General features: G+C 37.5%; 3 protein-coding genes across 8 annotated transcripts; all 3 read right to left on the reverse strand.

Moving 5' to 3' along the window:
• Positions 1-8,770: 8,770 nt before the first annotated feature.
• Positions 8,771-13,206, reverse strand: LOC112278914 (crinkler effector protein 8). 3 transcript variants are annotated; one of them, XM_090256241.1, is made up of 4 exons: positions 12,468-13,206; positions 11,779-12,037; positions 9,512-10,564; positions 8,771-9,146 (listed from the first exon to the last, which is right to left on the reverse strand). In XM_090256241.1, exons 2-4 carry the CDS (start codon positions 11,972-11,974, stop codon positions 9,067-9,069), a joined length of 1,329 nt encoding a protein of 442 aa, XP_090112367.1. In that variant the 5' UTR covers positions 11,975-12,037; positions 12,468-13,206; the 3' UTR covers positions 8,771-9,066. The 3 variants fall into 3 exon arrangements, with proteins under 3 accessions (XP_090112367.1, XP_090112366.1, XP_024368594.1); XM_090256240.1 differs by having other exon boundaries at positions 8,771-10,564; positions 12,468-12,608; positions 12,855-13,202; XM_024512826.3 differs by having other exon boundaries at positions 8,771-10,564; positions 12,468-13,202.
• A 27,371-nt stretch (positions 13,207-40,577) lies between these two features.
• Positions 40,578-44,490, reverse strand: LOC112278589 (uncharacterized). 3 transcript variants are annotated; one of them, XM_090256258.1, is made up of 4 exons: positions 43,962-44,225; positions 42,231-43,799; positions 41,130-42,024; positions 40,578-40,994 (listed from the first exon to the last, which is right to left on the reverse strand). In XM_090256258.1, exons 2-4 carry the CDS (start codon positions 43,500-43,502, stop codon positions 40,654-40,656), a joined length of 2,508 nt encoding a protein of 835 aa, XP_090112384.1. In that variant the 5' UTR covers positions 43,503-43,799; positions 43,962-44,225; the 3' UTR covers positions 40,578-40,653. The 3 variants fall into 3 exon arrangements, with proteins under 3 accessions (XP_090112384.1, XP_024367964.2, XP_090112379.1); XM_024512196.3 differs by having other exon boundaries at positions 42,231-44,288; XM_090256253.1 differs by having other exon boundaries at positions 40,578-42,024; positions 42,231-44,490.
• Positions 44,491-45,004: 514 nt separating this feature from the next.
• On the reverse strand, positions 45,005-48,803 carry LOC112275753 (uncharacterized). 2 transcript variants are annotated; one of them, XM_024506385.3, is made up of 5 exons: positions 48,422-48,702; positions 46,329-48,298; positions 45,979-46,040; positions 45,518-45,715; positions 45,005-45,310 (listed from the first exon to the last, which is right to left on the reverse strand). In XM_024506385.3, the coding sequence occupies exons 1-5, from the start codon at positions 48,565-48,567 to the stop codon at positions 45,044-45,046; spliced, it is 2,643 nt and encodes an 880-aa protein (XP_024362153.1). In that variant the 5' UTR covers positions 48,568-48,702; the 3' UTR covers positions 45,005-45,043. The 2 variants fall into 2 exon arrangements, with proteins under 2 accessions (XP_024362153.1, XP_024362147.1); XM_024506379.3 differs by having other exon boundaries at positions 46,329-48,803.
• Between the last annotated feature and the right edge of the window lie 23,286 nt (positions 48,804-72,089).

Here is a 72,089-nt window from a genome sequence, read left to right on the forward strand (position 1 = left end):
GTGAAGAGCAGCTTGAATATCACAACAGAGGGAAATTCAGATGGGTGGTTTTCAGGGTTCAGGGTGACAATTGCATGTGCCGGTGGCAGTGCTGCCTCAGCGAGTACTCAATCATTGTTTTCCTCGCTCAATTTATCTTTGTGAAGCTCATCTCAGTCACTGGCTCTTTGTTTCTCTTGCAATGTCTTACGGGAGCGCCTTGACATCCAACCAAAGGGGAGTGTTGGGAGATATCATCGTCTTCACAACACAATGAATTAGATGGAGCGTGTGATGAAAACCTGGTTACCAGCATGCTAGGCGGAGATCTACGGGCTCTATTGATTGTTGCAACGATCTCAACTCACTTGGGGGAGGAGCATGAATTGGTTTTGTTGTGCAAAGGTTATGCTTGTAGAGTGGGTAGAAAACCTGATTTCTGTCGGACATTGGTTAGAGAACCTGGTGAAATAGATGAATCATCCATCGGACACTGAATTCAGGAGGTAGGATGGATGATTTAGTCGAGAAAAGTGGTTACGTAAGAAATGTTGCTCCGAATCTAAAATGACATCAATTTCTACAACCATCCATACATTCCTCTTGACAGTCGAATATGAACCATTTGTAATCTCGTCTCCCACAAATCTCCTATTCCACTCACTTGTCTTTCTTCCATCTCATGACACCATATCATGTAATACTGCATTGCCTTGACGGACCGCACATATCCACTGACTATGTTCCCATCACTGGATATATATCTTCACACTGATAACACATTCCGAAACTAATCATTTCTTCCACATTCTAAACCTGGACGCATCCAATTCTACCCATCTCTTATATGGATGTCCTTCACTGTTCAACCATTACAGCCAATACGGCACAACATCGTCCCTGACAATTGAACCACACCCATATCTTCGGTCACCAGCTTTCAATCCGCCAAACAGAACTCAATATTCACGAATTCGATTTCTCACTCAACAACATAGAGATTCAATTTCTATTTCCCCTCACAATACTCTTGATCTACGTTTGTTCAACAATCGGAACGGATCCCAATCTCTCGACTCTGGAGTTACCTCAAAAGAAAACAAAACCAAGGAAAGAAAAGAAAAGAAAAAAGAAAAAAAGACAAACAAGAGATAGCACCAAGCTTGCCCCGGGCTCTACGCTTTCACAGTTTTTGGGCCCCTTCTACTTCTTTCTTCAACAGGTTCGTACTTACCCCCGGATACCAAACATTACACATCCGATGTTGACTACTTTTTCCTTCCTAATCATCCATCAAACCCTCTAAACTATCCACTCATCAATTTACTGGCTTTTCTTAACCCTACATACAATGTATTGTAAGACACAGAAAAAAAAGAAAAAAAGAAAAAAAAAACAACAACAAAAAGGAAATCCTACCCATTATACCTGGCCCCGCTCCCAACTGTGCGGCGTCCTCGCCAACAATGAACTGGTAGAATTGAAGAGCAAGAACGGATCATCCAGGCGAATGCGGAATCCAAGCTGCTATTGGAGCGAAAAATTGGGGAACAACAGGAAGCTTGGGACAAAGAAAGAGAACGCATGGTGGAGATCCACAGGCAAGAACTATTCCGGGCTCGCAGTCATTCAATTCTGGAACTGGAAAAAGCGAAGGGTCAGTTGGTAATGGAACGAGAAAAGGCCGAGTTATTGGCGCAAGAGAAATTGGTATTGAGTGACCAATACAGATGCGACCAAGGTACCCTAAACCCTAAACTCACTTCTTATATTCTAGTGAAGACCTTCTTGCCTTATATCCAATTATTGTTCTAATGTTAAGCTAACTCTATTTCTTAGTCTTGAATCTTTATATGGTATATGGTCCCTAACACGTATATTTTTGCTAGCAATTCTTGCCCGTTCTCTATTATCGGCTCTCCATCATCTTTCTCCTCCATATCCTATTGCTCTTTCTAATTCCACTGTCCTGATACCTTTGTTGGTGTCTCAGGTATGCTTTGCGTGCACCAATGTAATGGCAACAACCTCATCGAGTACTACTATTGCAGCCACTGTGCAACTAATGCCAATGGTGTACCTCAAATCTCCAATTCCTATAGCATTGCCATCAGCTCCATCGTCGACTTTTGTGGCACTTTTGCTAGTGACGTTGGTATTGACCTTAGATGCATCTTGAAATGTAGCCTTAAATACTCTCTTGCACTTGATATTGATAGCATTGGCATTAAATTTAGGATTTAGGATTTAGGAGTTTAGAGTTTAGGATTACAAAAGTATCTCATAGATTTTTGAAATTAAATATCTCATAATTTATTATTTTTTTGATAGTTTTGAAATTTTTCCTAAGCATTATATCATCACAAAGACCTATATAAAGGCTTTTGTTTTTCAAATTTATGTGTTTTATTTTTTATAATTTAAGATTTATAAACCCTAATTAGGGTCTCACATTTGTCTTTCATTCTTCAATCGACCTGGGCAATAGCAAAGACGACCTTGACAGAGACAATGGAAGGCTTAGCAGTGGTAGGCACTATACTTGTTCGACTAGCATTGATTCAAGTGACAAATTCAAACATCCAAAATTGATCACATGCGTATATGTCCACTACCAACCATGTCTCCTTGTCTTCATTCAATGGTAGAAACTTGTTGAACAACATATCAAAAAATATCAATGATTCCATCAACAATCTCCTAGGTCCTAGTGGCAATGCCAGTCCCAAGCTCAACCCTCACAGGTCTGCTCAACCCGCTTCTTTTTTGCCTCTTCAAAAAAATCTCCCTTTCCACTCCTTGTCTCAATCAACAACTCCTCGTCTACCATCAAAAATCCCAAAAACTCACCCTTGGATACCTAAGAGCTCGATAGGCTTGAAATTATTGAAGGTGTGTAACTATATGCTCTTCAATCTCCAAATTTGTAGTTCTTCTACTACATCCTACTCGTCGCATTATATACTAGTGTCTTTGCATTGTATATCATCTCGGACGAGAATAAGTTCAACCGTCACATTGCATGTTGCACCTACATATGCTGAAACTTAGGCACATAGTCTACCATTGATTCATATAACAACAGCGACAATGCACCTCTCTCATCTAGCGATGTCAGTCTCTCCGCTGTGCTGTTCATAAACGGTGACTCTCTTCTTCCTCCCACAAATTGCCACTCGTGCTGCCTCTGCAACACTGTCAACATTATATTGTTTCCCTCGTAAGCCCTCGCTCGTCTTCACTCAATGTCTTTCTCTACCTCCACTCTTCAATTGCATCTTATTAGTCATACTTTTGTCTCTCCCAACCTCGAACTGCCCTCCAACCATTCACTCCCTTCTTTCTTTGCAAGCAAACCTAAACGATGTTTACTGAGACATGTATCATATTGTCTTACTCTTCTGTGAAACCTAAGGTAGTCTTCAATCGAAAGACTAGGCAACAAGGTTTTAGATGAGTCCATAGAAGGTGAAGAAAAATAAGAGTGGTATCTAAAGGATAGTGGTAGTATGTGATGGACGGCACTCTTGATGTACTTTTCTTCGATGTGAGCGCATGTACCCAATTCTAGATATAGATCAAGAGTGTGACCTTGCAGGTGGTATCAAGTTCTATAAATCCGCATCTATGAATTGATAATTTTTATATCATGATTATCTTCATATGTTCAGCTGATAATTTTGTGCTTCAGCTTACCTTTGAGTTTAGATAATTGTCAGGTTTAGGATTTAGGATTTAGGTTTAGAATTATAAGGGTGTCTTCGATTTTTGAGCATCAATATTTTTAGATTTTAACTAGGGTTTAGGGTTTAGGATTACAAGGGCATCCTATAGATTTTTGATCTTAAATATCTCTCAATTTATCATATATTTGTCAGTTTTGAATTTTTTCTAAGATATATGTTGCCACAAAGACGTATACAAATATTTTTTTTCTTCAAAATTATGTATTTGATTTTTTAGAATTTAGGGTTTATAGACTCTAATGAAGAATCTAAATTTTAGATTTGTTAGGATGTAAGATGTGTGCATAGAGATAGACATGAACCTTGATTATTTTCAAAAGTGAGGGTGAAGTCGAATGTAAGAGCCAAGTAGCATTATCTTGAAATACGCATAATTCTTTCTGCACGCTTATGCTGCCTATATGACCACCTCTTATAACATTCAACCTTACGAGAAATTCATTAAAATGCTGTCACACTCACATGCAAAAGCAAGCAGTGCTTGAAATGGATACAAAACTCTACTCAGCAAAAAAAATAAACATATATTCATAATGAACATATAAACTATACAATCTATGTATTAGCAGAGGAGGTAATCACCTCCTAGCATTTGATGGAATCTATGAAGGCAAGATGATAGAACCCTCCACGTTGGTATCAATCTTGTGAGCTTTGTCAAAGTTGTGACAATAGCCACTCGTCCCTCAACAGGGTCTCGCCACTCCGCGGGGATCATCCTTCGACAAGACCTTGTCACTCCAAATGCTAGCATCTTCTTGAGGGCAGGCAAGCAATTACGCTATCACCATAAGGGCTACATTGTTAACCTGTGACTTATATTTTGAATAGACATAATAGATTATAATCTTTGAGAGAGTCGAGATTGTGAATATAGTTATCAGTAAGAAGGAATGAGGCTTTTTGTTCCTTGTATTTATGGAATTAGAATTGAAGTTTACACAATGATAAGGCAGTTTAGAAATTGAGATGCATTAAAATAGAAAGTAAGGTTACCTTCAACAAACTTGTGACCTCCTACATCAATTTTTGTTGATGTGCTAAAATAACACCAACCTAAAAACTAAATAATGTAAATATCATAAATACAATCCTCAATGCAATGCAAACAGAATCATCTGTGTCATACCAATTCCAGTATGGGTAGAAAATAGCACCTTCTTATTAAAGTTGAACAAATATTAGCAAGCATGAAGTCACCTGTTAAAAGGACAAAATATTACCTCTTGATCAGATTTTAGATTAAGTCCCTTATCATTTTGACAATCTTAACTATGTTAGAACAAATGACTATCAAACCGACATCTACTTCAACACATGGCTTGTAATTTCAAGTTTTGGAATTCCAGAGTATCAATTGTTTAAGACTCCACCAAGATCCACCCCTAAAATTCTACATCTACTTATGTGCTGAGCTCAAAGTTGGTGCACTTCTTTGAGCTCTTGCATAGCTTGGTCTTTGTTGTAGAATTTTGAAAGTAGATTCTCATATTCTCCTTTTTTGACCTCTTAAGATGACAAGAGCTTGTCTTGAATCCCACAAACCTGGAAACAATTCTAGCAGGCAATGCACTCATGAAGTTGTATACATTAGCCACCATTGTCACAGCGTGAATCTCCTGCTTGGTGATCGTCTTGCATCCGTAGAAGATGTTCTCCTATATTATTGTTGTAAACAACATTGGTTTTTGGGAGGCTAAGAGCAATTTACCTACATAAGCTTTTGAAGTTAATCATCCGTAGGAGCCACAAAGGCAGAGTTGGAAGATACCATAGCTAATACATGAGACCTACCTATGAATAAGGAACCCCTCTTTATTGGCAGATTCTTTTAAAAAAATTTGGATGACTATTATACATGATGATTTTACTCAATTTCTCTCTTCTTATGAATCAATCCTTGCCCAGATGTCAATGCTATAAGATTCCTTAAAGTTCCATTAAGTATATTTGATCCATGTGGCAGTGAATGCTTAGAGTGGGAAGGTGGTAAGCACCACAAGTAGCCATCTGCCATTGCAAGTTGAAGGCAAAGAAGCAAGTTTTCATATCGATAAGAAAAGAGTTTTGAATTAGCATGGCCAAGTTCTCGTCCTTAATTGGCTCTAGAAGACAAACTTGTAATTGACACGATTCTTGATATGCAAGTGTTAGGCTCCTTTTTGAGTTTTAGCTGACGTTCAGATGTTGGAGATTTAGGTCACCTTGGTCTTGCTTGATTATGGAACCTGACTTCAAATCCACAATGTAGGATTTTCTCGAGCGATGTCCAACCTTGGACAAATTCTTATAGCTTTCAGAGCTTTTTTCCTTCCTTTTTCTACTTTGATTGCACCACGTAATGTCTACAACAGCAATAGTTGCAGAAGATTCGATATGAAAAATAAGCAGCATGAAAATTGTCGATAGTTAGGGACTTCGAGTTCATACCTCAAAGCCACAATATAAACTAGTGCACACACAACAACCTCACTTTTGAAACGCACATAGAGTGTGTTTCGTAAGCTGCAATAAAAAAATAAAAAATTATTTGCATCAACTCTTTTTTGACCAATGTAAGATATGAAGCGGGTCGAATAGTATGAAGTAGGTCGACAATCAATTATAAGAAAGACAAACTACCAAAATGTGAAAAAGAGGTATGCGATTATGAAAAACAGCCGCTGCTCATGTAGCCTCTCAAACCATCGCCACTAAAGCTAAGAGATCTCTCGAATTTTATTCTGAAGTATATTTTATGCAGGAAAATATCACGTTGATTATCCATGACACAAACTGCAAAATGAATCAGTTGCATTGTTGAGGGGTATAACATCGGAAGTAAACTTGGTCATAAGCAAGAGGCTTCGTCGTGAAGAACTGTACACTAATAGCAAGTGCTTAGTTTGTGAGTAAGCTTACGTAAACCATTATTAGCAATAATACTTCATGTCCTCTAATACATGCCTCCACTACTTCTTGGCATCAACCACACCAACTTCCTCTATAATGTATGTACCACAATTTCAAAATTGTAGCACTTTCTCACCTTACTAACTAAAGTTCGAGTAGCGCTTCCACAATCCACAAGTTCAATGGCCAAAAGAAAGTCCAACAAAGTAAGAGAAGATACTGAAAATTCTTTAAACACCTCATTAGCACATCGCTTGTATAGTTATTGAGGCTTAAATATTGTCGCATGCAATAATTTTGACTTGAAACTCCTCAAATGGAGAATCCTATAATTTAAAAATCTTATACAATTGTTCCACCTACATCACATGTAACCCTGAACCCAAAATAGGGCTTAGGATTTTAAGGTTTAGGGTTTAGGATTTAAGATTACAAGGGTGTATCCAGCCAAGTTTAGGGTTTAGGATTTAGGTTACAAGGGTATCTCCAATTTTTTACCATCAATATTTTTAGATTTTGACTTGACCTATCGCCTCCCTCCATTTATGGTATCTAGGATTTTAATGGTGTAATTCTTTTCCTATACATATTCATATTTTGAAAGATATAACTACTTTGACTTGGACTTTAGAATTTTGACTTTTGTCATACAAAGGTTTTTGAAATTTTTGAAAAGCCCATTGGGTCCATTTGAGAGTCGCCCATTCTAAACATGTACTTGAAGTTTTCAAAAAGTGCATACATTTGGAGATATTATTTTGACTATTTTGACTTTTGAGTTGACTTTGCATATGAATAGGAAATTTTGAGTTTTGATTTGATCTACCTCCCTATATAAAGGTTCTAGAAATGTATAGTGGTGGACTTGAAATCCTATACATGTTTTTCAATTTTGAGATATAAGGCATTTGACTTGAAATAATATTTTGTTGACTTTTTTTGTACTTTGTCTTTTTGAAGATTTGATTCGACCTATCTTTTTATTTATGATGCTTCTGATTTTAATGGTATATTTGAAATCTTGAGCAAGTTTATAGCTTAGGAGATATGAGATTTAGGGTTTAGGAGATTAGGATTTTACGATTTAGGATTTAGGGATTTTTAGGGATTAGGGGGTTTAGGATTTATGATTTAGGATTATAAGGGTGTCCCCGATTTTTTAGCATCAATATTTTTAGATTTTGACTTAACCTACCCCCCCCCCCCTTCATTTATGGTACCTAGGATTTCAATGGTGTAATTCTTTTCCTATACATATTCATAGTTTGAGAGATATAACTACTTTGACTTAGACTTTAGGGTTTTGATTTTTGTCATACAAAGATTTTTGAAATTTTTAAAAAGCTCGTTGGATCCAATTGAGAGTCATCTATTCTAAATATGTACTTAAAGTTTTCGAAAAGTGCATACATCCTTATTTACAAGTCACCACAAGCACCTATCTACCTCATAATAGGAAGGAGGTTAATGCTTCTATAAAAACTCTTATATCCAATGTCTTATTGAATCAATGAATTATTAATAGCTATCTCTTCATAAGAAAGGGGCATATGCTTAAGAAAACTTTTAAATCAAATGCATTATTGGATCAATGAATTGTTAATAGCTTGTTGCTTCCTAATAGAAAGAAGGCATATGCTTTGGAGAACTTTTATATTTGATGCATTATTGGATCAATAAACTATTAGTAGCTACCTCCTTGTAGGAAGGGGGCATATGCTTCGGAGAACTCCATAAGTCCAATGCATTATTGGATTAGTAAACTGTTACTATCTGCCTCCTAATAGGAAGGGGGTGTATGCTTTGGAGAATCCTTATGTCCAATGCATTATTGGATGAGTAAACTGTTAGTAGCTGCACTGACATAAAGGTGGACGTATATATTTACGTCATATTCAGCATAGTTTACATGATGTTCACTACTAAATTGGGGTTTTTTTTTGTCAGTTTCTGATTTGTTTTTTGAACTTATTTTGCAGGAGGTTTTGGACCCTTGTTTTGACAGAATTAAGTCGACACCTTTTGGAACACCCACTTTATTTACTTTGTTTTGACAGATTTTCGAACATTGACAAATTGTCGATGAAGTTTTCGACGTTAAAGTGTGGGAAAATTAGTTCGACATTGGTTTAGTCACTCATGTGTCGAAAAAATTATCAAAAACCGAAGAATGCGGAATCCTTCCAAATTTCGATAGTCATATGTCAGAGAATTTCCCAAAAACAAAATAAAATGTCGAAAACCTGTCAAAAAAGGTGTCAAAAACAAACCCTCTTCGGTAGTGCATGGGCACATCCTACTTTTCCAATCTGCAGCACGAGAGGTTTGTTTTAACGAACCGATTCCCTTGGTAATGATCAGAATTGCAAAGTTTGCAGACTTCAATCCTCTGGAGCTATTTTCTCAAAAGTTACATGAAACTTGAGAAGATGGAGCACTATAGGCGCCTTCAGCCAACAATGCCGGATGCGGCTCTACGTAGGATTCTTGCAAATAAGATCTCATTCCCACATGATAGGTCATCCTTATCTGCTTCAACAACTAGATGCCGGAATCACAGTATCCCTCCCATCAGGTTCAACAGCTTTCGAAGTCCATGTGTAAGTTCATGTTAGTCATTCCACGGAGACATTTTAATCTCTCCAAGCAAGTTTCTGCATTTGGTCTTCTGGAAGCGTCAGTCTGCAAGCAATCCCTTTGCAACTCTCGCAAACCCGCTGACAAACCGTTTATCCCGCTACTCCTGATCAAATGCCCAATGCCCCATATGTCTACACTCGAGTCATGACGACCTCTGCTCATCTCAGGGGCGTGAGCTTCGACACTCAGTCCGTGAGCGTGGCCACAGGGAGTAGCAGCAGTCTCATCAAAATCAATTAAAACCCAGTTGGTACCTGAAGTGTTTCTGAGAACATTCCGCCAAGTTATATCTCGATGCATTAGATTTTTTCCATGCAACCAGACCAGTGCTTCTGCAACATTGATCAATGCTTTCAAAAGTTCATCTTCAGGTCTCGCCCGGCTTTTCACAAGACACCGGGGTCTCATTCGGAATCTACGATCGGCTGCATTTATTTTCTGCACCTGCTCTGCATTAGGGCAATCCTTGATGCTCTCATATATTTGGTACACCTTCTCAAAGGTACGCTTATCTCTGTAGATCTTGTCAACAGCAGTCCCCACGAAAACAGTTTTTCCGTCAGTGCGATAATCGTAAAAGTCAGACTCAACTCCCAGCACGATTCCAGCTTCAGACAGGCGCATTAGCAGCTTGCTGATGTTGAAGCCTATCAACGATGCCAGCAACCTGTCCTCTACAACAGATAGATTGACAGTGATCAAATCCACCACCTCAGTCTTACATCGCTTAGCATCATGCACTAGTGCACAGTAAGTAACGATCGCTGCGTTGGCATAATAACACAGGAGATAGGGCAGGTTTCCATACGTCCAGATCAGCTCCCTGACCAATTCTTGTTTGGGATCACCTTCAGTATCTGGCCCCTTCTCCTCCCCACGCCAAAGTGCGAGTCTGGAAACCATCCCAAGTTTGTCTGGGCGCTTGTTCTCGGATGAACTAAACCTTGAGGTGTCTCTATCAAAGTCAAGTGTTTCCAAAGAGAACAGGGATATTGGCTCAGTTACAAGACAATCCCAATAAGCATGATAAGAACTTTCTGTAGAGCCTGTAGCTGGAGGCCTTAACACGATCCCAAGGTGGTCATCCAAATTCCAGCAAACGCCTCGTGCAGGGTCATGACAAATAAAGTTGTCTGCTTTACTCAGATAGCTCTTCCACAGAAAGTAGCGTCGGTGAGAAACCGGAAATGCCATACGTGGCGTATGCAGCAAGTAACCTTTCAGTTCAGTGACCTCCGGAATCCTGGCGTCCACTCTTGCTTCTACTAATAACCTCCGGAAAGGGTCCAGTGCATCCTGTTGAGCAGCTGCTCAAACCACAAAATAAGTAAACATACATAGAGATGCGAGCCTAAATAAGCACATAAATTAGCAGGCCAGACTACCTATAGTATCGGAAACCTATGTAGCCATGGTGAAAGAGTAGTGTCCCCTCCAGAAACGAAAACCCCCAAGATATAGAGTTCCACACCGACCACCTCAACGCGTCCAGTAACCACAGGGAAGAAAAAAGAGTGGTGGCTTGGTATATATAGCTGGAACAGCATTCAGGCACAGCTACCGAGACGTAACGTGGCAGCAAGAGAAGGCCGAAGTCAGGTGAGTTGGGGGAGTGTGTTTGCTGGTTATTAAGTAACAGCCAGCAGTAACCCTTTATTGGGCAATAATCGGCTGAGGTGAAGTACCATGAGTTCAAACAAAGGGAGGGAGGGTGGCTTCATGGAGAAAACCTTCACCAGTTACCCATAAGTTCGAGAACTAATTAATAAGTGCCATGCAGACACATCTACAACCCTTAATAGGTTTACTGGAGGAAAAAATTGAAACATACTTGTTTACAAAAAGCATAAATCAACGGCTTTCTCACCTGTGAATAGACAAACAGACCTTAAGGCGCAAAGTATGAACAGTGCAACGCAGCCAATTCAACAATGGTGCCAGACCATCCAATACATGCACGTGTCTCTGAATGATAAACAGCGAATAAAATTGGAATATGTACTTCCCTGTGTACTTGCATAACCTACATGACCAAGAAGTACCAGAAGAAGAGGACAAGAGGGTGGGGAACAATAACTGCTGGCATTGAGCAAAAACTAGAGAGCACTAGAGAGCGAATCAGTAAGACCAAGAACAACATTTCTTACTCAATGAGATTCAAAAGATTCACAAGATTCAGAAACCTTGAAAACGACAGACCTTATCAGTCGTGGAATAAAGCATCCAACAAGCCATCACAAGAAAACCTAATTGTTCTGCTGAAAAAAAAAATACCAGGAGCAGGAGCTTGTAAGAATGCATACTTCAGGGCTTAAGGTATTGATTAAGCTACCAAGATAAGAAGGAGAATCATACCGGTAGATGGTGCTACCCCGATGCCAACCCTAATTCCATAACCATGAACTAAACCCTTGCCCAAGAATATGAACCGGACGAGATACTAATAGGAACCCTAGCCAAAGGGAAGAAGTGGATATAATCAACAGGATAATGCATTAAGTGTTAGGACAAGTGATTTCACCTGAAGTATCAGCGCTGAGTAGCAGCAGTTCCTTTTCCCGTAGTTGCTCCTTCTCTTTCCGCAACTGCTCCTTCTCTTTCCGCCAGTAGGCGACATCGGACTCTGTGGCAGCCTTCGTCAGTTGTCCTTCCACATCATCGATCTGTTGCTGTACTTTCCTGATCTCTTGCTTCACCTCTTTAATTTCGGTATCCATTGTCTTGAAATGCGCATAACCCTTTCAGCAAGCCTGTGCTGCCTACGTGACCAGGTAAACCTCCTGTAACGTGCAACCTCATCAGCAATTCATTAGAACGCTGTCACACACAAACGCGAGCAGTGCTCGAAATGCATACAAAACTCCGCTCAGCCAAAACAAACCCCGACAGAGACAACAAGCAGAAAGAGTAAAATCAGCTGCCAAACCACAATCAAAGCTCATGGCGCGCATGACAGCCACTTCTAAACCCTCCCGAATCATGCCTCACAACTAATACTCCAACAACATAAGTAATCACCCTGACATTCACCATAGACACTCGAAATTCACCGCAGAAACACGAAACATGGAGGGGCGGCTGACCCCGGCCAAGAAATCAACGACACCCGGAAAAGCAAACCGGCGCTGGAATTGCAAGAGAAAAAGAAACTGGACAACAATAAGATACTTGTGGATCACTGGAGAGCTCAACGGAGACAGAGTAACTTACCGGTAGGCGGAAGGCAAAGGTGGTAAGAGAACAGAAGAGAGCGCTCAAGCTGAGGTCAAGCGATGGAACTGTCCGTCGTGAGAAAGGCTCCCTACCTCCGCCAGGATCATTCTTGTCAATCACGCCCGTCAACGAAGCTACCTAACGAAACGAAGCAGTAGAGTTGGAAGGAGCAAAATAATCACTAAACACTAGCGCATGGAAAAACGGAAACCCGAGCACAAGGAAGAAGAGAAAACACTGGCCAACCGAGAGTAGCAGACCCAAAGCCAAGAATGGAATGCACAGAGTTCTAAAAGCGGGGTGACAAACCGTACAAAGCCTAATTAATGATCTGGCACAAAAACCTCAAATCAGAAATTAAGACAGTCGAGCCAAGAATTCAACCAGAAACAGCCGCGAAGGGTTGGCCGTAAGGTTCTGATGCATCGAGACACAACTAAAATCTGGCAGACAGTGTGGAATTTTGACATTCCCTTTATTTTTACATCCATGCATGCAAATCAGCAAGTCTTCTCTTCCCTTCAAGTTGTTGGGCCCTGGTACAACACGACATGCAGCTCCTGCTCGAGCATGGCGGAGGAATGTAGGCTGTGGTGCACTACAACTACACACGACATGCAGCTCCTGCTCGGGTATGGCGGAGGAATGTAGGCTGTGGTGCACTACAACTACACACGACATGCAGCTCCTGCTCGGGTATGGCGGAGGAATGTAGGCTGTGGTGCACCAACTACACAGGTGCTGCCTTGACCCCACCAGGCCATCTTCATGGTTGCCTTTGCATCCTCCAACAACACGCAAGACCTACAGAACACATCAATTCATAGGGGGGGGGGGAGAAGCATCCTCACCCTCCTTACAATTCAGACCCTTCTTCTTCCCCTTTACTATGTGATATCCAAAAAAAAACAACATATTCATCTATTGATTATTGATTACCCATTGATTGCCTCTTTCACTGAGGGTCTATGGTGACCACCAAGAGTGGCAGTGATTTGCGACTGCCCATGTAACATGCATGAAAAGAAAAGAAAAGAAAAGAAAAAAAAAAATGGATATTACCTTGGAGATATATACCACCATACTGATTTGAATTTTTAGAGAACAGAAGGGGCAACAAAGTTCAAAAGATGGCCTCACAATGGCTCTGAAATGGCCAACTAAAAGAAAAAAAGAAAGAAAGGTAAAAAAAAAGGGCTATAATATGGCTTGTTTTGAAACAACTCAGCTTTACCTCATGGATTCCGCTATGCATGGAATATGATAACAAACTTAGTGGGGGGTTTGAGTTCATGAGTTGTTGTGTGTATTTTTTCCACAATGTCAAAAGATATTTTCAAGTTTTTGTAACAACTACATTTTTTATTTTTTGTAATCTTTGTCTTTTTAATGAATAATTTATATATTGAAGGAAGAAGAAAAGTGAAAGATTTTTTTATTTTTGTTCTAGTAGATGTGCTTTCAGGGATGGAAGTCAAGTTAAATGTGCCTTTGATTGACTTTAAATATCATCTATTCTGTTTGATCGAATTGAATCTTCATTTTTAATCCTCACAAGTGCTTTGAATTAGTGGGTAGGAATGACACTTGTATGAATGAATTTGTCAAAATATTTTTTGAAAGCGGTCATTTAGACAAGCTTTTTTTTTCATTTAATTATAAAATCCAACATTACCTTTGAAACAAAAACTTTTGATTGTGCAAGAATCAAGTTTATTGATGAGTTGTTGATATAATTTCAATGAAGCTCTTGAAATATCAGGTTTAGGGTTTAGGATTTAGGATTACAAGAGTGTCCTAGAGGTTTTTGATTCTAAATATCTCTCAATTTATCATTGGTTTTTCCATTCTTAAATTTTTCCAAGATTAAGGATTTAGGGTTTAGGGTTACAAGAGTGTCCTAGAGGTTTTTGATCCTATATATCTCTCAATGAATCACAATTTTATCCATTCTAAAATTTTGCCAAGCTTTAAATTGTCCCAAAGACCTTTATAAATATTTTTGTTTCTCAAAAATATGTGTTTCATTTTTCATGATGTAGGGTTTAGGAACCCTAATTAGGATTTGAAGACCCTAATTCGGAATCTAAGTTTTATATTTGTTATCATGTGAAAACTATGTATAGAGTTGGAATGCATACCAAATTTTGCTACGCCAAAATAAATCCCGGGTATGTGGCATCACAAAATTTGTTGTCCAGACTGACTAGATGGGTTGTGGATTGTGGGTCTTAGGATCTTAGGATTCTAGGATCTTAAGGTTCTAGGGTTCCGGGGTCTTAGGGTTCTAGAGTCTTAGGGTTTCGGATTCTTAGGGTTCTAGGGTCTTAGGGTCTTAGGGTATTAGGATTCTAGGATCTTAGGGTGTTAGGATTCTAGGATCTTAGGGTGTTAGGGTTCTAGGTTTAGGATTTAGGATTTACGGTTGAGGGTTATAAGAGTGTCCTAGAGGTTTTTGATCCTATATATCTCTCAATGTATCACAATTTTTTTCCATTCTGAAATTTTGCCAAGCCTTAAACTATCCAAAAGACCTCTATAAACGTTTTTGTTTCTCAAAAATATGTGTTTCATTTTTCATGATGTAGGGTTTAAGAACCTTAATTAGGATTTGAAGATCTTAATTTGAAATCTGAGTTTTTTATTTGTTATGATGTGAGAACTATGTATAGAGTTGGAATGCGTACCAAATTTTGCTGCACCATAATAAATCTTTATACACAGGTCATTCACCTAATGAAGGTCAGGCATTGCCCCTAGATTTGTCTGTTGTCCACCTACTGCATCATCGGCTCCCCGTCCTCATTCTCCTCCATCTGCCATCACACCTTTTGATTCCACCATCTGAACACCATCCTGATATCGACATCCCTGGCATGCTCTATGAATATCGACGCAGCAATGACGGTGCCGTTGTATATTGTTACTGCAGCCACTGCACAGCCGATGCCAGATGTGCACCTCAAATCTCAATCATTGACTTCTAAGTGCACTTCCTATTGCGACGTCTTGGTAGACCCCGGATGAATCCCTGAGTATAGCCACCAATGGTCTATCGCACTTAGGATTGATAACATTGGCATCGAGTTCAAATGATTCAAATACCACCGATGTACCGACACCGACGACAATTGCCCATGTCCGCCTAGTCCTCGAGCCTACATCGCTTGCTGTGGTGTTGCTTGCAGTGGCATCCTAGATTCTAACCATTACATCTCTTTATATCCTATCTCTTCAATGCCTTGCATACCATCATACCCTGCCTCTTACAATACCCTCCAGCGTATCCTACATCCCTTGATACCCCATTTCACAAGATATCTTGCATCTCTTGATACCTTGCCTCCCTCAATATTCCACCTCCATATATGCCTCGCCTTCCTTAATACCCTACCTCTTTCAATATTCTCGTTTCTTTGTCTAATCCAAACACCCCTCACAGACTTCAATTCATACTCAAAACAAATGTAAACTCTCACCCTCGAAAAAGGAAGAAGAAAGTGATTCGTAAACACTCATGTAGAATGATCACAAACAAACATGTAGAATGATCAGTCAATGTATAGCTCCACTCAAGTCATACAATAGAATGATCACAAACAAGATCTCAAGAATCACCATTATTGAAAATATAATGTAAGACAAAAGAAATTACTATTATTAAAAATATAGTATAATATAAGATAAAAAAAATTGTAAATATTTCAAGGAAGAATACATACTTAGTGTCTAAGGTATGAGCCATTCATCCTCCTCCAACTCCCTGGTGATGTGCTATTCAACTCAATCCTCCTCCTCTTCTTCTTCCTCCAACTCCCTAGTGCTGTGCTATTCATCTCAATCTTCTTCCTCCTCCAACTCTCTAGTGTTGTGCTATTCATCTCAATCCTTTATTGCTCACAACCGCCAATGCAACTGGCTATACTCAATATGCAATCACTCCTTCAATAGCTGCCAACACAACTGGCTATGCTCAATATGCAATCACTCCTTCCTTGTGAAGTTACTCCTCTCACAGGGCATTCCTATGATCCATGCTTTCTATCTATGGTGCATGGAATTAGCGTAGAACAATGCCATGTCGTGCCTCTCTCCTCCTCAGGCTGTTGCAGTCACTCCATCTGCAAGATACATGCATGCACCAAGATCTAATAAAAATGCCTCATGGCTCTCGTCTCCTTTCGCCTCCCCATCCGTGATACGTCGAGCTTCTTTCTCCCCTCTCCTCTCCTCCCTTCTCTTCCCCACGTCTCACTCCTCCTCAAATCATTGTAGATATTCCTCGCGAGGGACACATGCATGCACTGTGATCCAAGATAGATACCTCGCGGTACTTATTTAATTCGCACTGCTTCCTCTCTCATGACTTGAACCTCGATCTTGCGTCACTCCTTGCGTGGGACACATGTGTGCACCACAATGTAGGATGAACGATCCACAGTGCTTGCCCTTTCCTGCCTCTCCATCTGTGGTGCGTGGAATTGGTGTAGAAGAATGCCATGGTTTAGGGTTTAGAGTTTAGGGTTTAAGGGTTACATGGGTGTCCTAGAGGTTTTTGATCCTTAATATCTCTCAATGTATCACAGTTTTTTCTGTTGTAAAATTTTGCCAAGGCTTAGAGTGTCCCAAAGACCTCTATAAACGTTTTTGTTTTTCAAAAATATGTGCTTCGTTTTCTGTAATTTAGGATTTAAAAACCTTAGTTAGGGTCTTCAGACCCTAATTAGAGATTTGACTTTCATATTTGTTCTCATGTGAGAATTGTGTATGGAATCTAAATGCGTACAGAACTTTGCTTATCCAAAGCAATCCCTGATAGATAGATCATTCACCTAGTCCAGATCCAGAGAGTCCTTCACGCTGCTCGCCCATATATCTTTGCCTGCTCTCCACCTGCTGTATCGCCGGCTCCCCTTCCTTCAGGATCATCATAGACGGAGTCAATATCAACTCCATCTTTGATTTCTGTGGCACACCTGCAGGCAACGTTCGTGCCTACCCCCGATGCATCCGTAAATATAGTCTTCGAGATTACGCTGCTTACTGTAGCGTCGCATGTAGTAACATTACAGATTCTATGAAATTGGACATTGACACGCTCGTCAATCACCCCACATTCATGTCCATTCCTCAACAGACCCCGACCAATACAACAAAGGGCTCAACGACAGCAAGTACTATATGAGCCCGACTAGCATCGACCTAGGCAATGAATTCTATAATGCCACACATCTTGCACTCTAGTGGGTCGAGCTCGAGTGCCCCAACAACTGGCTCAGACCGTCACGTCTCAATGGTCCATCATAAGACAAGTCCTCGTACCTGAACACCCAATTGTAGCTCCCCAATGCACCGACTCACGGCAACCCTTTGTGACACCTTATGCTCCGATCTCCCGTCGTCGCTTCTTGTGCCGTTGTAGGCATCCACCACAACTACTCCAACGTATGCACAAAAAACCACACTTGATGATGGTAATTCTGTCCATCCTTGCACGGCTGCATCCAAGTACCCAGCCGAATGCAGCCAATACTCAAATACTTAAATGCAACCAAACTCGAACGCATTGCCTCTCCGAGAGCTCTTTTTTTTGAAAGTTCCTACACGCTGTCCTTGAGTATTCGTATCGTCGCAGATTGCAACGCCTAGCTTTCTCACCTAGGTGGACAAATGGGCCCTTCGTCTAATCATGGCTCCTTCCTCTCATACATCGCCTCACCTAGAATTCCAACATCCAAAACTGATTGCACCCACACATGTTTATCAATAGCCATGCCTCCTCGTCTTCATTGTTCGATGATAGAAAATTGTTGAACGATGCATCGAAAAATATCTGTAATCCTAGTGATTAGGTTCTTCGACCCCCAGCAGTGACGTCAATCCCAAGTTCAATCCTCGCATATCCGTTGTCGTATTACATGCTTTCTTGCTCAAGAACGTGCCGGGCGTCTGGCTATAGAAGGTAGTATGCAGATTCGCTAATATTCAAACAGTCTATCAATTTTTTGACTGTTGGAATATAAACAACTGCAAGAATACACCATAAATCTATACGGATGCCCTTCGACTGCTCGCCGAAGTCCTTTTCGTCCTAGCCGGTAGGTCTTTAGACGTTACAAAGAACCCCAAACAACCCAAACTGCTAATCTTTGATATCGCTTTATACTTACGATCTTGTATCCACTGACTGTCTCGTTAGATTAATCCAATAAATTTCATTCACTCCGCATACTCAATCCTACAGACACCCTTTTAATTCTTCATCACAGACGTAACTCGATTCCATAAAACAGTCAAGAGTAATCAAACCCACTTCATTAAAAATCCCGATTCACCATTACAACACTGACTTCAGCAACGATTGCCTCAGTCTTCCCAAAACTCTATGAAGAAAAAAAACCCAATTCTCTGTCTTTTTTTCCCTTCCCGAAGCATGAAGCTAGCTCTCTGATCCTTCAAAATCCCCCCCCCAAAATTTATTCTCCTCCCCTCCATTTCTTAACCTATCCTCCCTTTTAACCCTAATTCTCCCCTCTTTCAAATCCTAGCCTCTGAATTTCTTCAATCTTCCGTCTTGGATCCGGAATTGGCTCCTTCCGTCTTGGATCCGAAATTGGCTCCTTTCGTCTTGGATCTGGAATTGGCTCCTTCCGTCTTGGATCCGAAATTAACTCTTTCCGTCTTAGATCTGGAATTGGCTTTGTCGTCAGAGCTCTCTCCTCCGTTTTTACCTTTAAGAGATCTTTTTATCGAAAGGACGTTCTCGGAATAGCACAAAGGACGGAACAGTCTGAAACGGAATCGGAGCCCGTAATTGGGACAACATTGAGTCGCCCGACCAATTCAGGTCTCATATTGAATAAGAGGCCCGTAGTAAGACTTGGATGTTCCCACAATTGGACTGCATTGGATTCTCGACCAATTGAGGTCTCATATTGGATAAGACCTGGATTAGATGTCTTGAAATTGGATCCAATTGGCTCTTCGAATCAGGCTCACCCGTCGTTGAATTGGTCCTTTTTCTTCCTGTAGACTCCTGTTATTGGAATCGAACGGAGCATTTTAGTATGCCTCGGCTGACTATAACGGGGTGACTGAACCTGGCCACTCAGTATTTGTACTGGAATTGGTCGTTACTCCCAATATTTGAGGTAACTAAATATTAATAAAAGTCCCCTTTCTTTATATTTTCACGGTATACTCGTGTTACAACACAACATCCACCCCCTCTGAACCTGTGCATCCTCCGGTATGCACCAATTTACCCAATTGCTGTTTGGTTTAGAATATATTCTCTATGTCTTTGTCCAGTTCGTCTTCGTCACCTTCATTATTCAAATCACTTTCAATCTCTTGCTGCTTACCTAACTTGCGTAATTCTCCTTCAATATCATATAATCTTTTTCTTTCTTTTCTTTTAAAATCATCAACTTTTTTGTACATAATATTCCCATTCTCCAATATACCAATAAAACTCGCATCAAAAGCACCTTCATCTCGCGAGAGTACCTCCTCTTTTGTACCTCCATAATCTCGCTTTACAGTGGTACCTCCCCAAAATCCTTAAATCTTTCAACAATCTTTGGCAATGGTTTCTCCCTCAACCTATCTCGATTTCGTTCATGGTTAGGAGGTACTGTTAGAAATTGTACAACTTTCCTCCCATCTTTGCTACGTATCCTTGCATAAGCAGAACCATTGTCAAGTACTTTTGTTTCTATCCGTGTTGCCGTAATATAAGGTTGTCCTAAAATCAACGGATAAGACGTTGTATCTTGAACAAAGAAATGTTGCTCCGTCGCAACATCCCCAATCCGAATTTTGACATCTGGATAAGCTCCATATAATTCGCCCCGTGTGTTATTAGTTGCTCGTATTACCCATCCATGTTCCATATCAATTGGCCATTTTTGCTTCTTTTAAAGGTCTTTAGACATGAGATTTATTTCAGAACCATGGTCGACTAAAGCAACAATTGGTTCTTATATATCTCCTACTTTCACCTATAGCTCAGTAGTTACCCTTGCCGAATGCTTTCGAGTATAATGGCTCAAGGTTTCCATTTCTTTATCACTATAATCTTCGAAACGTACTCGTTGATTATACCCATTCTTTTCATTTGTTGGTTGCTTGTAACTAATATCAACCTCTTCTTCATCTTTATATATTCTTGCATCAATAGCATGACTCATTCCAATTTCGCCCATTAATTGCCTCTTTCGCTTAATGCTGTCAATGATAACATCATGAAATTCCTTCTTTGCAATTCCCAAGACTTCTTTCAATGTGAATTCCACCTTAGCGTTTAATATACGTTCTTCCAACACCCCTTTTAAATTTGTTGCCGCTTCAATGTCAGAAAGTAGCTTATAAACAATTGATTTGCCCATATCTTTTGTCTCCTTTGTTTTTTCTCCCAATGATGCTGAGGTATCCTTTACAGGCAATTCTTGTGAAGCTGCCTCTCGAGCCTTGTCTCCTCGAGTTTACCTCTAAGAAGAATTTCCTTCTCTCGTATCATCAAAATTTCCTCGTCTCTTTTCTTCCATCAAATCTTCATGTTGGCTCTTAGCAATATATGCATGAACTAAAAGAGACTCAACTGGATCCTCTCAACCTGTTCTACCTCGTATTGTAGCTGCAGTCCTCAATAACACTTCTCGAGGTAATTTTCCTTCTTGTATTGTAAAAACGCCAGAAGCCCAAAACTCACTAGTTTCCGTACTTCCACCAATTTCATCATCTACTCTAGCACCATAACTTGCACTTTCTCGTGCTGTTGTTTCATGCTGTTTTAGGTAATCTTGAACCAATGCTCTCATTCCTCCCTTGCCAAAATTGGTTTGAAGAAGATCCTTCCTATCTTTTAATGCTATCTTTCCATCTTTCCAGCAAATAATTCCTTGCCGTATCATATTATTAAATTCATTGCAATCTTTTCTAGTGTGTGAAGCATCATCACACCAAATACATCTTTGTACATATCCTTGTTTTGAAACATTCTTCATATTGTTTGTAGAAGTATTTTCTTCAACTCTTGCTAATTTGATTTGAAGATCTCGCATTCCTCGTATAATTTCTTCCATTCCCATATCTGCTTTTTTTGATAAGGATGTTGAAGGTTGAACCGTAGGCATTGTTGGTGGTGTTGTACGTACTGGAGCTTTGGGTGCTTGTACTGTTTTTGGAAAATTGCTCCTATCCTTCTTCCTTTCTCTTTTTGTAAGCAACCCCACCTCATCTTCAACGTTCTTCCACTTTGTTGTCAATCCTTCATCTTCTTCTTTATCTTCAAGAAGGAATTCTAATTTCTCTTGCAATTCTCCATGAGCAGCTTGAAGAAATAGATCAACTTTCTTCGGCTCCAATGTCAATTTTTCTACCTTCGATAATTGAGAGTACTACCTCTCAAATTCCCTTAGTAGCTCTATTGCTTGCAAATTCTTATTGGACCGTTCAATCCATTCCAAAAACAACTTCTTAGTAACGCGATCAGCATCTTCCAAGAAATATTCGTCTTTCAATGCATGTAAAAAAACCTCCCATGAATTCCCATAACGATCCATAATCTATGTAATATGGTCTCTTATCTCCGGTATCGTGGCAAGTCCAAATAGTTCAACCATTTTCTTCTCAGAAACCTGATTTAATTCCATTTCACGAACATAACATCTTAAATACCTTGAAATATTCCTCCCATCAAATTGATCAATTTTATTGACCACTGCTTGCAATGCTTTGGTTGCCAAAGCTTCTTTTTGATCATTGCTTTGTTGTTGCTGCATTGATAATGAGAAGGCTTGAAACATACTAGCAATAGACGGATCCATGTGCATACCTTGTCCTTTAGAAGAATCCCCACCAGAAACTCTTCCCAAAGATCCTTCAAAATTTTTATTTTTGTTTTCCATAAAATAAAAATAAAAATAAAATCAAACGAAATCAAACACCTTCCACCTCAAGCTTTCACGTCAGGTTCACTACTTTTCTCGTATTACGTGCTTTCCTGCTCGAGAACGTACCGGGCATCTGGCTATAGAAGGTAGTATGTAGATTCGCTAATATTCAAACAGTCTATCAATTTTTTGACTGTTGGAATATAAACAACTGCAAGAATACACCATAAATCTATACGGATGCCCTTCGACTGCTCGCCGAAGTCCTTTTCGTCCTAGCCGGTAGGTCTTTAGACGTTACAAAGAACCCCAAACAACCCAAACTGCTAATCTTTGATATCGCTTTATACTTACGATCTTGTATCCACTGACTGTCTCGTTAGATTAATCCAATAAATTTCATTCACTCCGCATACTCAATCCTACAGACACCCTTTTAATTCTTCATCACAGACGTAACTCGATTCCATAAAACAGTCAAGAGTAATCAAACCCACTTCATTAAAAATCCCGATTCACCATTACAACACTGACTTCAGCAACGATTGCCTCAGTCTTCCCAAAACTCTATGAAGAAAAAAAACCCAATTCTCTGTCTTTTTTTCCCTTCCCGAAGCATGAAGCTAGCTCTCTGATCCTTCAAAAACCCCCCCCCCCCCATTTCTTAACCTATCCTCTCTTTTAACCTTAATTCTCCCCTCTTTCAAATCCTAGCCTCTGAATTTCTTCAATCTTCTGTCTTGGATCCGGAATTGGCTCCTTCCGTCTTGGATCCGAAATTGGCTCCTTTCGTCTTGGATCTGGAATTGGCTCCTTCCGTCTTGGATCCGAAATTGACTCTTTCCGTTTTAGATCTGGAATTGGCTCCGTCGTCAGAGCTCTCTCCTCCGTTTTTACCTTTAAGAGATCCTTTTACCGAAAGGACGTTCTCGAAAAAGCACAAAATACGGAACAGCCTGAAACGGAATCGGAGCCCGTAATTGGGACAACATTGAGTCGCCCGACCAATTCAAGTCTCATATTGGATAAGAGGCCCGTAGTAAGACTTGGATGTTCCCGCAATTGGACCACATTGGGTTGTCCTACTAATTCAAGTCTCATATTAGATAAGACCTGGATTGGATGTCTTGAAATTGGATCCAATTGGCTCTTCGAATCAGGCTCATCCGTTGTTGAATTGGTCCTTTTCCTTCCTGCAGACTCCCGTTATTGGAATCGAACGGAGCATTTTAGTATGCCTCGGCTGACTATAACGGGGTGACTGAACCTGACCACTCAGTATTTGTACTGGAATTGGTCGTTGCTCCCAATATTCGAGGTAACTAAATATTAATAAAAGTCCCCTTTCTTTATATTTTCATGGTATACTCGTGTTACAACATGACACCATTTGACTTGCTCTCTTCCTACCTCCTCATAAAAGCCTCCTTCATCGCTCCCCGCCTCGATCCGCGACTCCTCGTTTGCTCTCAAAAATCCTGAAAACTCATCCTTGGACATTGACGACCTCGGCGGGCTGTAAAAGAAACTATTAAATGCGTGCAACCCTAAACCCTACCCCCAAAAGCTGTGGCTCCTCTGGTACACCCCACCCAATGCGTCATTTCGAGGCGCCTCTACATCGTGCATCGCCACGTGCAAGAACAAGGTCCACCATCGAATTGCATGTTACGCTTGCACATCTTGCGACATAGGCACGTAGTCACCCATCGATTCATACAACGATAGCGATGACAAACTCTCCCATCCAGCGATGCCAGTCTCTCCGCTCCGTCGCTCATAAACGACGACTTTTTTCCTCCCTCTCCGAAATCCTAAACCTACTGCTTATATAAAATTGCCATTGTCTCCCTCGAAAGCCCTTGCTTCTCTTCACTCGACGTCTTTCTCCACCCCCTTCCCTCGGTTGCATCTCATTGGTCACACTTTCGTCTCTCTCAACCTCGAACTATCCTTCAATCGCTCATTCTCTCCTTACTTTGCAAGCTAACCTAAACGATGTGTTCGTTGAGACATGGGCCGCATTGTCCTGCTCTTTTGTGAAGCCTGAGGCAGCCTTCGATCGGAAGACTAGGCGACCAGGTTTTGGACGAGTCCGTAGAAGGGGAAGGGTAATGAGAGTGGCATCCAGGGGACGGTGGCAGTATGGGATGGACGACGCCCTTGATGTGCCTTTCTCTGATGCAGTCGCATGTGCTTGGTTTTGGGTATAAACTTGGTCGCGACTGGAACCTCGCAAGTAATATTGAGTTCTATGGATCCACATCTATGAATTCATAATTTTCACAGCATGGTTACCTGGTCGTGTGTTCGGCTGATAGTTTTGTGTTTTGGCTGATGTTTGAGTTAAGATAATTGTCAACTATCTACTTATAATAGTTCGGGTCCTTACAAAAACAGTATTAGATGAAGGTGTTGGTTTGGGTGAAGGAAGACGAAGAGGTCGCCTCTTGATTATGACTCATGGCACCCAAAGTGGAAACTCTCTCTGAATGAACATACATGTATTCTTTGCGCAGAAATTGTACTTTTTTAAATGGAGGTGTAGTGGTGGCATTGTTGAATTAGTATTGTTCTTCTGCAATTGGAACTCAAGTGCATCTCTAAGTGTTTTCAGTCTTGATATTGGAAGTGTAAATGACATCCAGTGAATGGATTATTGCTACACAAGGGTGATATGGCGAGGGAGTTGTGTTTGACAACTGTATTCACATCAACTCCTACTGTTCACAACTGTCGAAACGACCAGCTTTATTCACTCTATGATTACTCATGTGGCCAATTTCGACGATCCAAGACAAATTCTTTGCAGCAGCCACTTAGATTTGGCTCTCCTTCTATGAAGCTTGGGATTTGTATCAGGATAGCATCATGCCACGCCTCTCTCTTCCTCACACTGCTGCAGTCACACTTTGCATGGGATGCATGTGTTTATCGCAATCCAGGACTAACGCCCCGCAGCGGCCCTCTTAATCTAGCTCTTTGTCCATAGTGCGTGGAACAGCACTATGTCGCGCCTCTCCCTACCTCACTCCGCTGCAGTCACTTCTCATGTGGGGCGCATGCGTCCATCGTAATCTAAAATAAATCTCCTGCGGTGCCCGACCCTTTCTGCCTCTTTGTCTATGATTTGTTTGGCCTTTTTTCCCCCCATTCTCCCTCCTCCTAGACCCCTGATTTACACTACTTCCCTTCTCATGACTTGAACCTCCACCATGACAACGACGAGCGAGATGAACTTCAAAAAAAGAGGACTGTTCTCAACTAGATGTCATACGCATGGTCCACCACTTCTCTCAGACTTCACTTGTGTCCTTTGCTTTTGACACTAGAATTTCGAGCTCCTTCATTAAACCTGATTTTAGCCATATCACCTCATATATTTCTATATATTCCAACTTCCTCTCCGACTAACTATAGGATACCTATCACGGCCATAATCATGTAAGCTAATAATTACATATAGAAATAGGTAGAAGTAAGTAAAAGTAGATAAAAGTAAGTTAATTCTATAATATTTAATATAGAAGCTTCGTAGAAACTTCTTAGATGCTGCTTTGACTTCATAGGTGTCTTTAATTGACTTTTTGGATTAGAAACGTGGTCAACAAGTTGGCCATGTGCCACACATGTTGTTAGCTTGAAGTTCAAGCTAACTATGTGGCCCACACGTAGAAAAACTTGCCTTGTAAGTCAAGGCATGTGCCCTACAAAGTCAACACATATTGGAGGTCCTATAGAACATCGCCACGTAGCTCTTAGTTAGATAGTATATATAGAGACAAGAGTGAAGGCTTCTTCACTCTTGTCAACTCCTTTCTTGCTTCTAGTCCAGGTTTAAGAGTCTTTAGTTTCTTGTCTTGTGGCAATAGCCATTCCAGTTTCCTTTTAATATACCTACTTGTTTATATTTTGACTTATTATATCGAGATAGCCTTTTTGTGTATATTTTCCCTCATCGAGTCTTTGTCCTTGACAGATTGACAAGAGTACACTTACAATATCAGAGCTTTGTTTTTCTTGAGTAAGAGTGGATTACCCCTTTCTCTTGACAAGACATAAGCATATTAGAAGTTTGCGGATTACCCACTTCTAAACTGATATTATTCTTAGTATCTTCTTTGTTATCAAGTCTTTTTTTTCTTTTGTCTTGAGCAGTATCAAACAAATTTTTCTTCTTAGTGTCATTATGGCAGAGCTTGTTGAAATGAAGAGTGCAATGGCACAAATGCAAGAGCAAATGAGGGAGTTAATGCTTGCGATGCATCAACTCAATTCACCAACACATGAAAGAACAAGAATAGCAGAAAGTAGGAATATAGAGATGATCGGAGCTGCTTCAACATCTACAACAAATCACGTTCCTTCTCCAATTGTACAAACCCTGTAAGCACTGGAGAACCAAGAATTACCTTACCCGAGAAATTTGATGGTACGAGATCAAAGTTTCGAGGGTTCATCAATCAAGTACAATTGGCAATTGAACTTCAACCGCAAAGCTATCCAACTCTAGGATCACAAGTCAGGTTTATTGGCACTCTACTTTCTGGTTCTGCATTATCGTGGTTTTCATCTTTTCTTGAACAACGAAATCCAATATTGGACAATTTGGAAGCTTTTTTGGCGGAGTTTCGATCTATGTATGCTGAATACAATGCAACTCGTCTTGCAACAAATAAGTTCTGAATTCTGCGACAAGAAAATCGCTCAGTAACAGTGTATGCTTCACAATTTTGACAACTTGCAATTGACATCAAGTGGGATGATGCTGCACTCATCAGTCAATTTCTTTATGGATTGCAATACGAAGTAAAGAAATTGATGCTCAACTTACCTGATCCTCAAACTTTGAGTCAAGCAATCGATTTTGTGGTAAAATGTGATAATCGACTTTTTGAATTTTGATTCAAGAATCATTCACGGGAACCTCAATGTTATTACTCAATGGCAACATCAACATCTTTGCCAAACGTACATTCGGAAGTAGAAGACATGCAAATTGACGCAGTACATTTTAAACCCCTAACTGAGCAAGAAAAGATTCGTCATCGTCAAGAAAGATTATGTTTATATTGCGGAGAATCTAAGCACACTGCTTAACATTGTCCAAAGAAACGAGGCAACTATAAAAATGAGGGGTACGACGGTCAAAGAAAACAACATGTCAGAAAACGGATTCGTCCAGCTACAATAGGGACCATGCAGCTGGAACCTTGTACAATTCCTACTGAAGGTCCTATCCTCTCCTCAGAATCCTCTCCTTGTTTTATAATAGACTTATATTTAGGACCTGAGAATTACAAAGCCTTTGCTTTATTAGATTCGGGAGCCTCAGCATGTTTTTTAGATGAACAATTTGTTAAAAGTCGTAAAATACTTTTTGTAAAGAAACCTAAACCAGTACATGTAGAAGTCATAGATGGTCGTCCCTTGTCTTCTGGAGATGTCACTCATGAAACTCATCCTATAAAAGTAACAATAGACGGTCATATTGAAACATAGAAAGCAAACTCCACACAAGCAAGTTAGGACCAGCAAGGTTGCACTTCACAAATAGAATGTGGTATGAGATGATTCTTCCCATGCCAACCCTTTTCTTATATACTAGTACCAAGGTACCATGTATTACAACCCATATGGGATATCTCTTAGGACCAGCCCTCTCCTTGTATTCTAAGGCACTATAGACCAGCAACTAACCTTGTAGGATATCCCTCATTACTCATATACTCTATTGACCATTAGCAACAACTAAATGAGTTCTTTCCTTCAACACTCCCACTTTGCTACTGGTCAATTAGCTATCAATCCTAATGCCTTACTCAATATGTTGTGTCTCTCTTTCACCAAGGCTTTTGTTAGCAAATCAGCCAACATGTCTTTGGTTTCACAATACATCATATCAATAACTCCCATCTCTATCTTCTCTCTTATAAAGTGGTGTTGAATATCAATGTGCTTGGTTCTTGCATGATGCTTTGGATTCTTTGCAAAAGCCAAACATCCTTGATTGTCACATCTCAATGGAGTGGCTTCCAATTGCACAAGTCCAATGTCTTCCAACAACAACCTCAACCAAATTGCCTCCATTGCTCCATGACTTGCTGCCATATACTCCGCCTCCATTGTGGACCTTGCAATGGTTGGTTGTCTCTTACAATTCCAAGATATGGCTCCCATTCCAAAAAAGAATACATAGCCCGTTGTTGATCTTCTATCATTTGTATCTCCAGCCCAATCCGCATCACAATATCCATGTAATGCAATGTTATTTCCTCCAAGACATAGTTTATGGTTCAAAGAGCCTTTCAAGTACCTCATGATTCTTTTGATGGTTGCCCAATGCATAGGACCTGGTTTTGCCATGTGTTGACTTACAACACTTACTGCAAATGCAAGATCCATCCTTGTACCCACCATTGCATACATGAGTGAGCCTACTGCTGCCTTGTATGGTATGCCTTGCATTTGATGCTCAACTTCAGCATATTCCTCATCCGTGAGCTTCATCAACTTCAAGTTGGCTTCCAATGGAGTTCCAATGGGCTTGCAATCTTGCATATTGAATCGTTTCAATACTTCTTCAATGTACTTGCTTTGACTCAATGTGATGGTCTTTGATACTCTATTCCTTGTAAATTCCACACCCAAACAATAATGAAGCTCTCCCAAATCACTCATTTCAAACTCTTTCTCCAATTTCTTCTTCAACCAATCTAATTTTACCATGGTGTTGCTTAAGATGATTAAATCATCTACATAGAGGATCACAACCAGCAAGAAGTCCTTGGCTTGCAACACATACAAAGAATGGTCAGCTTCACTTCTTATAAAACCTTCCTTCACAAAGAATGAGTCAATGCGTTGATACCATGCTCTTGGTGATTGCTTGAGTCCATACAATGACTTCTTCAACTTGCATACAAGGTTGGGTTTGTCTTGATCAATAAATCCTTGAGGTTGCTCCATGTAGATGTCTTCTTCCAATTCTCCATTCAAGAAGGCTGTCTTGACGTCCATTTGATGCATCTCCAAGTCTATTGATGCTCCAATTGCTACTATAGTTCTAATGGTAGTGAATTTGGCCACTGGAGCAAATGTCTCATTAAAATCTACTCCAGCAACTTGTGAGTAGCCTTTGGCAACCAATCTTGCTTTGTACCTCACAACATTGCCTATAGCATCTCTCTTGGTTCTAAACACCCACTTACATCCAATTGCTGAACGATTTGGTGGAAGTGGAGTCAACTCCCATGTCTTGTTGTCCATAAGAGATTTGTACTCTTCTTGCATAGCAATCTCCCACTTTATTGCATCACCACACCTCATTGCATCACACAAAGTCAATGGATCATCAAGAAGAGCAACATTGGCCTGATCTTCACTTACTTGTGAAAAGATGTGGTTCTTCCACCATTCACCTTGTGGTCTTCTTTCACGTGTTGGATATCTTCTTTCATGCAAAGAAGATGAGCCTTCATGCACCTCTTGCTGCCTTCTATGGCTCATACACTTCCTTCTCTCATTCATTGGTTGATATTCTTCATCTTCATTCTCTTCATTGTCCTTGTTGTATCTTGCTGGAATTGAAGTCTTTATAGAGTTGGGCTCTTCTTCAATGATATCTTCATTTCCATCTTCACTTTGAGAATGCTCTTCTTCATCTTCTTCTTTGTTTGCTGAAATTGAAGATGTGTCCACAAACACACCACTACTCCCACTTGGACACATCTCCCACTTTTCACTTGCACTCTTATACTCCAAGAACTCTACATCACGACTTTTGATGATCTTTTTGGTGTCTAAACACATGAGCCTATATGCCTTGGTGCCTTCACAATATCCAAGGAATGCACATCTTGTGCCCTTTGCATCAAGTTTGCCTCTCATACTATCTGGAACTTTAGCATATGCAATGCATCCAAAAATCCTCATATGAGATAAACAAGGTTTTTTACCAGTCCAAGCTTCTTCGGGAGTCATTCCTTCAAGTGCACTTGTGGAACACCTATTTCTTGTATATACGGCATTTACCACAGCTTCCGCCCAATACTCATATCCAAGCTTTTGAGCATGAATCATACTCCTTGCCATCTCCACAATGGTGCGATTTGCTCTTTCAGCAACTCCATTTTGTTGTGGGGTATAGGGAGTGGAGGTTTGTCTTGCAATGCCTTCATGCTTCAATAACTCATCAAAGTCTTTGGACAAATACTCACCTCCATTGTCCGATCGCAGCACCTTAATCTTGTGCTCACATTGCTTCTCCACAAGTGCTTTCCACTCCTTAAACTTAGCAAAACACTCACTTTTGGCCTTGATGATATAAATCCATACCTTCCTTGAAAAGTCATCAATAAATGTGACAAAATATCTTGCTCCACTCATAGATGCTGTTTTCATGGGTCCACAAACATCCGAATGCACAAGCTCCAGCAATTGATTTGCTCTTGTTGCAATTCCACTAGGAAATGGTGTCCTATGTTGTTTGCCTTGAATGCAACCTTCACAAGATAGATTCATAGTAGAATGGCCAAGGTCTAAGCCACTTACCATGGATTGAAGCTCCTTCATGCTTTTGGCATTCAAATGTCCAAGTCTTTGATGCCAAATGCCCACCTTATCTTCATTTGATGGAAATTCAGCAAAAGCAGCAACCTCTACTTCATTGATGCGCTTGCAATTGATAATATAGAGATTGCCATCTCTAATCCCTTTTGCTACTTCTTTGCCTTCCATGGTTCTCACAAAACATCCATTCATATTGAATTGCACTTTGCACCCATGACTTACAAGTTTACTCACCGAAAGGAGGTTCTTCTTCATCTTTGGCACATGCAACACATCCTTGAGTGTGATCCTCTTGCTTATGCCCTTGACCACTACTTCCACTACAATGGTGCCCATTCCAATGGCTTGTACCATACCATTATCACCTAACCAAACCTTAGTTGCTGGAATTGGTTGATAAGTGTTAAATGAACACTTGTATGGAGTCATGTGTTTGGTACATCCAGAATCCACGATCCATTTGCTCATATCAAGCATGGAAGAAGTTTGTTTTGCCATGAATGCAAAGTCATCACCTCCATGGTCATGAAAAGCATTATTGGCATTCTCTCTTTCTCCTCTCTTTGCCTTGAAACAATTCCTAGCAAAATGCCCTGGTTTTCCACAAATATAACAAGTTTTGGGAAGATTACGTTGAATGGAAGTACTTGCCTTACTTGGTCTCGTGAATAATGCTGATTGCTCTCCAATAGACTCCTTTTGCTTTCTTTTGGTCACTTCATGGGCTAGTCTTGCCGTGACATAGTCCAAAGTAAGATCTTTTCTTGAAATTGACTCCAATGCCACAATGAGGGAGGAATAGGAGTCCGGAAGGCTTGAGAGCAATGTCATCACAACATCTTCTTCAGGTAAAGGCTTGTCAATAACAGCAAGTTGGTTTGCAAGTGCTTTTACCTTATTTACATGAGCCATGAGATCTTCACCTTCTTCCATCTTCACGGTGAAGAATTTTTGCCTTGACCATAGTACATTGGAGAGATTTCTACTCTCATAGACGTTGCAAAGAGTCTTCCATGCCTCTGCTGCCCCTTTGCAAGAAATGACATGAGCAAAGTTGCTCTCATCTAAATTGGTGGCAATTATGCCAAAAGCCTTCTTTTCTCGTCTTTTGAACTCCTTATGCTCCTTGATACTTGCCTCTACCCCAGGTGCCTCTTCGTCCTTACATACAATCTCCCAAAGATCCAATGACGCCAAAAGTAGCTCCATTTTGGCCTTCCAGTGGTGAAAGTTGTCACCTTTGAACTTTTCAACCATTCTCAAGCTATCACCCTCAAAAGATGCCATCTCAAGCTACACGTAGGTCCAAAAAACTCTTGATTTGGAGTTGTAATGGAGAAGATATCACTACTCAAAGATCGCTGAACCACAAACCCAGAATTCGCTGTTTTGCAACTTTTTGTAAATTATGAGTCCAAATCACGTCTAAATGGTGGGGAATGAATTGTAAAGTAATTCTATGGCTCTCATAAGTCTCCCTCACGTCACTCCACTCAAAATGACTCACTATCTCATGAAACTTTCAAACACTAGTGTTACTTCAGCAAAGACACTATCAAGGTCTTGCAAACTCATATACTCACAAATCCAGGAGCAATGACTTCAACAACACACTAGCAACATTCTACCATAAGATCCCAACCACCAAAGTAAGCAACAAAGAAAATAATGCAAGAACAACTTACTTGGTAAGAGAGTGTGGGCCCATAACCTATTGAAACATAGAAAGCAAACTCCACACAAGCAAGTTAGGACCAGCAAGGTTGCACTTCACAAATAGAATGTGGTATGAGATGATTCTTCCCATGCCAACCCTTTTCTTATATACTAGTACCAAGGTACCATGTATTACAACCCATATGGGATATCTCTTAGGACCAGCCCTCTCCTTGTATTCTAAGGCACTATAGACCAGCAACTAACCTTGTAGGATATCCCTCATTACTCATATACTCTATTGACCATTAGCAACAACTAAATGAGTTCTTTCCTTCAACAAGTCATGATAGCTACATAGCTTTTAACATAATTAAATTCCCGTCCAATCCAGTTATTTTAGGTTTATCCTGGCTAGAAAAATATAACCCTCGAATAGATTGGAATTCGCATAAACTTGATTTTTCCCAAAGCGTTATTAATAGTTCTACCAACCAAGTAAAAAATTATAAGTCTAGTATAGTAAAATCCGTACTGATAGGTGCAAAAGCATTTATATACGCAGCAAAAGAAGGATCAACTTTTGCTATTTATGCTGCACCTATTTCAAAAAATGTAAAGACTTCAAGTGGCATTCCAAGTCAATATCAGGAGTATCAAGACGTTTTTGAAAAAAAGAATGCAGATATTCTTCCTGAGCATCGCCCATATGATTGTTCAATCGACCTCAATGAAGGAACTCAGCCACCATTTGGACCAATTTACAGTTTATCGCAAGATGAGATGGCTGAACTCAAGACATATATTGATGAGAATTTAGCGAAGAATTTCATACGCCATTCAAAATCTCCAGCAGGAGCTCCAATTTTATTCGTAAAGAAAAAAGATGGAACTTTACGAATGTGTCTTGATTATCAACGACTCAACAAGATCACAATCAAGAACAGGTATCCATTACCTTTGATATCAGGACTCCTTGACCAGTTGAATCAAGCTAAGATCTATATAAAAATAGATCTAAGAGGAGCATATAATCTAGTACGGATCAAAGAAGGAGATGAATGGAAGACTGCGTTTCGAACCAGGTATGGACATTTCGAATATAATGTCATGCCCTTTGGACTCACGAATGCACCAGCTGCTTTTCAACATCTTATGAATGATGTATTTCATGAATTCTTAGACAATTTTGTCGTCTGCTATCTAGACGATATCTTGATCTATTCTAAGAACGTCGAAGAACATGAAATACATGTTCGTCAAGTATTACAAAAACTTAGAGATGCAGGATTGTACGCCAAGATGGAAAAGTGTGTATTTCACACTACTCAAGTTGACTTCTTAGGATACATCATTTCAAATGATGGTCTCATGATGGATTCTAAGAAAGTCCAAACAATCATGGATTGGAAGATTCCAAGGACAGTAAGAGATGTCCAATGTTTCTTGGGATTTGCCAATTACTATCGGATCTTCATCAAAGATTTCTCACGAGTTGCAGCTCCACTTACACGCTTGACTAGTAAAGATAAATTCCAATGGAATCAAGAAGCGGAAGCAGCATTTGAAGCCTTAAAGACATCGTTTGTCTCTGCACTAGTCTTATATCGTATTGACTTTTCCAAGGCATTTTTTTATGGAAACAGATGCATCAGATTTTGCCTTGGGTGCAGTTTTATCACAAATGGGATCAGATGACAAACTTCATCTGATAGCTTTTCATTCAAGAAAATTCTCAGCAGCCGAGATCAATTATGAGATCCACGATAAAGAACTTCTAGCGATCGTGGATTCCTTTCAAGAATGGCGTCATTATCTAGAAGGCGCTTCTAGTCCAGTCACTGTGTATACAGATCATAAGAACCTCGAGTATTTCATGTCAGCATGCGTATTGAATCGTCATCAAGCTCGTTGGAGTATGTCTTTGTCAAGATTCGAGTTCATTATCACTTATCGGCCAGGAAAACAACAAGGTTTGTCTGATGCTCTATTTAGACGTTCTTATTTTGCACCAAAAGAAGGAGATGCAGCTTTTGAGCAACAAAGAACGGTCCTCTTGAAACCAGAGCAATTTCATCTCCGAGCAATGAAATCAACATTGACTGTTGATTCAACTTTTCTCAAGCAAATCTAGTCCAGTATGTCCTCAGATCCTCTTGTTCATGATATCGAGAATAATTCTTCCAAGTCTCATGATCCTTCTAAGTTCGAGTTCAAGAATAATCTATTATATTTTGAAGGACGCCTATATGTTCCAGAAGGAGAAGCACGTTTACGTGTTCTTCAAGCACGTCATGACTTTCCAGCAGCAGGGCACTTTGGATATAATAAGACTTTGGAACTCATATCAAGAGATTTTGGGTGGCCACAAATGTGGAAGTCAGTCAAAGACTTTGTACAATCATGTGATATTTGTTCAAGATCAAAAATTCCTCGTCATCGACCTTACGGACTTCTTCAGCCATTACTTATACCAGAGCAACCATGGTCTTCTGTTTCTATGGATTTCATCACAGATCTTCCAAGCTCAAGATCTTATGATTCTATATTTGTGATAGTAGATCGTTTCACCAAGATGGCACATTTTGTGCCATGTACAAAATCTATCACAGGTGAAGAAACAGCTAAGCTTTTCATTGATAATATCTATCGCTATCATGGATTACCTAAAGATATCATATCGGATAGGGGAACTCAATTTGTGTCAAGATTTTGGAGGACCCTTTTCAAGATTTTAAAAGTGGACATAAAGCTATCTTCGGCTTTCCATCCTCAAATTGATGGACAAACAGAGCGCGTAAACCAAGTCTTGGAGCAATATTTAAGGTGTACTATCAACTACCAACAAGATGATTGGACAACCCTTCTGCCATTGGCAGAGTTTGCTTATAATAATACGGTACATTCTTCCACGCAACAAACACCTTTCTTTGCCAATTATGGCTATCATCCACGACTTGATACTTTTGATTTTTCAAAAGTTGATAATCCTGCAGCAGAAGATATGGCAAATCGGTTGTCAGAGTTACATGCAATAATGAAGACGCAATTGAAGGAAGCTCAAGAACGACAAAAGATAAACACAGATCTATATCGTAAGGAGCAACCACAAATCAACGTGGGTGATAAGGTATGGCTACTTCATCGCAATATCAAGACTACTCGATCTTGTGACAAGTTGGACTATCGTAGGCTTGGCCCCTTTTCTGTTTCTGAACAGATCAACCCAGTTGCATATCGGTTACATCTATTGGAGTCAATGAGGATCCATCCTGTATTCCACGTATCTCTTCTTGAACCATATAAGACAGTGGATATATAAGGAAGAAGACAAATGCCACCGCCTCCTATAGAAGTAGATAATAATGAAGAATTTGAGGTGGAAGAGATATTAGACTCAAGGCGGCGCCGAAATAAGCTGGAATATCTTGTTCATTGGCGCAGATATGATATTAGTGAACGCACATGGGAGCCATCCAGGAATCTAGCAAATGCATTAGCTAAAGTCAAAGTTTTTTATCAACGACATCCATCAAAACCAAGATGAAAATCTCTCTTATAAAAGAGACAAGATTGAGGCAAGATAACATTCAATTTCCTATCCTTGTTTGTAACTTCTTTGCATTTGTGATGCTAATTAGATGGAGAGCTAATAACCAGCAGATTCAACTCAAGAACCTTCGTTTGTTGACCTTCTCGACGAGACATTACGATTGTCACAACCTTCAAGACGACGCAATCGAGATGAAAATCTTCAAGAACGACATGTTCTTCCTCGAATAGATGGTGAGATACAACGCGTTTGGTATCACGATTTGGGAAGGGACTCCCGATGTTTGGTGATTTTGCTAGAGGTAGGAACAACTCCTGATGGTGTTCCAAATATTCTATTTGAAGGAAGTTACGAAGGCCTCAACAATGATCAAATAACTGGGTGGTCTTCCTGCCCTGGTATGGGACACTACCGATGGTTGAGAGGCCCTATTTATCATCTTCGAAGAGAACAGAGATCAGAGTATGTGGCAAATATAATTCGTCGCATCATAGATTTCCTCAACATATGATGATCGCTCCTCGTATAACTCATCTCTAGAAGGGGGGGTAATGTCACGGCCATAATCATGTAAGCTAATAATTACATATAGAAATAGGTAGAAGTAAGTAAAAGTAGATAAAAGTAAGTTAATTCTATAATATTTAATATAGAAGCTTCGTAGAAACTTCTTAGATGCTGCTTTGACTTCATAGGTGTCTTTAATTGACTTTTTGGATTAGAAACGTGGTCAACAAGTTGGCCATGTGCCACACATGTTGTTAGCTTGAAGTTCAAGCTAACTATGTGGCCCACACGTAGAAAAACTTGCCTTGTAAGTCAAGGCATGTGCCCTACAAAGTCAACACCTATTGGAGGTCCTATAGAACATCGCCACGTAGCTCTTAGTTAGATAGTATATATAGAGACAAGAGTGAAGGCTTCTTCACTCTTGTCAACTCCTTTCTTGCTTCTAGTCCAGGTTTAAGAGTCTTTAGTTTCTTGTCTTGTGGCAATAGCCATTCCAGTTTCCTTTTAATATACCTACTTGTTTATATTTTGACTTATTATATCGAGATAGCCTTTTTGTGTATATTTTCCCTCATCGAGTCTTCGTCTTGGACAATACCTAGGTTTAGGAATAAAAATCCAGATCATCTCTTGTTTGTAGGGTATACTTTGGACCTAGAAATTACCATTGGGAGCTTTTATTTCGAAGACTACCCCTATAAATTGTATACCCTAATCCAAGGTATTGATCTATTGTAAGATCATCAGCTTTGGACATCACCATTTGAAGCAGGTCTAGAAGCTTTGTGCAGCTGATATAGTTATGAGTGGATGGCTTGCAGACTTCGTAGTAATCTACATCTTCGATCTTAATGTTGTTGTTGTTGTTGAAGCTTAACCGCATTGCTAAAGCGTTGGGCACAATCAACACCTATGCTTCCAACATTGAAATGCATATTATAAAACGTGCAATAAGGAGGTGTCAGGACCCGGTCTGAGAAAATGTGGAGCAAATACGAAGGACTCACACTCCAATAGACATTTCCCAATCTCCCACCCATCCTTCTACCCTGCTCCGCTATTCACACCCAATTGGGCATTGCAGTGGCAATAGCCATATGCTGCATTCATTCCTCGTCTCGTGCCGTCGTGTTCTTTGCCATCAATGCCAACCACCGTCCCTGTCGTTACGTTGGCAGATTCCTAAATCCTAAGACCCTAGAATCCTAAGATCCTAGTACTCCAAGATCCTAGAACCCCAAGACCCTAGAACCCTAAGACCCTAAGACCCTAAAACCCTCAAATCCTAAGACCCTAAGACCTACAACCCACAACCCATCTAGTCAGCATGGACAACAAATTTAGTGATGCCATATACCCGGGATTTGTTTTGGCATAGCAAAATTTGGTATGCATTCCAACTCTTTACATAGTTCTCACATGATATCAAATATAAAACTCAGATTCCGAATTAGGGTCCTTAAACCCTAAAACCTGAAAAATGAAACACATATTTTTGAGAAACAAAAATATTTATAAACGTCTTTGAGACAATACAAGGCTTGACAAAATTTCAAACTGGAAAAAACTATGATACATTGAGAGAAATATAGGATCAAAAACCTCTGGGACACTCTTGTAACCCTAAACCTTAAACCTAAACCCTCTAAATCCTAAACTGTAGAAATACATAAAAAATAGTATACATATAATATTTTGAAACAAAAAAGGACATATATGTACATATGCTATTTAATATATTAGTATTATATCTAGGTGCCTCTATGTATTTATTATACATTTAATTTAATTTATTTTTTTTGTTTCCTCATATATTAATCAAAGATAACTTTTGCAATTTTGAAAACCTCATAACTCCTAAATCCTAAACTTGCTCGAGACCCTAAGACCCTGGAACCCTAAAATCTTAGAATCCTAAACCCTAGAATCGTAAGATCCTAAGACCTTAGACCCTAAAACCTAAGATCCTAAGACCTTAGAACCCTAGAATCCTAAGACCCCAAGACCTTAAGACCCTAAGACCCTAAATCCTAGAACCCTAAGACCCTAGAACCTTAGAATCCTAAGACCCTAGAATCCTAAGATCCTAAGATCCTAGAACCCTAGAATCCTAAGACCTTAGAATCCAAAGATCCTGAATCCTAATATCCACGAATCCTAAGACCCACGAACCCTATGATCCTAGAAGTCTAGAACCCTAAGTCCCACGAATCCTAAGATCCTAGAACTCTAGAACCCTAAGACCCTAGCACTCTAGAATCCTAAGATCCTAGAACTCTAGAACCTTAAGACTCTAGAATCCTCAGACCCATGAACCCTAAGACCCTAGAACCCTAATATCCTAATACCCTAGAATCCTAATATCCAAAGATCCTAAGACCCTAGAACCTTAAGATCCTAGTACTCCAAGATCCTAGAATTCCAAGGCCCTAGAACCTTAAGACCCTAAGACCCTCAAATCCTAAGACCCTAAGACCTAAAAACCACAACCCATCTAGTTAACATGGACAACAAATTTGGTGACGCCATACACTCGGGATTTGTTTTGGCATAGCGAAATTTGGTATGCATTCCAACTCTTTACATAGTTCTCACATGACAACAAATATAAAATTCAGATTCTGAATTAGGATCCCTAAATCCTAAAATCTGAAAAATGAAATACATATTTTTGAGAAACAAAAATATTTATAGACGTCTTTGAGACAATATAAGGCTTGACAAAATTTCAAACTGGAAAAAACTATGATACATTGAGAGATATATAGGATCAAAAACCTCTAGGACACTCTTATATCCCTAAACCCTAAATCCTAAACCTAAACCTTCTAAATCCTAAACTGTAGAAATACATAAAAAATAGTATACATATAATATTTTGAAACAAAAAAAAGACATATATGTACATATGCTATTTAATATATTAGTATTATATCTAGGTGCCTCTATGTATTTATTATACATTTAATTTAATTTCATTTTTTTGTTTCCTCATATATTAATCAAAGACAACTTTTAGGATTTTGAAAACCTCATAACTCCTAAACCCTAAACTTGCTCGAGACCTTAAGACCCTGGAACCCTAGAATCTTAGAATCCTAAACCCTAGAACCCTAAATCCTAAACCCTAAAATCTGGTTAGGGTTTGATTTAGGGTTAAGGATTTGGTTTAGGATTTGGTTAGGGTTTGGTTTAGGATTTCAGATTTGGATTTAGGATTTGATTAGGATTTGATTTAGGATTTTATTAGGATTTATTTAGGATTTAAGATTTAATTAATTTTGTCCTAAAGTTTGAATGAAGTCCAATAGGATTTTGACTAGGATTAAATTAAGATTGAATTGAGATATATTTGAGAGATATTTGTGATTATTCTAATATTTCTTTAAGATTTCTTATTGTTTCTTTGAAATTACTTTGAGGTTTCTTTGAATTCGATTAAGCTTATTTAGCATTATTGTGGTCCAATTAAAGCATTGTTAGTATTCTATTAGAATTAGGGTTTTGTTATTGCAATTTCTATTCTTCCTTCCACAATCAGGTGCCCAGAGCATTCTCAAGCAAGACTTCACTTATTATGACAACATTCCAACTTGACTAATGCTGAAATTTTTATGCATCACTTGATATTAGATACTTTGACAAAAGCAAAATTTATTGTCACTGTTAGTTTAAAGGAAATGGTCTATCACATGTTAGAAATGGGAACAAACAAACTGGAATATAAAGGAACTAACTTGAATGTTTTCAATGCTGAAGCATTCCTGTGAAGAAAGTCCGTGAAGAAAGTCTATCTATTTTCTAAGTGGTAGTAACTTACTACAATGTGCTGCAAAGCTAATCTAAAGTTGGGCACTAGAACTTGCAAACCATGGCTATCTTAGTCATGGACTCCACACTCATCATGATCCATCTCCAGCAATTCTCAACACTTTACGCATCGACTTCATAGTGGGGTAAATATACAAAAATAAAACTTTCCTTTGTTGAGTTGTGCTCAGGAATCATTCAATGCCACCAATTCTCCTGCGATTGGTTTACCAAAGGTTCTAGGTGGACGCAGAGGCATCACATTCCCATACAACTCAACAGTTGGATCTGTAGGCAATAATTCCCACAAACGTGTCTCCACGTTATATACTATCGAGAATCCAAGCCATCTATACGTAAGCATAATGGAATTGCCAAAACCAAACGCCTGGTTAAAAACGAATGATCTCACAGCCACCTGCTCCCCAAGTTTCGCATCAAAGAATTCGTCAGTTGGGCCATCCACCTCCAGCTCTTGCGCATCGAACGAAGGTTCTGCCAAATGGGACTCTGTGATGAAGGTGCCATCTGCGAGCAAAATTTCGAATACACTTAATGGATCCAGCATTCTAATCGAACCTTCTCTCGTCTCCAGATGCAACGTATGTCCGCTCACCACAAACAAGCGATTTCTGCTGACAACGAGTTCCTTTCGATCAATACCATTATCTGGCCACTCCGGGAAGTCCACTCCGCAATCTGTCCAAAAATCCTCCAGGAAGGTGTATCTATGAAGCCAAAATTTGAATGGCCACCCTTCATTTGACCCAGGGACACGATAAGTTTTAAACAAAACGTACAACTGCCCCTGAAATATGACGCTGTGTGCTTGAGCCCCTGCCCCATCGTGCAGCCGCAGCACGGGCGGGTTACTCGAGATCCGCCATTGATTGGTAGTGGAAGCAAAAACACACATAAAGGGGTCTTCATATCTGTTGATGAGGAAAATCTTGTAGGCCTGGGAGATGCTGTCAACGGCCAGATTTACTAGAAAACTGGATAAATAGAGATTATTCCATGCCACTGGCATTGGCAGTACCATTTTGGTCATCACAATGGGGTTAGTAATGACTATCTCGGAAATGGTTGCTGTACCGGCCAACACAGAGCAACATACTACTAAACCTTCATCCGAAGCCAGAGGATGGTCATTAGCAGCAGCCATTGTAGTGGTGCCGCATAATACGATCAAATCCTCATCCGAAACCAGAGGGTGGTCATTGGAATAAGTGCTCAGTAAAGGCCCCTTCCATGTGTACCACCGCCTGTCATTCAGGTCAAATATTTTCCACCCAACAACCTTAATGTATTTAAGCGTACTGCCATCAATGTCAGTAAGGCTTGTCTCAAAGTGTTGGTGAAAACAACGCCCGATGATGTAACGAGCATCTTCATTCGCATTCCGGAAACAAAGAAATTTTCCACATTCTGGCGCGCAGATCAGAGAGTTCCATCTCTTGCATACCGCACGAAACCTACACAAGTCGAGTGTGGCGCATAACGACAGCACTTGCTGCACGAGCATGTCGGAGAGCCGACGCCACTCATTCATCGTGCTCTGTGAACGTCACAAGAACACATCCCCACTTGTAAGCTTCTTCACACCGGTTACAAAACTACTATACAACTCACACCTCTATGGAATATTTTCAATCCTACCAAGATCATATCAGCGCAGCTAAACCAGACCAAGAAATGAGTTGCAGAACCTCTCCAGGCATCAACACGGCTACAGTGGAGCTGCCAGACAGTTAGCGCACGTACCGTGATCGTAGGTGATGGCAGATCAAGTAAGCCAGCCGATGTAGACTCGGCGCTCGAAGAAGACTTAGGATTCAGCATTGTACCATCATAAGAAGACGTTGGAGTATAAGATGGAGCCGAGGAGTCAGCATAATTCTCAGTATTAGAAGAGCCCGTTAGGTCATGAGATGGAATTCTGGTGAATTGGGTCTCACCATTTGGAAAGTAATAGGTTTGAGTAGAACAATCATACATAGTGTAGTGAAACCAATCGTCAGAGCCCTTCACTATATCTTTAGGCGGATTATCAAGAAGATACCATCGTGGGTCTGTCTCTGTAGTAGCATTATTAGCAGTTTCTATAGTCCAAGCAGACAACCAAGCAGACATCTCGATAACATCCCGTTCTACAGGATCAAAAGTTCCGTCGTAATTTGCTTGGGACATGGTCTGAGACGAGGTCCCGGAACTCTCAGTATTAGCAAGGGAATTGGTTAAGTTATAAGATGGAACCATGGTACCGGCAGATGCCGCTAAAGTATAAAATGGAGACTCCTGATTATCAATATCAGTATCAGGAGGGGTTGCAGTGTAAAATGGAACATCCGCATTATCGGCTTCCATATTGTCATTACATGGGACTGAGGAATAGAACAGAGCCTCGGTATTTTCGGAATCACTCCGCGCTACCGCAACGTAGGACGGACCCTTGCTACAAGAACCGTCACCGTAATAAGCAGGACCTGAAGAATAGAATGGAGCCTCCCCGTTCTCAGTACCAGCGGGATAAGGAATCAAGGAATAGGACAACACCTTCTTGTTCTCAGTGGCGGTGGATGAAGGGACCGCAGCATAGGACAGAGCTTCTCGATCAGCCAGGCTCATGCTCCCAGTGGCAGCGGAGGAATCCGCGGCCGGGGTCGGGGAATAAAAGGGAGCTGTGCTAACAGTAATCTGGCCATTCACAAAGGAGCCCGAAGCTGGAGATGAGGAATACATCAACATGACCGGAGCCTCACTAACATTCTCAGACGTGTAATCAATGGACGAAGCAGCCGAACTTGTGTAAAAAAGAGGCTCAGCCGTGTTAACAATACCCTGAACGTCACTAGAGGAGACCGAGGCTGGTAATGGCGAATACGTCAACATCGGAGCCTCACACTCCTCGGATGTGTAATCAATGGAAGAAGGGGCCGAGGAATACGACGGAAGAACTCCGCTCACATTCTCAGAATGAGTGTTGTAAGAGGGAGCCAAGGAATTCTCACTGTCGGTAGAGTAAGATGGGGTCATGTGAACCAAGTAAGGAGTCAAGGAGCTAGAAGACTCAGCCTACCAATCGGTACTCTCAATTCCATTGCCAGGAGGAGCTTCTGCTATATAATAAGCCGGAGCCTGGTCGGCTCCAGTGCCGGTTGCCCGTGTTGGCACTAGAGTAAGAAAGGGCCGAGGTATCCATCAAAATCTGACGTGATTGCCAAATTATAGTGACGTTCCCCCTTGAACTACAAAATTCGACGAACCCCTCCGACACGGTCAAAACGTCCGGGCCGTCCAACAATAATCTCTTCGTGATCAAATGGCAGCATCCTAGCTCCCCGATTAACGAAACGTCAGCTGCTCCGAGAAGCACACCGACAACACAGAACAAAAAGCAGCTGGGCTGGTGTATTGTACTTCTACAAGTCAGGTTACAATCGAACATTCCACACAATCGAGTCTGAATGCAAGGAATTTCGTTCAAACACTTACCTTAGTACAGTGCAGTGCAGTGCAGTGCAGGTTGATCCACATTCTCAGTGTCGGGAGCCAGTCACGACCAACCCAATTAGTTTCCCTTGTAATCACCAACGTCGATCATGTAGAATGTGCGACAACCAGCTGATTTAGGGTTTCAACTACAGTAACATCGGCTGCTCGCCAGATCGATCGAGGGAGATGCCAAGCTAGCTGTTCACGAGCTCGAGCTTGGTCGCAGGTTACCACAAAGATCATGGTTATCAAATCTCGTCAAGGCTCAGACTGTCTCAACAACATCGGTAACTCGTCTGCACGTCTACAGTCTACACACATCAAGCTGAAACAAACGTCGGTTGAAAAACAGAGACGTCTGTTGATATGGATGGACGATGAGCGTGCGGGCAATAGCAGATTGTGGTGGTGTATCTAAATAAAAATATTATATGTTATTGGTAGAATTATTTAGATACGAAACTCGTATTGGAGATAGCCTGTGCAACATCGTCAAAAATGCTTCACGCGTCCAAGAATGTACAATGATATTCGTTGTGACGCCATGCCGTGGCGCCTCAGACTGGGTCTTTGCTTCGGCAACGATGCTCATTATACTATGGTACGTTTAGTACTTTAATTGTAGCCAAGTGGGATAGGGTTGCGCAGGCAGTTCTCACACTTACCGTAGAGAACATGTAGGTGCAACAGGTACCAGGTTTTGTTGATGTTTGGGTCTGTCGATCTAGCTTGGTAGTATTTATGTGTACTGCAGTGGTTTGATCATGCATAGCTTCAGAGTTTTAACAACCTAGATCAAGTAATGTAAGGCCGTGATGGTCTATGATCTCATATTTGATATTCTGGAATCAAATGGTTCGCTGTAGACATGAGATTATGGAGCCGTGGAGCTTCTTTGGTCTCAATCTCTACTTGAGATCTTTCCTAGTAATTCTTTACCAACTGGGAGGTACGTATACCACGAACTTTGAAGCTGAGTAGATGTCGTTATCATCACGCATTCTGACCAAGGAAGAATGCAAACAATCATATTAATGAAAATCTGGCACAAACTTAAAGAGCTTGTACATAATCAACTCATGTCATACATCAGGGATTGTAACAACGCCTAAGCTGTCGAGCATATTTCCAGCTCTTCCATAAAACCCAATTACTCTCGAACCCTCATCACTTGTAAACTTCATGCCCCTTTCCTCACCAAAAGGACCATAGGTTTGGAGATTAGTATGTATTGTTAACGATGAGACAATTTTAATGGTTATTCTCGTACTATTCTGTGTTTTTACATCTAGTTCGGACACAAACCCGCTGATCTGTTTGATGTACTCAATTTCGGGCTTGAACTCGATCTGCAGTTACAAAGACAGCTTAAGTTTAGAGGACGAACGACCTTTGTTTAACAGAAACATATCTCACAACTGAACGCATTACCATACTGTCATAATTAACAAATTTATGTATGAGAAGCAACTACTACAACTGGAAGAGGACGATATGGAAGATTTCAAGCATTGCTATTGATAACACAATGAATTCAGCGTAAAGAGCACACTTACCTTCTCATTGTACTGTCCATGGCCTTTATCCATTACATATGACTCTTTCTCAAAGGTTTTATGAAGAATCTCATATGTCACCTTCAGTAAACCCACGATTCCTGGACGTGTTGAGTATCTTAATGTAATCCCTTTGATGGACGTAGCCATATCGAAAAAGTCGCGTCCATTTTTAGGGTCTCCCCACGGTCCCTGAAGCTGATTATTTGATAAATGCATCAGACATGGCACCCACTGTCATTCTTGGAAATGTTTAATATGTCCAAGGCTTTTTGACTCTAAACAATCCCTGCCTCTTCCAACTTACAAAAGCTAATCCCCAAGGGCCAGCAGATCACATGATCTTGGGCAGGGGAAGTGGCAATTTGCATTGTATTCTCAATTATACAGATTCACAATATAGCTTGCAAGCCATCCAGACTAAAGTACATGTTGGACAGATGAACAAGAATATAGTTTACCTTCACGCCCTCCATTGGTCTCAGTGGGCCGGGGATTTGCGTCTGCAACTTTTGCTCATCACCTACGAGTCATTTAGTGTCAACAAAATTAAGTCCTAATGCTACTCATCATGAGATTGACATTGACTTCTGCTAAAACAACACTAATTTGAACTTGTGAAATGAAATCATAGCCACTCTAATCCAGGGGTAATCAAATGACAGACTTTTCCTCCCGTGTGAAGGATGGCATAATTCAAGGATATGTTTAGAATTGATATAATTTTCTCACAGCCTCTACCAGCTCCTCCCAACAATTTATGCGACATGCATGAGTTCAAGCTTAATGTGCGAAATCCGAGTGAGCTCACCTTTCAATAGTAGGCCTTTGATATACCTCAGCTCCCTGCAGATTTCAGGAAATAGAGGTCGCTCATGAGGAATCCCAGCCCAACATTTGGTAAGCAGGGTGGTCAACCGCAAAGGACAATCCGCTGATAGCTTTCGAAGGATTGGCCTCTCACCCGCCTTCGATCGCTCCCTTATCGCCATATTGTCAAAATCATACGGATAACTCCCGGTCAAAATCTCAATGGACATAATGGCGAAGCTGTAGACGTCAGCTTTCAGCAGGTTTAATCTAACCTTCTTCGGTTTTCCTTCTTGTGTCATGACCTCCGGCGCCATGTACTTTGTGGTACCGATGTTTATCGTATTTGTTTGTGTTCTATCGGCTGCTTTAGTCGTGCCAAAATCAGCAATCTTCACTGAACGAATTCTTGACACGCCAGAGGAACGTTCAAGGTTGACAAGGACATTCTCCGGTTTGAGACCGCGATGCGCGACTCCCTTACCATGCATGTACTTCATACCTTCTCCAATTTGGAGCATCAATGAAACAGCTTCCACTAGAGGAAGTTTCTTTTTCTCGAGGCGCAAAGCCTTCTTGAGGTCCATCTGCAATTGCTCCAGAACGAGATAGAATTTACTCTCCGGATCCGTCTTGGAGTAGCAGAAGAGGCGCACTATGTGGGGATGGTTCCCCAGTTTCTTTATAGCATCCATTTCCTGTTCAATTGCACTCGTGGGGAAGTCCTCGAGAACCTTCACAACGCACTCGCAGTCCAGAAATTTGGAATCTTTCACAACACCGAATGAACCTCTACCAATTTCTCCGCCGTCGAGATCAAGGTCATCAAGATTCACGAATATCAAATCAGGGGAATGAGCCACGATTTTTTCATGCAATTTACCAGCAAACTTTCCCTCAGCCTTCGAAGCACCCAGATGTTCTACGGCGGCACTGAGGCGATTACTGAGCTTCTCCTCATCCTTCTTCATCGCTGTCAGCAACTCCAATTCATCGCCCGCACTCAACCGACAGTCGCACAAAGTTGGGTCAAATTCGACGGAGGACTCCTTCGAATTTTCGACCAGAATACTTTGAAGAACAGATGTGTGCCACTGAATGTCATAAAGTAGATGTGAAAAGGTTTCTTTCAGGTCACCTTGTTTCATAGCTGCTCCTAACCACTGGGTAGTGGTGATGTGGCTCATTTCCATGAGCATCTTGGCATCGCGAAGAGATTGATGAAGCTCCTGAAGCGCTGGAAGTGTATTTTCCCCAAGAAGCGGAGATTGCTGAATTGCAGCCAGAGTAGAATCTGTCGCTATAAGTCTCCGAACAAGGAAGTCACACTGGTGCCAATTCAGATAATGATCAGCTCTGCGCTCACCTATCGTGCTCCAAAATTTAGCTGAGTTCTGTACTGTTTCTCTGCAGTTGTTGATGACTTTCTCCGCGTTGGGTACCTCTTCAACGGGAAAGAACCTAAATAATGAGCGGATATTCTTTGTTATGCGCTGAGACAGTGAGTGAGACTGAACCTTGATTGTAGCATCATCGCCGTACGTCGAAGGGACCGCAGCATACGATGGAGCTTCTTGATCAGCCCGGTTCATGCTCCCAGTGGCAGCGGAGGAATCCGCGGGCGGGGCCAAGAAATAAAAGGGAACTGTGCTAGCAGTACTCGACTGGCCATTCTCAAAGGAGCCCGAAGCCGGAGATGAGGAATACGCCAACATCTGAGCGTCACTAACATTCTGAGGCCCGTAATCAATGGAAGAAAGAGTCGAACTTGTATAAAAGAGAGCCGTGTTTACAACTGTACCCTGACCGTCACCAGAGGAGGCCGAGGTTGGTAATGAGGAATACGTCAACATCGGAGCCTCACTCTTCTCCGATGTGTAATCAATGGAAGAAGGGGCCGAGGAATACGACGGAAGAACTCCGCTCACATTCTCAGAATGAGTGTTGTAAGAGGGAGCCAAGTATTTCTCACTGTCGGTAGAGTAAGAAAGGGCCGAGGTATCCATCAAAATCTGGTGTGACAGCCAATTTCTTGACGGATTACTTGACACAAGAGTCGAGCGTGAATGCAAGGAATTTTGATCAAACACATACCTTGACCAATGCGCTGCAATGTATATTGTGCAGCAACCAGATGAAGTAGGGGTTAAACCTACAGCATCGCCATCTGCTCGCCAGATCGAGGGAGGGAGATGCCACACCGGATTTTCATCGCCACAGCTTACAACATGATTTATCATGCAAGAGGTTCGGCCTGTTTCTAACACCGGCGCTACATCGGCCACTCCGTCTGCACACAACGCATATCAAGCATTGGCCAGAAAACAGAGGCGTCCAGTACGATGGGCGATGAGGCTGAACGCAAAACTATGTGGTGCGGCATCTGAGTAAACTTATGACATGTATCATTATCGGTAAAATTAATTACGAATTTCAAACGGTGGTGGCAACATCGTCAAAGATCCATCACAAGTCTAAGAATCTGCAATGATGTCTTTCGCCCACAACGCCGTACCCCTGTCTCTGCAAGTTGGGTGACGACATCCATTGTGTTTTTTTTCTTCTTTTGATTTGACGAAATCAAGGGGAACCATTACTGCAGAAAGAATGAGATAAAAAGCCGATTCCTCAAAATTCGGCAATGGTTTTGGGTTTACATGGGCATCTTTGAAAGTTTTGACTAATTACTTTTGAGTTTTAAAGATACCTACCCTCCATTTTTGAAATCTATGATTCCGATCAAATGATTAGAATCCTTTACTAATTCTTAGATTTATAGATATTGAAAGTTTGACTTTGGATTTAGGATTTTGACTATTGGTTTTATAGTTTTGAAATTTGAAGCTTATGTTTTATGATTATATGGACATCTTCAAGAAAGGATTTAGGATTAAAGATTACATAGGCATTTTTGAGAAAGTTGGTTTTAAAGCTAAATTTTAAAGGCATCTATCCTCCATTTCAAAATCTACAATTTTGAGTATATAATCCATCTTTTTTTATAGATTTTTTCATTTAAAGTTATAAAAGGTTTGATTTTAAAATTTAAAATTTTGGCTTTTCGACTTTTATATTAATAATATGGATATTAGTATTATTATATGTTATATTAATGTCTATTTTATATATAATAATCAATATGGAATAAATCAATATTTGTTATAAGGGTGGTTTTTTTAAATTTTGATTATATAAATATAAAAAATACATAAAAAATTTAAGTATAATATTTAAATTATGAATTATAAAATAAAATAATAATCGAAATTTATAAATTCTATAATATATTAATTTAAAGAGATAGGACTATCACTTCTTTTACTTGAATTTGTGGATTTATAGTTTAAACATGCTATTGCTAATTGTCTCAAATTTTTTTAATAAAGTAATAAGCTACACTAATACAATTTTAATAAACATCTTATTCTTTCCAATATCTATGATCATTAGTCTTTTTTAACATTGATCATTATTCTATTGTAAAGAAATCATTGTACATTATTGAAAAAATCAAAATTTAATTGATGGTTTTTTGATTCATTTTGCTTCCAACCATTTTAAAAAAAACTCTATAGCTCTCTCAAAAATTATTGACAAATTTTAACTTTCTTTAATTTTGAGCTTCTATAAATTGAACCTTTATATATTTATCATTCTAACCTATATATATATATATATATATATATATATATATTGTTGTAGGCATATCATCAAGGGGCTACTTTTGTATCACAAATATAATTTTATAAAAAAATTCTTAATAAATTTTAATTTTGACTATACATAGATTTATTATGGATTTGAAAGTGAGTGAATTATATTCCTTAATATTATATATTTTATATATACACTCTTATATAAATCTATAAGTAAAAAATTAAATTTTGCTTAATTTATATAAATTAATTATATCTTTAGCAAATACTATTTATAATCAAATAAATTTCTTCTTTGAAAAACCAATAAATTTATTTTTTTATAGTAATTCTTTATAATTGGTATCTACCATTTTTATGGTGTTGTAGAAATGGTAGATACCAATTATAAAACTAAGGATTTCTCATTAATTGGTATCTACCATTTTTATGGTGTTGTAGAAATGGTAGATACCAATTATAAAACTAAGGATTTCTCATTAATTGGTATCTACCATTTTATATCAAAAAACTAAACTTATTATATTTTAACATCAAACTGATATAATGCTTGTAATATGGTCTAGATAGAAATATTGACTTGGTTTTTAAATAATATTACACTATCATCTAAATATGTCAATGCCAAACCATAATTATATTAAAAAAATTTAGAAATCTATTTCTAAAATCTTCTTTGTCTTATACATCACCTCAAATACAAACTTTAATAATTATGGAAATTGAAATGATATGAAGCTAATCATCAAATTGCTCAAAACATTTGACCTTTATTTTTTGATTTACTTGGCAAATCATAATTCAAGATAAGTTAAACAAATCTTATGTGAACATCATGAAATAAGCTACATCTAAATTAATGTACTATAAATCATTGATTTCTAGGTATTATTCTATATCACTATATGGTCTTTTAAATGATGAAAATCAAATTACTCAAGTAATTTTAAGATTTCAAATTTGACCCAAAAAAAATATATGTTGTAAAGTTTTAGTAAGCTATTTTTTTGATCTATCAATATTTTTATAAATAGAGATAAATTTAATATAAATTATTTTGATTTAAAAAATTAATATTTAAATAATAAATTTCCATTCAATTTTAATATCAAATTCAAAAGTTAAATTTTCAACTATATTGTTAAAAATATTATTTCTAAAAGTCTTTTAAACTTTTTAAAATATTTTAGAAAAAATATGAATCTTTAAGATAAATTAAAATAATGAACCTTAAAGATAAATCCTTTAAAACTTTTAAGAGGTCTTTTAGAACTTCTTAAAAGCTTTTAGATGATATTTTAATTTATTAAAAGAATCTAAAGAAATATGAAGAGTATGTTAAATTGGTATTATAAAAATTATAGGATGCATGATTGTATATCAAGTTGAAAAAATGTATATTCTACTAACTTAAAATGAAGTTTTTGGGATATATTGTCTTAAATAAAGGCTTATTGATGGATTCCAAAAAAATACAAGTAATAATGAATTGGACAATTTCAAAAATAATAAAGGATGTATAAATTCTTTTAGATTTATAAATTTATATTAAATATTTATCAATAATTATTTATAAATTACTACTCTATTTTTATGATTAACATATAAAGATAAATTGAAATGGGGACTTCAAGCAAAAAAGGCTTTTCAAAATATCAAAACAACCTTTATTATAGCTCTAATTTTGATTCATTCAAATTTCACAAAAAGTGTTTTGTTTGGAAATGAGTTTATTTAATTTTATATTATGAGCTATACTATTGCAAATGAAAAAATTTCAGAAGTTCTTCTTAGTTGTATTTTATTCCAAAATGTTTTCAACAACAAAAATTAACTATGATATTTATATCATAGACATACTTGCTATTATAGATTTCATATTTTAGGATTTAGGGTTTAAGCATAATTCAATTGGTGCTTCATCCAAAACTATGTAAACACCAAAGAGACAATCACAAAGCTTTTGCAAAAAATGAAGGAGTTTATATAAATAAATTGGTGCAAAGTAATGTAGTAGGAGATTAAGCGACACTACTTCAAAGCACCAATACTGATTCCACTAAGATAGAATCTTGAATATGCACATAGATGCTTCAAGCATTGTAGTAGGAAATTTATTAGCATAAAACTTGATTGGAGAGTACGACCAATTAATATTGTATGCATCCTAATTGCTAAATTTGGTAGAATGGAATTATAAAATAATAAAACAAGAAGCTCCTGTGATGGTATATGCCCTGTAGAAGTTTTGCTATTATTTACTTAGCAACAAGGTGATATTTTTTGTCGACCACATGGCTCTTATACATCTAGTAAACAAACTCTAGGCATCAAGTCATATTACTTGCTAATAAGTGCTATTCACCAAATTTGATTTTTAGGTGATATATACTCTAAGCAAGATGTATGGAATCATAGATGCACTAAATTGAAGAATGTATAAAGAGCCACCAAGCAATATTCCCTATTCAAGTGGAAATATGATATTATTTTTCCCCAAACCTGAATGGCTTACAGTAGTTTGACAATATCTCAAGTCAAGAGGAGCATTCTTGACCATATCAAAGGATAAATCATAAATACTATCCATCAAGCTATCCCATTTATACTGATAGATAGGGTCTTGTATTGATATGGAGTAGATATGATCTACCGTTAACTGCTCTAATTCATTGAAGGAGAACAAGTACTTTGAAAGATGCATTCCAAAGTTGTTGGTGGCCACTTTTCCTAATAAATCACCACTTGAAAGATCTTAGATACTAGATACTAATGTCCTACCATACACAAAGAAGTCTATGAATACTATAGAGCATGCAACTAGTACCAACAAACAAGGAACTTGAATAAAAAAACAACTACTCTAATGATGGCACTACTGACTTAGCCATTTATGAAGTTGGGATTAGACTTGATCACGCCAATTAAACATGCATCTCATTACACTTACAATTACTACATCTTGATTGCAATGGATTATGCAACTAAGTGAATCAAAGCCAAAGTCCTTCAAATGAACACGGCATCTACCATCATCAAATCCTTGTACAATCGTATTTTGACTCGATTTGCATGTCCATTGACAATTGTGAGTGATTAAAGAACCCACTTTATCAATCAGACCATTGAACAACTCATGGAGCATTTTTTGTTCCAGCATCAAATGTCAACAACTTACTATTTTCAAGAAAATGGACAAACAAAGTCAACTAATAAGACATTGGACAAATTGCTCACCAAGTTGGTCAGCTCAAATAAGATCGACTGAGACAAACATCTCTCCACAATCCTATTCTTCTATTAAACATTTTATAAGATTGTTTGATATTCGCACCATTCTAGTTAGTCTATGGTTTGTATCTCCTGATACCGACCAAAGACTGTAGTGAGTGTAAGGAGGGATGAATTTCAGCATATGATGAAGAAATTACAATCCAAGTGATGTTAAGGAGAAATTCTATTAGACTTCATCAAGTTGAAGGTAGCTTGGAAGGATTTTGATTCTTTTAGTTGATTGCTTCTTCTACCTCATCTTTATTTTATTTTATTTTCAATTATTCATATGTCTAAGATGGTGGTTGTTCGAGGCCAATAGATACATAGTGACCTCATTAGTTAAAGGTTATATTTACATAGAATTATGAAATGACCTCATTAAAAGAACGACATAATTGAATGAATCTATGAAGTAAGAAAAATTCACATTGTGTTAGTTTGAATCTCTATTAGTGCCCCTTGACTTATGAGAGGTGGACCATAAGACATAAACATTGATTGGTGGAATGGGACTATAATAGGTTGGACTGCCATGGAGACTACTTAGTCAGTTGACACTAATTGGTTGAATTGTTTGGTAGTAGGAACTTAGCTATCATACATGTGTGAGTCCTACAAATTAATCTTAATTGGTGGATTAGTTAAAAATATAGTTTTAAGTCATTCAATTATATAAATATTAAAATTAAAAAGTCTTTTTAACTATTAAAGTATTTATTATAATTTAGAAGTATCCACAAGTTACAAAAGTCTTATTAGAAGAAAAGTTATAAAAATAGAATCTTAATAAGTCTTGGAGGCAATTATCTTAGTTAGTTTATTATTTTTCTTATTCTTAAATATTAAGAGTTAGTTATTGAGATCAATGTCTTCATTGGATCCTATCTACATATATTACTTATAAAATCCTATCAATGATTATTTAGTAGTTAGAAAAAGTATGAAAAAGAACTTCATGTCTTTTTAGTTAATTATATAAAAAAATAAGTTTTTTAGGAGATTTAAATTGATTTTATTACTATAAAAAATAACTAAGATAGGAAAATACAACCTCATACGGATATTAGTATTATAAAAATATTATATAATTTTTTAGAATTAATTTAGAATTTATTTGGAATTTTTTATGAATTTTTAGAGAAAATTTCAAGACTTGGATAAAATTGAGTTTTACCACCTTGGGAACCATTATAAAGAAATGAAGCAAGTTTTGAAGATATTTCAAGGTTTAAAGGCTAATTTGGTATTTTTGAATACCATGGTGAAGTCAAAAATGTAAAAAAAGTAGTTTTACTAGTAAAAAATAGGAGGACCAGCAGCTAGTGTAGTCCTTCCTAGGAAGAAAGATGCACAATTCCCATGTGAGTTGTAGCACCTTGGGTATAGGTAGGAAGATAAGACTAAGGCCTCAAGGCTACTTTAAACAACCTTTACACACTACATATGAGCCTTCGTGAGGCTCAAATCCGTGATCTACGAATAAGTTATTCTTGAGATAAAAATTATTCAGTTAACTTTTCTATTAATTACATTCTATCTATAATCTATCATAACTTACTCATAGTAACTTGAAATTATGTACTTTTTATGTCATTAAAAATATAAAAAAATTATCTATTTAAAAATATATTTTTTATTTTTTATATTTATTTTTTACTAGATGAAAATCTAGTGAATAGACTGCAACTTAGTTTTAGGTGTTGTAATTACTTGATTTTATTTCTTTCTTTTGTATTGTGGTTATTCTTTTTTAGTTTTTGCCAATTGCTTACTTCACTTCATCCACCAATTACAAGAAACTCTTAATTGATGCCATCTTATAATTGGAGTTGAAGAGTGAAATTCACTCTCACAGCATGCTTCTCAATAAATTGGTGGAATCTGACTTGTTGAATTGAATAAGAATAGTATCATCATTACTTAGTTTGATTCATCAACTCTGGGTCATAACTATCAAATCTAATAAATGATTATAAAAATTGAGCCGAATTATAGAAGGAGAAATAAAAATATTGACTTTTGTTAAAAAGGTTATTACATTGGAATTTAAAATACAACTAAGGTATAATAAAATTGTTGATAGTAGATTATTCCACTTAAGAATATACAAGGTACTTGGAGGTTGAGGATTATACTCCTCCAAGTGATATCTTCTTTTTCTTTTGAAATTTCTTTTGTAAAAATTTAGGGATCAAGTTCTGGAAGGAGTACTTAAAAATAGATTTGTAACTATTACAAATCTTCAAGAATTATTAGATACAATTCGAGCAGAATTTAGTCGCCTTGGTACTACCAATAATTCAAAATAAAGCAACCTTTATATTGCTAAAACTAGCAATGGTGTCGAGGACCTATATCAAGAAGCAGTGGAATTGCAGAAATTCAATGTTATAGGGGAGGTTGTACCAGGCCACCTTGCAGAACCAAAAATCAATATAATAGAGAAGTTTGATGGATCCAAGATAAAATTAAGAGGCTTTGTTCAACAAGTGAAGCTATTCTTATGCCTTCATTAATCTTGATATCTTGACAATACTATTCAAGTTGAATTTGTTGCCACTCTTCTATTATGCATCACATTTTCTTAGTTTGTACCCTTAATAGAGGAGAATTCACCATTTTTAAACTAAGATATATTCTCGAAGGTATTGACATCTATATTTGGAGACACCAATTAAGAAAGAATAGTAGAGATAAGGATCCAAAGCCTCAACAAGAATTTTGCTTAGCAAAATGTCAACAACTTACTTGCGATCTTGATTGGAATATTAAGGCTTTAATCAATAGATTTTGATAGAATTTAAGGAACAATATGAAAGACTTGCTGCTCACAATGCCAAGAATAGAGACATTGGATGAATTTATTATACAAGTGATAGCTTATGATAATAGATTGTTCAAAAGTCACTAAGAAAAATATTTTGAATGGACACCAAGACATTAGAATATTACAATCACTTCTCCAAAAGCTAAAATTACTCAATTGTCTCAATCGAAGTCTATGCAAATTGACACTATCTAATTTAAATGACTAATGTTGAAAGAAAAAAAGAGACATTGAAAAGAAGGCCTATGCTTATATTGTGGTGGATCAAGATATAAAGTATAAAATTGTTGAACAAAAGAATCAACTTTTAAGGCTAAAAATATAATGTTAGAATCGAAGAAGCCAAAAAATAAGGATGTCCACTCATAATAGAGGCTATATGACTAGACACCATCAAGTATCAACCATCAAAGAAAGGCCTCTAACTACCACCAGATCCTACACCTTATTTTATACTATTGATCAAGATCAAGTTATCAAATTAAAGAATTTTTAATAAGGCTCTTTTAGACAAATGATCATGAGCTTATTTTATAGATAAGGATTTTTCCACCAAATATCATTTGGTACTCAAGAATTTTAGGTCTAATACCATTTGGTACTCATTCTTGGTTAATAGATTCTACTAATTCTCAAAGAAAATGTTAATGACCTCTAGCTATCACCTTAGTTGTAGATGTTTCTCAATCAAAAATATAATCTTCATTTCAACCTTAAAAATATTCTTCAAATAGAATTTTAGGTCTAAAAGGAATCATTCTTCTAACTTAAAGTAATATTAAGAAGGCATGAGCAATTAGACCTAGACTTACATAATTTGGCCTTATTTTTAATAGCTCCATATATTATTGTACTTGATGTTGAGTTGTCTCGTCTTCATCTTGCTCCATAGAAGATTGTGAAAGTTGAGATGGATTACTAGCCTCTTGTGTAGATGGTTTTCTTGAATCTTACAGATCTTTCAAAATACAAAGTTTTGATATGGCTAACAAGTTTCTATAATTCTATGTTACAATGAGAGTAACTATCTATAAATGATATTTCTAACATAGTTCTTGTACTCTTTTTTATATAGGACATTTATTAGAAATAGGGAATTTTATTCAAGAAGCCAAAATCTATTGATAAAATATAAGGTTAGATTTTTTACTTTAGCAACAATGAAATTATTATATCTTTTGCAATATATTCTTTAAGTTCTTAGCTCATTTCTATGTATGCTCATTGATATCATATTTATGCCAATAGAAAAAATATTCCAACTTGCTCTACCTTTGCCGTAAATCCAGTACCTTTTCCACCTCATATTTTACATAATCTTTAATTTTTATACACAGTGGTGGCTCTTATATTCTTTCCAAAATAGTAGATTCTTTGTATGGTTCAAATAAAAACTCGTAGAAGAGTAGATATACTTTCATGAATAAAGGTAGTTCTAATAGATAAGCTACTAGATTGATTTGCTTTTGAATAACAAATGGTCCTAACTTCGAATAATTGAATTTATCACATAGCCAAGTAATCTTAATATTTTGTCAATAAAGCCATATCTTATCTCCAACTTAAAAAGTAGATAATTATTTTCTATAAACATCTCAAGATGCCTTATAAGAATTTTGAGCAACTTGTAATAGGAGCTTCAAAGGGGTCTGAAGTTGTGATAACAATTGTACAAGATCTTCTACACCTAGACTTTTATTCCTTTCTATAATCAATAAATCAAGCTTAGGATAATAGTCATAATTAGCATAAAATGGTATTTGTTGAATTGAAGCATATAAAATATTATTATAAGTAAAATTTGTAAATGATAAATATGATATTCAATCATCTTGCTGATAGTTGATGGTGCATTACAAATATTCTTCCAATACTTGATTAATTTCCTTCATTTCACCATCAATTTGAGGATGAAAGATAGAAGAGAGTTTAATATCAATCTTCAATATCTTAAACAAAGACTTTCAAAACTTAGAGACAAACTACGATCCTTAATTACAAATAATATCATTTAAGAGACCATGATGCTAATATATATTATCAAGGAAGAATCTTGTTGTTTCTTCTCTAAAAATTGTTTTCTTGTAAGGCACAAAGTAACCATCTTTGTAAACTAATCTATAATAATATAAATATTATTAAATAAATTTGATGATGATAGATCAGTAATAAAATCTATTGAAATAAAAGACCATGGTTGTTTTGCGATTAATAATTGTTGCAAGAGTCCATATAGGTGATGTCAAGGGTTGTTCAATCTTAAATAGATATCACAAGAGAGAATATAGTTCTTCATAGCCTTCCATATTTGAGGCTTCCAAAAATCTCAAGAAACATGTTCCAATGTCTTGTTAAATTCAAAGTGTCTTATAGCTGAAAAATTATGACGAGGCTGAAGGATGCAAAGTTGTGTTGGTCTTTTTAGAATATACATGTATTTTTCAAAATACAAAAAATCTTCCACAAACTTGAACTTATCATCATGCTTTTTAGAATGGTGCTTGATATCTAAAATTAAGCCATCCATAGTAGATCTATTACAGACTTAATCATAAAAATTAGAATCTATAGATGTTGCTACAATAATAGTACAAATGTAAAAATACTCAAGCTTTAAAAGAGTTGTATATTGTTGATCAAAAATAATTTCTTTAGCTCTTGATGCAAGGTATGATCTTTTCCATAAGGCATCTAATAATCCTTGTTGCTTACTAGGTCGATAAGTGATGAAAAAATTGAAATAAGATAATGACATATTCCGAAGAGCTTGACACTAATTAAGAACTTGAACTCATATAGAATACTTTAAACTTTTATATTCTATATAAAAAATCACTAAATATATAACACATTTAAGTAGATGACACCATTCCTAAAATGAATCCTTAATTGCAACAAGTTCTTTAATGTGAATCTTGTAATTAATTTTTTTAGCTAAAAACTTCTTAAAATAGAATGAAATTGAATGGATTTTTTCATCCCTTCTCAATTAGGATAGTATAGCTCTTAATGCAAAGTCGGAATTATCTCTTTCTATATAGAAAGCTTTTGTAAAGTCTAGATGCAATAAAATTAGAGGTGTAATAAAAGCTACTTTCAACTCTTGAAAAGCATTCTCTATTTGAGGTCTTCATTCCAACTTATGCTTAGTTGTTAATTAAATGAATACAGATACAACTTGAGAATAATTCTCAATAAAGATTTAATAGAAGTTAATAATCCAAGAAAACATTATACATCTACTACCATCTTTGAAATTGCCTAATCTATTATGCTTCTACTTTCTTTGGATCTATCAATAGACCTTTATTTAATATAATATATCTAAAAAATTCCACCTTTAAATAATGGAATATGCATTTTTTTTAACTTATCAAATAAACTTGCTTCTTGAAATTTATGCAATACCAATCTTACATCCCCTTCGTATTCCTCAAAGTTTTTTGAATATATCAAAATATCATTGAGGTAGCAAACAAAAAATTTGTCTAAATATTCTTTAAAAACATCATTCATTAAGTGTTGAAATATAGTTGGTGCATTTATCAATTCAAAAGCCATGACATTATATTTAAAATTATTGAAGATATTAAAAGTATAGATAAGTGTTACAAATAATCAAAGAGATTAGTAGATTTAAAATGTGTTAGTACCATGAATATATTAAAATAAGAAATAAAACGTAGAGATATTCTATATTATTTGTGGATCCTAGTATATTTAATGGAGAATAAAGAGCAACGATTGAAAGAGAGTTGTATTTCACTCCAAGTATTTGTTTGCATACTTGTTTGTTCTAAGTGCTTGTGCATTCTTTTGTGTAGTCCTATTGTATTGCAATAAATTATGGGTCCATTCATGTGAATTATATTATTAGAGATTTGAGTGAAAGTTTGTTGAGAGAGAGGATTTGAGTATTTTTTTTGTTTGTTAGGGGTGTATAAATATACATTTAGAGGCTATTTTGGAGCATTGGAGGTGCACTGATGTGCATTTAGAGGTCTTTGGTGGCATTTGAAATATTGGAGGTACCAAAGTCATTATTTGGATTATTTTGGATCCATTTGAAGCATTCGAGGTGTATTTTTGAAGATTAAAGCTTGTAAGTATTTGATTGATCTTGCTTTCAGTGATTTAGGTGCATGAATGTACATTTCAAGAATTTGAGGACTGATTTGAGTATTTTCGGATATAAGAATAACCATTTAAGCCAAATAGTAAAAATTTAAGTGATTAGAGTATATAAGGCACATTTGAGTTCTAGTATAGACTAATTTTAATAATTGGCGTACATAAGTACATATTTGAATCCTAGTAGAGGCTGATTTGAATATTTTGGATGCATATATATATATATTTATATATAGTTAAGCTATAAAGAAGCCAAATTAAGTATTTTGGATTCATAAGTGAACGTTTGAGCTATAAAAAAGACTGATTAGAGTATTTGAGGTGTAAAGTTGCCACTTTGAGCTTAGAATAGGTTGATTTGAAGTGTTTGAATATAAGAGTGCTTCTTTTGTACTACTTAGAGTTATTTTAAGTATGTTTGGATCATATTCAAGTGAGAGATGGCATCATTTGAAGGTAAGAGGGCTAAAGTCATAGACAAGTTTAATGGCGAAAACTTCAACCTTAAAAAGTTCAAAATTGAGATGCTCCTAGCCTCCTTGGACATTTGAAAGATTATGGAGGGCATCGAAGAGTCTTTATTTTCCAATGTGGACCTCAAAGTCAAGATAGAATATCAAAAGTGCATTTACATAGTTACGTCTGCTATCAGATTTAACTTGATAGATAGTCAACTTTGACACATTAAATTTTGTAAGAGATCCACCGAGGCATGGAACAAGCTTTGCAACATCTATGAATCAAAGAACTTGTCCAACATCTATTTCATTTGGCACAAGTTCTTTGTTGCTAAGATGCAAGTAATAAAAGATTTATTGGATCACATCAATAAGGTCAAAATACTTGTCAAACAACTAGCTTGCTTGGAGGTACCCATGAAAGATGAGAATGTGATCATGATCTTTCTTGCAAGCTTGCTATCATCTTTTGACAACTTCATCACCATCTTGGAGACTATATCCATAAAGAAGTTCAATATAGAATTTATGATAATGCAATTGATGCATGAGATGGCCAAGAGGAAAGAGAAAGAGTCCTGAGGTGAGGATATCGCCATTGTGTCACATCAAGACAAGGATGACAATCCATTCACACGTAAAGATATCAAGACTTGTTACTATTGTGGCAAATTAGGCCACATTGTATGCTTTTGCTTCAACGCCAAGAAAAAAGATAAGAATGCTAAGAATGCTAAGAATGCTAAAGACAATGATAATAATTATATATTTGCAGCTTAAGATGGAATGCATTCCAAGGCTATGTTTAAATAGATCATGGATTTGAAGGCTATAAAGTATATGATTCTTCATATGGCAGCATTTCATCTTTATGAGGTAATTTTCAAATGCAATGTGCATTTGGATGATGATAGCATTGTAGAGGCCATTGGCATGAGCTCTATTGTTATGGAAGTGGTGGTGAAAGGAATGGCCAAGAGGATTCAAATCATGGAGGTGCTTCATGTGCCCAAGTTATAAGCAAACTTGCTTTCTATAAGCAAGCTCATATCAAGTGGATTGAAGGTGCATTTCAATATAGATAGATGTATTGTGAGTGTATCGAGTAGAGAGTTTATTGCAAGAGTGCCTTGTGAAGGCAACTTGTATAAAATTATATTTTTAAAGGTACACATGGTGGATGCGGTAAATGTAACACAATCTCCATAAAACCAAGAAGCATTAAAGCATTGGCATCACTAACTTGATCATTTGAACATGAAGGGAGTGTTTGCGCTTCAAAATATGGCGAGTAGCATGGATATTGACAAATCTCCATGTCTTGCATTAGACTTAATTTATGAAGGATGCATCAAGGACAAATACCATAGAACAAGCTTTTTGAGAAATTAGGTAAGGCGTGCCACTAAATCCCTTGACATCATGCATTCAGATGTGTGTGGCTCCATGAAGACTCCATCTTTTGGTATTGAAAGGTATTTCTTGACCTTCATTGATGATTTCTCTAGAAAAGTATCAATGTACATCTTAAAGTTTAAGAGCAAGTATTTGGAGAAATTCAAGGAATTCAAGGCATTTATAAAAACCTAATCAAAGTACAAAATCAAAGTGTTTCAATCGACCAATGGTGGTGAGTATGTATTCAAGGCATTTTGATGCTTCTTGAAGAAACATAGCATCAAAAAGTAAATATCTACCTATCACGGACATATTCATAATTACATATACAAATATATAGAAGTAAGTAAAAATAGGTAAAAGTAAGTTAATTCTATAGTATTTGATATGGAAGCTTCCTAGAAGCTTTAAAGACGCTCCTTTGACTTCATAGGTGTCTTTAATTGACTATTTGGATTAGAAACGTGGTCAACAAGTTGGCCATGTGCCACACATGTTGTTAGTTTGAAGACCAAGCTAACTATGTGGCCCACACGTAGAAAAACTTGTCTTGTAAGTCAAGGCACGAGTCCTACAAAGTCAATACATATTGGAGGTCCTATAGAATGATGTGACGTAGCCACTAGTTAGATAGTATATATAGAAAGAAGAGTGAAGTCTTCTTCACACTTGTCAACTCTTTTCTTGCTTCCAGTCTAGTTTCAAGGGTTTCTAGTTTCTTTGTCTTTTGGCAATAGCTATTCCGATTTCTCTTTCAATATACATACTTGTTTATTTATATTTTGTTATCTTTCTTTGAGTAAAAGCACACTTGTCTGAATTATTTTTTCATCGAGTTCTTATCCTTGACAGATTGACAAGAATACACCTAAAATATTAGGACTTTGTTTAATCTTGATTAAGAGTGGATTACCCCTTTTTCTTGATAAGATATAACCATATTAGAAGTTACACATTATCCTCTTTTGAACTGATATTGTCTTTAGTATTTTCTTTGTTCTCAAGTCCTCTCTTCTATTTATCTTGAGCGATATTAGACATCTTCTCTTTTTTAAGTATTATCATGGCAGAACTTATTGAAATGAAGAATGCAATGGTACAAATGCAAGAGCAATTGAAGAAATTAATGCTTGCGATGCATCAAATCAATTTACCACCACAAAGAGCAACAAGATTGGCAGGAAGTGAAGATACAGAAATGGTTGAAGCTGCTTCAACATCTGCACCAAATCATGTCCTTTCTCCTATGGTGGAATGCCCTTTTATTGTTAGAGAACCAAGAATTGTCCTACCCAAGAAGTTTAATGGCACCAGATCCAAGTTTCAACGATTTATCAATCAAGTGCAACTTGTGATTGAACTTCAACCCCAAAGCTATCCAACTCCAGGATCGCAAGTTAGATTCATTAGTACGCTTCTTTCAGGTTCAGCACTATCGTGGTTTTCATCTTTTTTTGAACGATGAGATCCAATATTGGATAATTTAGAGGCTTTTTTAGTAGAGTTCTGATCCATGTATGGAGAACATGATGCAATTCGTGTTGCAACCAATAAGATTCGTATTTTATGACAAGGCAATCGATCAATAACGTTATATGCTTTACAATTCTGACAACTTACAACTGATATCAATTGGGATGATGTTGCATTTATTAGCCAATTTCTCTATGGATTACAATATGAGGTAAAAAAATTAATGCTCAACTTACCTGATCCTCAAATATTAAGTCAAGCAATTGACTTTGCTGTCAAGTACGACAATCACCTTTTTAAATTTTGATCTGAGAATCATATAAGTAGACCTCAACGTTACTATAATTCAATGGCAACATCAACATCTCTTCAACACATACATTCAGAAGTAGAAGATATGCAAATTGATGCAATACGTTTCAAACCTCTTACTGAACAAGAAAAGACTTGTCGTCGTCAAGAAAGATTATGTTTATATTATGAAAAATCAAAACACACTGCTCAATATTATCCAAAGAAATGATGCAACTACAAAATGAGGAGTATGGCTATGAAAGAAGACAATATGTCAGAAAACAAGTTTGTCCAGCTACAATAGGGACCGTGTGGTTGGAATCTTCTACAACATCTAATAAAGGTCCTATTCTCTCCTCAGAACCCTCTCCTTGTTTTATATTAAATGTTATTTTAGGACCTAAACATTACAAAGCCTCTGCCTTATTAGATTCAGGAGCCTCAGCGTGTTTCTTAGATGAAGAATTTATCTAAAGACATAGCATATCTTTAGTAAAGAAAACTAAACCTGTTCATGAAGAAGTCATAGATGATTGTCCATTATCTTCTGGAGATATAACCTATGAAACCCTTCCTATAGAAGTAATAATCAATGGTCATAATAGCTTTGTAGTATTTAATATCATTAGATCTCCATCTAATCCAAACATTTTAGATTTATCATGGTTAGAAAAATACAACCCTCAAATAAATTGGATTTCTTGAACTCTTACTTTTTCTAAAAGTATAACTAACAGTGTAATTAATCAAATAGAGAGTCATAAGTCCAGTTCAATTAAATCCGTGTTTATAGGTGCAAAAGCTTTCTTGCATATTGCTATGAAAGAATCACCATATATTATTCATGCCACACCTATTTCTACTCGTGGAAAGACTTCAAGTGGCATTCCAAGCCAATATCAAGAATTTCAAGATGTATTCAAAAAAAAGAATGCAGATACACTCTCGAAACATTGTCCCTATCATTACTCAATTGATCTTCAAGAAAGAGCACAACTGCCATTCGGACCAATCTACAGTTTATCACAAACTGAGTTGACTGAACTCAAGCAGTATATTGAAGAAAATCTAGCCAAGAATTTCATACGCTATTCTAAATCTCTAGCAGGAGCTCCAATTCTATTTGTGAAGAAAAAAGATGGATCATTGTGGATGTGTGTTGATTTTCGAGGACTCAACAAGATTACCATCAAGAACATGTATCCACTACCTTTAATATGTGGACTTCTTGATCAGTTGAATCAAGCTAAGATCTATACAAAAATAGATCTTCAGGGAGCATACAATCTAATATGCATCAAAGAAGGAGATGAATAGAAGACTGTGTTTCAAACTTAGTATGGACATTTTGAATACAATGTCATGCCTTTTGGACTTACAAATGCACCAACAACTTTTCATCATCTAATGAATGATGTTTTTCAAGAGTTTTTGGACAATTTTGTGGTTTGTTATCTAGACGACATCTTGATCTATTCTAAGAATCTAGAAGAACATAAACTTCATGTTCGTCATGTGTTACAAAAATTAAGAGATGCAAGACTCTATGCCAAGATAGAAAAGTATGTATTCTACACTACTCAAGTCGATTTCTTAGGTTACATCATTTCAAATGATGGACTTATGATGGATCTTAAGAAAGTTCAAACTATTATAGATTGGAAGATCCCAAAAACGGTAAGAAATATCCAATGCTTTTTGGGATTTGCCAACTACTATCCGATCTTCATGAAGGACTTCTCTCGAATTGCAGCTCCACTTACACGTTTGACTTGTAAAGACAAACTCCAATGGAATCAAGGAGCGAAAGTTACTTTTGAATCTTTGAAGGCATCATTTGTTTCTGCACCAATCTTGTATCGTGTTGATTTTTCCAAAACATTTTTTATGAAAACAGATGCATCAGAGTTTGCTATGGGTGCGGTTTTGTCACAAATGGGAACAAATGACAAATTTCATCCAGTAGCCTTTCATTCAAGAAAATTCTCAGCAACAGAAATCAATTATGAAATCCATGACAAAGAACTTTTTGCAATTGTGGATTCTTTTCAAGAATGGCATCATTATCTAGAAGGCACTTATAGTCAAATCACCGTATATATGGATCACAAGAACCTCGAGTATTTCATGTCAGCACGCATATTAAATTGTTCTCAAGTTCGTTGGAGCATGTCTTTATTAAGATTCGAATTCATCATGACTTATCAGCCAGAAAAACAATAAGGTTTATCCGATGTCTTATCTAATCATTCTTATCTTGTACCAAAAGAAGGAGATGCAGCTTTTGAGTAACAAAAAAAGATTCTCTTGAAGCTAGAGCAATTTCATCTTCGAGCAATAAAATCAACATTGACTGTTGATTTAACTTTTATTAAGCAAGTCCAGTTAAGTATATCTTCAGACCTTCTTGTTCATGATATCAAGAATAATTCTTCTAAATCTCATAATCTCTCTAAAATCGAGTTCAAAAATAACCTACTCTATTTCGAAGGACGCCTATATGTTCCAGAAGAAAAAGCACGTTTACGTATTCTTCAAGCTTGTCACGACTTCCCAGCAGCAGGACATTTTGGATATAATAAGACTTTGAAGCTAATATCTAAGGATTTTTGGTGGCCTCAAATGTGGAAGGCAGTCAAAGATTTTGTACAATCATGTGATGTTTGATCAAGATCAAAAACTCCTCGTCATCGACGTTACGGACTTCTTCAGCCATTATCCATTCCAGAACGACCATGGTCTTCTGTTTCTATGGACTTCATCACGGATCTTCCAATCTCAGGCTCTTATGATTCTATATTCGTGATAGTAGATCGTTTTACCAAGATGGCACATTTTGTACCATGTACAAAATCTATCACATGTGAAGAAATATCTAAGCTTTTTCTTGACAATATCTATTGCTATTATGGATTATCCAAGGATATTATATTAGATAGGGGAATTCAATTTGTATCAAGATTTTGGCGGACTCTTTTCAAGATTCTAAAAGTGGATATAAAACTATCTTTGGCATTCCATCTTCAAACTGATGGACAAACGGAGCATGTTAATTAAGTTTTGGAGCAATATTTAAGATGTACCATTAACTACCAACAAGATGATTGGACAACTCTTTTGCCATTGGCAGAGTTTGCTTATAATAATACAGTACATTCTTCTACAAAATAAATACCTTTCTTTGCTAATTATGGTTATCATCCACAACTTGATACTTTTGACTTTTTAAAAGTTGATAATCCTGCTGCAAAAGATTTGGCGACTCATTTGTCAGAGCTACATGCAACAATGAAGGCACAATTAAAAGAGGCTCAAGAACAACAAAAGGTCAATGCAGATGTCTATCGAAAGAAACAACCACCATTCCACTTGGGTGATAAGATATGGCTACTTCATCGCAATATCAAGACCACTCATCATTGTGACAAGTTGGACTATCGAAGGCTAGGACCATTTTCTATTTTTGTACAAATCAATCCAATTACATTTCGTTTACATCTACCAGAGTCAATGAAAATCCATCGAGTATTCCACGTGTCTCTTCTTGAACCGTACAAGATAGTGGACATACTAAGAAGACGACAAGCTCCACATCCTCCTATAGAAGTAGACAATAATGAATAGTTTGAAGTAGAAGAAGTCTTAGATTCAAGGTGGCATTGAAATAAATTGGAATAGCTTATCCATTGGCATGGATATGATATTAGTGAATGCACATGGGAGTTTGTAAAGAATCTTGCAAATGCAGCAAAGGCGGTAGAGGCTTTTCATTGACAACATCCATCAAAATCAAGATGAAAACCTTCTTTATAAAAGAAACAACATCTAGGCAAGATAACATTTTACTTTCAATCCTTATTTGTAGCTCCTTTGTAGCTATGACGCTCAGGAGATGGAGAACCAACAACCAGCGGAGTCGACTAAAGAGCCTTCATTTGTTGACCTGCTGGACGAGACATTACGATTGTCACAACCTTCAAGATGACGCAATCAAAATGAAGATCTTCAAGAACGACATGTTCTTCCTCGAATAGATGACGAGATACAACGCATTTGGTATCATGATTTGGGAAGGGACTCCCGATGTTTGGTGATTTTGCTATAGGTAGGAACAACTGCTCATGGTGTTCCAAATGTTCTATTCGAAGGAAGTTACGAAGGCCTCAACAATGATCAAATAACTAGGTGGTCTTCTCGCCTTGGTATGGGACACTACCGATGGTTGAGAGGCCCTATCAATCATCTTCGAAGAGAACAAAGATTAGAGTATGTGGCAAATACAATTCGTCACATCATAGATTTTTTTAACATGTGATGACCACTCCTTGTAGAACTCGTCTCTAGAAGGGAGGATAATGTCATGGACATACTTATAATTACATATACAAATATGTAGAAGTAAGTAAAAATAGGTAAAAGTAAGTTAATTCTATAGTATTTGATATGGAAGCTTCCTAAAAGCTTTGTAGATGTTGCTTTGACTTCATAGGTGTCTTTGATTGACTTTTTGGATTAGAAACATGATCAACAAGTTGGCCATGTGCCACACATGTTGTTAGCTTGAAGACCAAGCTAACTATGTGGCCCACACGTAGAAAAACTTGCCTTGTAAGTCAAGGCATGTATCTTACAAAGTCAACACATATTGGAGGTCCTATAGAACGTCACCACGTAGCCACTAATTAGATAGTATATATAGAGAGAAGAGTGAAGCCTTCTTCACTCTTGTCAACTCCTTTCTTACTTCCAGTCTGGTTTCAAGGGTCTCTAATTTTGTTGTCTTTTGGCAATAGCCATTCCAGTTTCTCTTTCAATATACATGCTTATTTATTTATATTTTTTTACATTTCTTTGAGTGAAGGTACACTTGTCTGAATTATTTTTTCATCAAGTTCTTGTCCTTGATACTACCTCTTACCTGCCTCAACAAAACGGAATGGCGGAGTCTACGAACCACACTATTGTGGAGATAGCAAGGAGTATAATCTATGCACAATATTTTAAGCTTGAGTTTTGGGTGGAATTGGTGGTGAACATGATGTACGCATGCAATCAATGTCTAACAAAGGTGTTAAAGTCTACGATACTTGAGGAGGCATGGAGTGGAAGAAGGCCTCATATTGAGCACATGGAAGTATTTGGGTGTATTACATATGTTATGGTATTGGATGAGAAGAGGACCAAGCTCGATGCCAAAAGTATGAAATACATCTTCTTTGGCTGTTATGAAGGCACCAAAGCATGTAGAATCGTGAGTGTCGAAACTTAGAAAATCATCAAGTGTAGGGATGTTTTATTTATGGAAAATAATACTAGTATTAGCAATGATTTGGAGATGCATCCAAGTAGGAGAAATGAGGCCTCTACCTTTATGGTAGTGATTATAGACGAATCTTTCACATCACCTTCTTTTGATGATGAGGAGGATGGAAAAGACTTGGAGGATTTCAAGACAAACAAGCAAGTTAGAAAGCAAGACGATTAAGTATGTTCTTCAATACCTCAACCTCAAAACAATTCAAATAGAGCAATAGAACTTATTTTAAGTATTATTCAAGAAGGGTAGCTCATTATAGAGTGACATTATCCTCAAAAAGAACATTGATGACCTAGAAAGTGGTAGAAGATTCACATCTTATGGCAACATAATATAGATCGTGCTAACATTGTAATATTAGATAACTCCTTTAATTTATATAAAGCCATACTGTCGAAAGATACAAGCAAGTGAGAGGTCGCCATACAAGAAGAATATAGTTCACTCATATTTAACATGGCAATTGATCACCTTTCCAAAAGACCCCAAGAATGTTGGATGCAAGTAGGTATTTTGTAGGAAGAAGGATGCAACAAGCCAAATGGTAAGGTACAAAGCAAAGTTAGTTGCAAAGGTGTACTCTTAAGTTGTCAGAGTTAATTTCAATGAGACTTTTGCTTTCATTGCCAAATTCACCACCATTTGATGCATACTTTCAATTAAGGCAGTAATAGATTTGAAAATCTACCAAATGGATGTGAAGACGACATTATTAAATGGAAAATTGGAGAAAGATATCTAAATAGAGCAACCCAAAGGATTTGTGCAAGAGGATAAGAAGCATCTTATGTGCAAGCTCAAAAAATCATTGTATGGAGTCAAGCAATTACTGAGGATCTTATACCAACAAATTGATTTATTCTTCACCAATGACGGCTTTTATAGGAGCCAAGCAAATCATTCTTTATACATCAAGCAATCAAATGAGTCTTTATTGGTCGTGATCATCTATGTAGATGACTTGATCATTTTTAAAAGCGATGTGAGTGCATTGAAGTGGTTGAAGTCGAAGCTTGAAGATGAGTTTGTGATGAGCGATGTTAAAAAGTTGTACTATTATCTTTGAGTTGAATTTAAGAAAGATAGGGTGGCTTGCACCATCACCATGAGCCAAAGCAAGTAGATTGAAGAGGTACTCTAGAAGTTCAATATGGAAGAGTGCAAGTCCATTGGATCATCATTTGATGTGAATTCTTAGTTGTTGAAGCTTATGGAAGTGGAATTTGAAGAAGTTCAAGGAGATATGTAAGATGTTCCATACAAAGCGACAATGAGCTCATTGGTATATGCTATATTGGCACATAAGTAAACCTTATATTTTTAATGAGTATGATGAGCCAATTCATATTAAAGATTGGTCCATTATATTGGATGGCTAAAGAGCACATCATGCAATACTTAAAGGATACTTTGCACTTCAAGTTGTGTTTTACACACACGAATGTGACTTTGAGAGGGTTTTGTAATATAGATTGGATCAGAGATGCAAACAAATATCAATCTACCATGGAATATGTATTCTTTGTTGGAGTTGGCATAATTTCATACAATCATAAGAGGCAATCAAGAATTGCCTCGTCTACAGTAAAGATGGAATATATAGCCACTATTTTATGTACAAAAGATGTAATTTCACCTTTGAATATATTAAGAGATGTCAACTTCTTGCAAGAAGGTGCCACGATTATCATATATGATAACCAAAGGTATATTGCCCTTGCCAAGAATCCCACATACCACTCTTGCACAAAATATATCAATAATCAACATCACTTCATTTGATAAAAGTTAAAGAGTAGAAAAATAGTTTTGAGGTATTATCTCATACAAGAGATAGTAGCAGATGTATTAATGAAGGTGCTTGCAAAAGAGAGGCATCAAGCACTAACAATAAGTATGGCATTGAAAGACTTTGATAACTTGCAAAATGGGAGTGTTGAAGATATTAGAAATGAAAATAACTATTACAAATAATTAAAGAGATTGATAGATTTGATGTATGTTAGTGCCATGAATATATTAGAATAAGAAATAAGACAAAGAAACATCCTAGATTGTTTGTGGGTACTAATATACTTGGTAGAGAATAAAGAATAAGAGTTGAAGAGAGTTATATCTTATTCTAAGTATTTGTTTAGTACTTGTGTGTTTTAAGTGCTTGTGCTTGAACATTCTTTTCTCTAGTCTTCTTATACTCCAACATCCTCCCCTATACACTAAAATATATCCCTCTTTTACATTTGAACCTACTCTACTACCTCACTTATATATTCAAAACTATTCCACCAGCAATAAAACTGTACTAGTTACTATAATAGTTAAAAACTATCATAATAAATAGTAATAAAATTAAATTAAAACTACATAGTGAAAACAATATTATAGCAATAATTATGGTCTTCAAAGTCAACTTGATTGATTGGATCTTTAGAGTTGATTGGATCAATTGAGTCTTTAGAATTGACTTAGTCGACTAAGTCGATCAAATCAACTAGATCTAGGTAGTTAATTAGATCCAAATTCAACCCATCTTTCAAAAATTCCTCTTTTAATATCTTCTCAAATATATCTATGAAGCACCTCTCTTTTAAGAGTGTCCGTAATATTGAAAGGGTACAATGAAGACACCAAAATGATGATTGGAATTTGTGGCAGCTTTGGAGGTAGGACTCAAGTGGATCTAGGTGAAGAGATGATCCGCAAGTGTTAAAAACATCCCTCTCCAAAGAAGACTAGAAGCCACAAGACAAATCTCGATGGTAAAAGAGAGCTTGTAACATTCCAATTTTAGAATGCCTAAAAATATCTCATTAGAGGTTTGGGTAAGAAATTATGATGCTTAGAAAGGAGCGGAGGTGAAAGATAGTACTAGATTTTGACAAATCTCGAAAGTCTTTAACATCAAGAGAGACATGACTCCTTGAATACTTGG

This window comes from Physcomitrium patens, chromosome 2, assembly GCF_059467195.1.
Source record: "Physcomitrium patens ecotype Gransden chromosome 2, ASM5946719v1, whole genome shotgun sequence".
In the NCBI taxonomy this organism is placed as follows: domain Eukaryota; kingdom Viridiplantae; phylum Streptophyta; class Bryopsida; order Funariales; family Funariaceae; genus Physcomitrium; species Physcomitrium patens.

Excerpts from the sequence above, each read along its gene's own strand:
- LOC112278914 (XM_090256240.1), bottom strand. The coding sequence starts at position 11,974 with ATGGATACCGAAATTAAAGAGGTGAAGCAAGAGATCAGGAAAGTACAG. Across the intron at positions 10,565-11,778 it reads ACTCAGCGCTGATACTTCAG|CTGCTCAACAGGATGCACTG; the intron begins GTGAAATCACTT and ends TGGTTTGAGCAG.
- LOC112278589 (XM_090256253.1), bottom strand. The coding sequence starts at position 43,502 with ATGACCCCATCTTACTCTACCGACAGTGAGAATTCCTTGGCTCCCTCT. Across the intron at positions 42,025-42,230 it reads TGCCATCACCTACGATCACG|AGCACGATGAATGAGTGGCG; the intron begins GTACGTGCGCTA and ends TGACGTTCACAG.
- LOC112275753 (XM_024506379.3), bottom strand. The coding sequence starts at position 48,567 with ATGATAAATCATGTTGTAAGCTGTGGCGATGAAAATCCGGTGTGGCAT. Across the intron at positions 45,716-45,978 it reads GACCAATGGAGGGCGTGAAG|CTTCAGGGACCGTGGGGAGA; the intron begins GTAAACTATATT and ends TCAAATAATCAG. Across the intron at positions 45,311-45,517 it reads ATGGACAGTACAATGAGAAG|ATCGAGTTCAAGCCCGAAAT; the intron begins GTAAGTGTGCTC and ends TTGTAACTGCAG.